This window comes from Calonectris borealis, chromosome 1, assembly GCF_964195595.1.
Source record: "Calonectris borealis chromosome 1, bCalBor7.hap1.2, whole genome shotgun sequence".
Taxonomy (NCBI): Eukaryota; Metazoa; Chordata; class Aves; order Procellariiformes; family Procellariidae; genus Calonectris; species Calonectris borealis.
In genome coordinates this window covers 131282213-131353367 of record NC_134312.1, presented here as the reverse complement: position 1 = coordinate 131353367, position 71155 = coordinate 131282213, and the positions used below count along the sequence as shown (strand labels likewise).

General features: G+C 44.2%; 2 protein-coding genes and 1 long non-coding RNA gene across 8 annotated transcripts in view; 2 read left to right on the top strand and 1 right to left on the bottom strand.

The window, feature by feature from the left end:
* Window positions 1–8575, top strand: part of PDK3 (pyruvate dehydrogenase kinase 3) — a 64582-nt gene extending 56007 nt beyond the window's left edge. For all 5 annotated transcript variants that reach the window (XM_075174734.1, XM_075174716.1, XM_075174724.1 and 2 more), the window contains 2 exons: window positions 1962–2075; window positions 3198–8575. In XM_075174734.1, the coding sequence (XP_075030835.1) occupies window positions 1962–2075; window positions 3198–3341 (258 nt within the window). In that variant the 3' untranslated portion in view covers window positions 3342–8575. The remainder of the gene's footprint in view (window positions 1–1961; window positions 2076–3197) is intronic.
* Window positions 8576–20471: 11896 nt separating this feature from the next.
* PCYT1B (phosphate cytidylyltransferase 1B, choline) lies at window positions 20472–51460 on the bottom strand. Of its 2 annotated transcripts, none has more exons than XM_075174689.1 (8): window positions 51344–51460; window positions 38783–38882; window positions 37229–37345; window positions 33316–33467; window positions 32310–32388; window positions 28933–29075; window positions 26574–26762; window positions 20472–20885 (listed from the first exon to the last, which is right to left on the bottom strand). In XM_075174689.1, exons 1-8 carry the CDS (start codon window positions 51458–51460, stop codon window positions 20679–20681), a joined length of 1104 nt encoding a protein of 367 aa, XP_075030790.1. In that variant the 3' UTR covers window positions 20472–20678. The 2 variants fall into 2 exon arrangements, with proteins under 2 accessions (XP_075030790.1, XP_075030798.1); XM_075174697.1 differs by lacking the exon at window positions 20472–20885 and adding an exon at window positions 21488–21807.
* On the top strand, window positions 37453–43934 carry LOC142093503 (uncharacterized). Its single transcript, XR_012677440.1, has 3 exons — window positions 37453–38168; window positions 41522–41579; window positions 43896–43934. It is a non-coding gene; the product is annotated as an uncharacterized LOC142093503 (long non-coding RNA).
* Window positions 51461–71155: the final 19695 nt, after the last annotated feature.

Here is a 71155-nt window from a genome sequence, read left to right as displayed (position 1 = left end):
GAGCGTTTGGAAAAAAAAAAAAAAAAAAAAAGATTTTCCTGCAAGGAGCAGGAGACAAACAGAAGTTGGGCATCTGTTTTAAGGAGGTGTAATTCTGGAGAGAGGGAAGTATAACGTGTTTTCATTATTGCTTGATACTTGCCCTTTACTTGAGCTGTCCCTGGTGGTATGTACTATCTACAATTTGCCCTTTGGTTGCTGTGCTTTCTTATTTCTGTAATGTGTTTATTGTCCAGTCTCCAGAAGAGATGCAAGTCAGCTTTTGGAATTTTTTTTTTAGTGCTTGCTAAGACAGTCAAATAACTTCCATTTTTTAGAGGTTGAGAAAGAAATGCATCTAGTTTCAAGACCAGATGTTTGAAAGTGATGCATGTGTCTCTAATGGGAGTCTTTGGGAATTACGTTTTTAAAGCATACTGTTGTTTGAAAAAGTGGAGCTAAGCAACTGATTTAACTGTGGAAATGGACACTAATAACTGTGACAAGTGGTGTGAGTAGAACAGGGCATCTTTGGCATTTCTGTTTCTCATTTTGCTCAGAAGAACTGAGTGAGCAACTCTAACCAATTTGAGATCACTAAATTTAGACTTCCATAAAAACAAGGCAAAGAGGTCAAAAGATACAGTAGAGATAGTAGGTGGCAGTAAGAGAATTTGTGATGGATACTGTAATACAAAGTTCTTCAATGTTCACCCCTCCCTCAAGGGATTTCCTATAAAGTGATACCACATACTAGCTGTGTATAACGCTCGCAAGTCCTTCTTAGCCTTCTCTTTTTTGTATCACTTTGGGGCTTTGTTTCTAAGATTCCGGGCATGATTCTCAGTTATCTGTCAGGTTAACTTTGTAGAAATATTATAGTGGAATGACTTTATTGGTTTTCTGGTCTAATTCTTCTTGTAATCCATCCTTACGGAAAACTTGTATTACTTCGTTGCCTTGTATATCCTTCTTTTCAAATGCTTGTGTCTGGAACCCTTCCCTTATTGCTCCGGATGGCCCTGAAAAATTCAGGGGGGGTTCAAGTGAATAATCAACCACTGTGATTCTCAGCACATACCCAGTCATCTGAAGGAGTCGATTTGTAGACCAAAATCTTACTCCCTGGCTGCAGTGAGAAAGGCTTGGGTTTTTTGTAACTTTTTCTGACAAGGGTGGGTTGGAAAAGGTGCCAAGCATTGACCTTGCTGCAGCTATGGTTACGAATATTAGTGTTGCAAATTTAAAATCTAAAATTTGTACCTGTCAAGTCTATTATGCTTTGAAAATTGTGTGGTCTGTACAGAGTCTCAGTCCTTAGTAGATCAATCAGTGCTGTGGAATCCTGATCTTTTGTTAGATGAGTAAACAACAGTGAGGATTATTTGCCTTATATTGCTTTGTATGTAGTCTTCTGCAGTAGTCTCCTGATCTCTGTTGCAGTATGGCATCAGCAATCACTTAATAGTGTGATCTAGATGAAGTAAAGAGAGTTGTCTCTGGCTTTCTTGTGTAGTCTCCTAAGTGTGGAGACGTTTCAGAATAATAATCCCAGGCTTGGGGGAGAAAAAAAATGCTGTCAAAAATCTTATTTTTAGCAAAGAAGGAATGGAATATTATAACAATGGTAATCATAGTGAGGAAGTTTTGCTTTGATGATTGGAGGCAGCATGTACTGTATGTTACACCTACCTGTCTCTTTGAGAAAATGCAAAATGGACAAGGTAGTCCTAACAAAGGACTCTGATATTTTTCCCTTTTCTGTACTTAAACTAAAAAATTATGCCTAGGAAAAAAGGAGATTGCTCAAAAGGCTGAATACCAACTTACAGTGTAGGCTGAGTAATAAAGGAAAGCTTGAAAAGTAATTTGATGCAAATCTAATATTTAGGTATCTTCTGTTTTATAAGTGATTGCAGTGATCTATTGCATTTTTTTTAACTTCCCATCATGTCTTTCCTTTTGTTTTCTTGTTTTTGTAGGCTGGGTTTGGCTATGGCTTGCCAATTTCTCGTCTGTACGCTAGGTACTTTCAAGGTGACCTTAAACTCTACTCAATGGAAGGCGTTGGTTCAGATGCTGTAATTTATTTGAAGGTATGAATTTGACCCTTTTATAAGCTGATAATGCAGTGCAATTAGTTCATTGCAGGCTGAGTAAGTGAACTTTCTCTCTTCTCACTCTTCAACTTGTTTTCAAATTTGTAATTGCTATCTTTGTTATATTTTTATCTAAGTCAGTTACACAGAATCCAGAAAACCAAGGTTGTAAATATTAACCAGCACTAGTACTAGTTAGTTTGCTTTGATTTTTTTTTTCAGTCCCCTGAGTTGGATCTTTGCATTTTCTTAATCCGTCATAAGGGCTGAATTTTCAAAGAACTGTGTGATGAGAGATAATTTTGGTTATTACATTTTGATTCTAAAAGTTTTGACCACAATAAAACTGAGAAGACTGTTGACTAACTCCTGACTAGTACATACTTTTTTTTCTATGCAGTCCTTGACCTTTGTGCAATAGACTGTATTGATCCTGTTGTCATTTTTTTTGCGAGACCCCAGGCTACTCAGGAGCTTAAGGTTGAAACTAACTGCTTGAATTTCATCAGGAAATTTAAAAGAATAATAGTGTATAGCTCATGTGTAGGTCATTGACTTAATGTTGTCACTGTGCCTTGCTGTACATAGCAAGTGAGTTTGTGGAATCCTGTGCTAACTTTAGTTTCTGATGGGTTTAATCCCGTGCATGTATGTGTGGACGGAAAAGGCATGGTCTTTCTCAGAGGAAAAAGGCATGCTAACGGACTGAACTAGATCAGTCCTCACAGATCAGCGTGCTGACAGAGTCCGAGTTTGTTGGAGAAGTGAAATGTTAAAGTAGCGTAGCTGTCTGCCCCGTGTCAATGACAAATCTCCCTAAAATGTTTTTGACCAAAACTTTTTTTCTGGCTTTCTTTGTAGACACCGCTCCGTGGAAAGAAGGGAAATATTTTAAAGTGTTATTATTTTCTTTTTACTTTTACTATGACTAATACTTTGACTGCGACTAGAGTGATCAGTCACAGCTGAAGTATTTTCAAAATAGTGTTGTGACATGTAACACTTGGATAATTGAGACACTTGTTCGATACAGAGGTTGTAACTGTAGAACTCCCCAGAGGATCATCTTGCTCTTGGTATCTCTAATGGTATCTTACCGTTGCTTTTGTTTTTCCATAGGCCCTTTCAAGTGAATCATTTGAAAGACTTCCCGTTTTTAATAAGTCAGCATGGCGACACTACAAGACCACACCTGAAGCAGATGACTGGAGCAATCCTAGCAGTGAACCAAGGGATGCTTCTAAATATAAAGCTAATCGATAATTTGCCACCTTTTGTCTCTATTGGAGATGACCTCTGCATTCAGTATAAAGTCTCTGCTTTGTTCCAAAATCCTTCAAACCACAATAGCTAATTACTTCCAAACAAAGACCTAATCAGGGCATTGAAAAATACAAAGAACAAAGTGATGATTGGGACTTAAAGGAAGGCACTAAGCACGTTTGGTATGTGAATCCTGTCTACTTCACCAGAATATGCTTGGTTGCTTCAGTCATGCATTGACAAAAGGGATTGCACTCTGATTGCACTTAAGAATACAATGTTGTAACAAAAAGATACTATTTGAAATGGCCAATTTTTATTCCAATATAAGGATTGGCGAGATGTGCAGAATCCTTTTAAATGGTCAATAGTATCTTGCACAGCAATATGGTATAAGAGAAAAATTCTAATGTAGTTAAACATACACTTTGAAAATCCACTCTTTGCTGCATTTTATATTGCACAGTGTCACCTGTTACAGAAAATCCCTTTGAGCTCTTCGGATCTTATATCTAATGAGCTTGTAAATGCATAGTTCTAAAAAGGGTTATGCAGCTTTAAACTGATGCTTTCCCCAAATTCCCAAATCCATTTGTCAAGTGCATACAAAAATGATGTTGTTATAAGACATTGGGACTTCCACTTCTTGGTATGCACCTTAATGATTTTCTTGACACGCAAACACAGAAATGCATTTCTATACATTTTTCCTTATTTTGAGGAAAGATCATAAGCAGTTAGATCATCTCTCCATAAAAGAAATTCTGTCAATACAGGGGCAGGGGGTAATTCAATTTCATGTTTATTGCCTATCAGTTTTGGGGGGTTGGGGAGGGGAGGGAAATGCTGAAAGGCCAGACAGCCAGTCATACAAATGAATTTGCCTTAAGAGTGTTGGTTGCTTGGAACCTGATTAGTTTAAAACCTGTAAATATTTTGCAAAGTTATTTATATATTCAATGTCTGACTATAGTCTGGTAATCTGAATTTGTAGTGTATATAAAGATGTTGTACACCAGCTTTTGGAAAGTGTCATTGGTCTAAATACATGAAACTGGAAATACCGTAGAAATGGGAGGGATAAAACATAGCTGGTACCTGATTTAAGGGAAAAAAAAAAATCAAAGAGGAAAAAACCTAAGTATTTTCCCCTTAAATTCATTGTAAGTGTTATTGCTGACTGTTAGGAAACTGTTCTTCACCAAGTCTTTGCCAAATACTGTTTCTGATACTATGGCCTTTCAGAAAAATCTGTGAAATTTAGAAGTTCTGGTGATATCCTAGCTGTGGGAATAAAGTAGATGAGTTGTAAGCAACTCTGATGCACCCTCAGTTTCTCTTAGGTATTTTGATATTTTTTTGAAAGATATTGCAGATTTTAGCATGAAAAAATGAAACTTGGTTACTAAAATCGTGGGGAACTGTCCCTTTTGTCCTCCCAATATTTATTTTTATAAAGAACTGATCTATTAGGTAAACAGGGAAATGTTGAGAAATCCCTAGGTATTTTTTAAAAAAATCTTAGTTTGACTTAACGATAGTACTTTGCACTTACATAGCACATTTCATCCAAGGATTACAAAGTGCTTTGAGCAATAAACTTCATATGGCCCCATTTCTGAAGAGTCGGAGTCCTTACCTTGCAAACCCTTACTCTCGTCTGTTGCAGTCAGTTCAAGAATTCGTATGTGAACAGTTCATGAGTTTGCAGGGCTTGAGGGTCTGTGGGCTTCGCTACGCTGTACAGATAAGTCACGTTGGAGCACCAGGTTGTTTTAATGCTCTCTCATACACGTCTCTGCGGAGTGCTGCCATACTGTTCAGAGGCAGAGATACCAGGACAGCTGCTGAAGGCTGTCCGACTTGTTAGCTGGTTAAGCAGTGCCAGCAGGTAGGCAGAGGGTGCGTGCTGATGGGGCCGTCCTCTTCTGTTCCCAAACCAGACTCGTTTGACCCTGGCTAGGGGATCTTGGCATGGCATGGTAAGGGTGCGGCCTCCAGAGCAGTAATTTCCCACAACTGCAGGCACTGCTGCAGAGAAGGCAAATTGCTATTCAAGCGATACAGCTATGCTTCTGGGGTGAAATCAGAGTAGTAGTTTGACTGAAACACCAGTTGGAAGTCACATCTACTAAAATTTAGTCACTTAACTTCTGCCCTCACCCATAACTACTTACTGTTTTTTAAATTCAGTTCAAGTTGTATATGTTCTCTAGTAATCGCAGGGGAGGGCTTGCTTAAAAATAGAAATTTGTGATGAAACTATTATTTTCCCAGTTGCATGTGATCAGTTTTTCCTAGAACATTACCTAAAACATTCCAAGGAATAAGATAGTTTGTGCAAGAAGCCGAGTTTCAGCTTTTGTTAGAAATCATATTTTGAAGTAGTAAATCCTGATCTGGTACTTCTTTTTGGCTGTCTCTTTATACATGAAGAGGAGGGGGAACAGAAAGAAAAGAAAGGATGCAGACATATTGAACTTGTTTTCATGAAGCGAATATAAACCATGGAAGCCAATGAATGAAAGCTGAAGATACCATGGAGGATGTTATGGTATATTAGTCATTTCACCTCTTTATTCACAAAAACAACTGGCTGGCTTTGGGGTCTGAAGTGCTCTAGTACTTGAAAACTGAAGTTCCCTGAAGTGGCACCTATTTTCAAGAACCCTGAGCGTGTATGAACAGCTCAAAGCAGGAAGGTAGAGCACAAGGAATGCGTTTTCTTTCCATTTCCCAAGGTCTGTTCATGGGCATTACGGTGAATACGAGCGAGAAGCAACTCTTCTCCTCTCCAACTTTGTGTAGGCAGCCTGTGCTTTAGTGGAGATCCGAGGTATGCCATAAATTGTTCTTCACTCATTGTCCTCATGCCATGTTTCTACACAGGGGTAGTAGTCTGAAAACTGTCTTAGGAAACAACAACAGCAGACCTTTGATTAGAAGAGAGTTTTGTAATGGGTATGCCTGAAAAATGAGGCTGGATGGGTTTTTAATATGGTTAGTTTAACTACAGAATACTGTCTTTTTTCAGTTACTTCTACTTTGATTGGAGTCTGTTGTAACTATTTGTTTTAATATCTTGGGGCTGTTAATTCCAAACTTCCTGACAATATAAAAGTATATTTCTTTTTTATGGATTTCAGATGTATGGCCTGCTAATGTTATTGCAACCTGCTTGTCTTGAGTTACAGGACACGTAAATAGGAAAAAATGTTTTCAGTGAAAATGCTTCGTATCTGTTGTGTTTAGTGATTAACAGAAACAAACTGGGCAAGAGATGTTTGTTCCTCAGTTCTTCGTGAGAATTTACAGACAACTTCTATGTGTCGTAGTGTAACACATAGTTTAACTTTTTTGTCCATTGTCCATTTTTCTGGTCTATGTGTCTTGAGCGTAATCTATTAATCCCCTGCCTAGTTTAATATTAATAGATACTGAAGTCTCTCCAAATCATATACATATTTGTGCTCCCTGCTTTTCTAGACTTTGTTTTGAGGCTAACAAGGGGTCTTTCGGTGTCAGCACTTGATGAGAAATATTCAGAAGACACTGAAATGCTTCTTTTACAACTCAAATGCACAGTCTTTTCCTCTGTACTTCACTGTGATGACCTAGGATAATACTGAGAAAGTCTTTGTCCTGCTGCAGTTTGTGCTACCTCCTGGGCAGTGTTTAAAGCAGGTTCCTTGACACATGCTTAAAGAATACAGATATTAATTGTAGTGTTCTTGAAAAACTCAAGCTACTTTTTGGCTATGTAGACTACACTTGCTGCTCCAACTGGATCACATACTTTTTCTCTGTCCTCAGTGTTATGTAGAATTTGCTTTGAAACAGTTGTTCACTTTCTCCAAAAAGTGAGCAAGAGTGATCTTTCAGTGTAGTGCGATCTCTTATTTACCTCCACCCAAATTTAGTATTTAGGGTGAAATCCTGACATGGAAGACATTTTCCCCTGCCCCTGCCTTTAATCAGCACTTCTACATCCTTATGTGTTAAGTGCTGCAAAGTGGTCGACTGATATAAATTTAGTAGAAAACAGCCTAAATGTTTGTTGTTAGTATTTATCTCTTGAAGATAACCATGTCTGATTGTGTGGTGTTCAGTTTCCTTGCATGTTTCCTCAGTTGCCATATAGATGCTGTGGTTTCTAATAGCTCTTCATCTCTTCTTCCTGACGTACTCGCCTGCCTATGAATTAAGATATATATAAAAGAGTTTTTGCAGAACTTAAGAGAATATGATGGCACATGACAGAACGATGTATTACTGAGTTCAAAGGTGAGTGTATTCACAAATGAGGAACATAGTTATAAATTGTGTAGCGACTTCAGGGCTGAATCTTGCAAATGCTTGCAACAAGTAAACAGTGTATGAGACTAATTCCACTTGAATCTGTTCTCAGGATCAGGACTTAAGCTGTTGACGTTAATTTGAAACAATGAAGATTTGTGTAACTGAAGTGGCTTTCTAATTAAAAATAAATAAGAAAATTTAAAGTTCACGTGCTTTAGTTGCTGTATTGTGTTGCCTTAAAAGATCTCAGAAATTGGCACAGAGAACTTGTTTATTTCTTAAATCTAGAGATTTTTTTTACGTAGTATCGGTAGGATTAATGTGTGTGTGATAATTCTGACATTGTCGAACTAGTATTAACTGCTTTATTAAAATTTTTCCTTTGAATTGAGTACTGCTGAGAGGTGCCAGATTGACAGTCCTTTGAGGTTCATACCCTCTGTAGATCATACCAGGCAGTGGCAGGGCATGTTTCCAAGTGGTGCACTATCAGTGCAGGACTGTCCTTATGCGAGGGACCTGCTAGCTGTTTCACACTTGCCACCTCTGATGAACTGTTAAGTGTGCTAAATGCATATTGGGTTTTATGATGTGAGTTTCTGACGTGGGTGGAAATCAAGTCAATTTGTTCCCAGCATCGGTTATGGGACAGAACTCTTACTGGTGAGCTGGCCTGTGTAGCACCTGGCACCCAAGAGGGAAAGAGGTCTCGTGTGGCCTTTCCTTTGAGGTGGCATCATTTGAATCAAGTGAACCTGTAACGGAGGAATGGGAAGCTAATTTTTCATGAGATTACTTGGTGATGTTTTAATTTTGAGTCGTCTGTAACTTGTGTTGGAATTGTTTCTAGTCCAATACCTGTGTACGTAACTTGTGTATGCTCTTATTTTCCTTTTTTCTTTCCGTTGCTGACAAATAAAAATATGTAAAAACTATATGATGACATTTTTAAGGGACTGATTCGGTTTCACACACTGTGGAGCTTAGTTTGACAGCCCAAGGTCAACTTCACACATGGCTACAGAGGGACACCCTCAGATAGCTGCAGTTGGGAGCTCAGAGTAATTTCAGATAAAAGTGTTTTTCTTGCCTGTTTTGTCAGAAAGCAGTTGAAATTTTCTATGGGAACATACTTTTAGGTGTTTCCATGTCCATCTCCCCTTCCCCTCTTTTTAAAAAGATAAAATCACATGCCAACATAGCTGAATTTCCCAATTGTTGATTTTGCTGTTATGTGAAGGACCTGATATCAAAATATTTAAAAAGACAGCAGTAGTATGGAAAATAAAATTGCACTTTGAGTGGGAAAAATTGAAACGTAAGAATTTTCTTGCTAATTGTAAATCTGAAGATGTCTTTCTACAAAATAATGGAACTGCAAAAACATTTGTGGGAGACTGGCTTCTTGAAAAACTAGTCACTACAGAAATTACTCTGGGTCCATCACTTCTGCAAATATTTTTTTCTGTGTTATTCTTTTCTCTGTACAAGATAAGCTTCCTGGTTTATATAGGTTTATAGCTGGGGGGGGGGGGCAGGAAGGGAGGGGGCTATAGGTGGGAATGTGTACCCTAATGTATTTTGGGAGAAAACTTAATTTTCTCTTTTGTAGTCTGAGAAAATTGGGTTAACCTAGTGACTTTTGTTTTACTCTCTCTTTTTAACTAGAATTCATTGTTCTTTCTCAGAATACTGAGGAAAGTAAAGTTCAGGCCTCTTACCTAGAAATAGCTGTTTCTGAATAACTGCCTAAAATAGAAAATCTGTGGCAAGAACCCCAAATTCTCCTTTTCTCACTTTCATAGAGGAATCCAGAAATGGTTGTAGTTTAAGAGCATTAAGTTGAAATAATTATAAATTAAACTTACTTGGCGACTGAGAACTTTGCCATTTGAAAATATGAAGTAATATTTCAAAAAATGAGTTTCATTCATGTTCTCCAAATTCTTGGTTTTGAGGGAACACACAGGTTTATAAGCAGAAAAAGTGTTAGCATTAGCAAAACCTAAGAGCTGAATTTTGGTACCATCCGAATGCTATGTGAGTTTCAAACTTTGCTTAAATTTAGCTAGATTGCTGTGGTTTCACTAACCATTTTGCTATATAAGTGTATGGAGTTTTTTTTTCCTTTGGTTTTATAGCCATTACTGTTGATCAAAACTTAATAGTTCATTGGTTTAATAATTTATTGGTTTAATATATCAATGCAAGTAGCAGAAGGGAGTATTTAAGCCTTGAATCATCATTGTTACTTTGGTAGGAGCACAGCTTCACAGCACTTCAGGCCGCTGGGTTGCGGAAATACGGGATTTAGAGGGATCAAATTCAGTGAGATGCTGAAGGTAAGGATTGAGCTACCTATTTTGGCAGTGCTGACGCTTCCTCTGAAGTGAATAGAGACGAAGCCCACAGTTTTAGCCACTTCCTCATATTTCTGTGGAGTATGCATCTCCCTTAATGTTCAGTATTGTTAAGGATTCCCTCTAATGCATCCTTGCTTCCTGGAGTTTTTGAGTTCCTGACACTGAAGCAGCAGAAGCTCCTACAGTGGTTTAGAACAGAAGTGAGTTACTGGGGATTTCTGAAACTCTGGTATCTGATTGGTCTGGGTACGTTAGCATGGTTTGTTACCACACGTTGTTTTCTTTGGTTTGGATTTTTTTTTTTCTGCTGTGTAAATCTCCCTAAAGCTAACATTTCCTGGATTATTCTTGACACTTGAAAAGTCTGTTATAAAATAACACCCAAGGCTTCTACCTTGAAATTTCGTCAACTTTCCATGAAGTTTTATACGCGTTTGTAACTTATTCAAGAAAGTGAAAAAGTTTGTTACCAGGCAATTCCAGAGCAGGAAAATGCCTGGAGACCCAGATTTCTTGACTCATTAACTTTCTCATTAAGTAATAAATGAGGCTCCAGTTGGTCAGAATTATACTAGAACTGAGATCTAAGTTTCTTTCCGATGAAGAATCTATTTTAAAACTTCAGATGAGAAGAAATCTCTATGTTGCACTTTCTAGCTGCTTAACCATTTGCCATGATAGGAAATTCACAGGAGCTGAGTGGTTAATTAAATAGCTCAAAATTGCAAAATCTGTCAGCATAATATTTGACAATAGCTGTCTGTAGAATGTGAAGCAATGAAGCAACTAGTTGCAGCAGCAGTATAATGAAGATTTATGGCTCTAGGACATAGGCTTATGTGGGAGAACAATTTGTAATAAGGGATCAGCTTGTCATTATACATTCATGTCTCTTCTAGACTGTTGTAGACTCATTTGGTACTTAGATTTGTTACTTTAGTGGAAACAGAAATCTTGCTGTAGACAGTTTTTGAAGGTAGTGAGGCATACAAAACATGTCAGGCATGCTTAATAGGAAAAATTAAACAATTTTTTGTCAGATTAGTTTATATTCATCACCTAACTCTAAGGCTGTTTTTACTTTTAGCTTTTGTACCATCTCCTCTAGTAGTAAGAGTAAAATCAAGTGAGTTTAGTAAATAATGCCTGCTGTATTTTGTTTAAGAGTATCAGCCATTCAGCAGACTTGTTACAGCAATCTGAAGACCCTTCTCCATCTAGTGACTTAGGTAGTTTTTATGGTTTTGGCCCAAACTATTTGTGTCTCCTAGTCCAACGGCTACAGGCATGGCACTTTGCTTCTACTAGCATGCAACTAGGAGACATGAGTTGAAAGTTTTAAGATGATTTTCCTTCTTGATCTGCCACTGTGGATTCTTTTCTTGAAATTAATAAATGAGCAGATGCCTGTAAATACGCTGATTTAAGACTTCTCAGAAGAAAGCTTCAGTTCTGCCAGTTCTCAAGGTCACATGTTGATCTGTGTTTTGGTATTAGAAAGCTTTCAAAGGACAGCTTCATTGACATTTTCTTGTGGCTATGGAAACTGACGCCAGCTTGCACTGTTGTGAGATGTAAGTCGTTAAAATGCAGGAGCCGTCCTAGCAGACTTGAGGTTGTCGGTGGTGCGCGTGGCTTCTGCTACGCTTGCTATGAGCACCTCCCTTGCCTGTTTCGCTTTGCTCTTTATTCTTATGATAATAAATCTCTTTGTAGGCATAAGAATACTTGATATAATCCTTGGGGCTGTGGAGGACCAACACTTAAGACGTGGTTAGTTTTACATTCAGGTAGAGGAACCTGGGTGTGCACGTGAGTCGTGGCTGTGTGGTAGTTTCTATGTCTCTAGATGATGGTGGACTAAAGGTTAAGTTTTACCACCAGGGAAACGATGTTCTCTCCTTCTTTATTTTCAAACGTGCGTGTCCGTTTCAGTAAATGGGTGTCCATTGTCGGTACGATGCAGTACGCTTGAAAACTGCCCGCTACATTATGCGCTAAGTAAAATGGCCGGGTCCTGTATGTTATAATGTACAAGTTTACCAGCTTTACAAAATTTTTTGCAAATAGCCATTTGTGATGGATGAAGAGGTTGCAGTTATGCTTTGTTCCAGCATATTTAAATACACTTAGTCTTGCTGTTACTCTGTGCACTTAATGATGGAGAATGCCGGCTTGCTAAACATCATGTTTTACAGCAAGAGGACTGAAGTTTCTAGATTTTTAATGGCATATGAAAGTGTTTTATCAAGGTGCTTGATACACAACTGTCAATGCTCAAATATATAATTAATCTCTAACTTTTTGTTTCTCGATAAACAGTTGAGCAGTTGGGTAAAACATGCAAAAAGATCATCTTGGGCACTTCCCTGCAGATATAATTTCATTCAGTTAATGGGTGAACTCAGTTCTACGGATGGGATGGTAGTACCACCACTCTTTGCATAGTGGCTAACTGTGTTTTAATTAGCTTCTATGTAGTTTATCTCTATGTTCTTAATGACAAATTGACTTGAATTCCCAGAAACTGGAAGGCGAAAGGTGTCAGAGTAGAGGTACTTGACTTCATGGCATTATTTTTTCTTGCATTTCTTTAAAAGATACAGACTGTGAGCTTGCTGGTGTTTTCTGACGGTTCTCCATGTTCTCTGTGTGTCTTGTGGATGTGCTGTGGATGGTGAAGAAAAGGTACTCGGGGGGGGGGGGGAAGGGGGGGAAAGAAAAAAATTAAAACAAACCACCCGAGACTTGCTACACTGTTTGGATTAATATTTAGTTTGGAACCTGCTATTTTGAGGGTATCTTGTTAGTTCTTATATAGGATATGCCTTATGCAGTTTTCTATTTGCATGTGAACAATATGAATATTTAAAATGTCCTTCATGTTCTTTTCTGGAATAAATGCACACATTTGGGAGAGACCTTTTAGATACCCAAAGCAAAAAAAAAAAACCCCACACTCGAAAATTTTCTCTAGGGTATAGTTTCATATTTTGTTTTGGCATTTGGCTTTTAATCATGTATTGTAGTGCAAGCTCAGGACACTGTTAAAAATGAAACTAGTTAGCTTTTAAACTGATGATACAAAATATCTTAAGTATGGCCAAGTAACAAGGTAACTGGTTCCTACTGGTTTTATGCATTGGCTTTGAAATGAAAAAGCTAGAGACTAGAATGGCATATAGTACATTAAAATAACTCAACCCTGTTGGTATTCAAAGCTAGTCACTTGAAAAGAGCAGGTTATAATTAATCTATTTTTCTTAAGAGGATGATGGCTTCGCAGTTCACAGTTACTTTAATTTACGGAAAACCAGGGCTTGTTTATAGGGAAATGTGATTAGAGAATGATAGAATAGCGTTAAAAAGTACCACAATGTGTTGAAGAGGCCGTAATTTATTGTAACAAAGTAGTTTCTAGAATTTGAAATACTTGACGTGCGCCTTCAGCCTGGTCAGTGCTGCCATGTGGGATTTTCCCTTTGAGTGTTCCTGCCCTCGTATGCTTAGGCACAGGAATAATTGTTTTGAGGCAATGGACCATTTTCTTCTTGATTAGTCCAGTTAAACATTTTAAAAAGTAATTTATTGCTAGGTTTTGTAAATGTGAAAACTGTGTCTTGCAACCGTATTTTCGTTTCTGTTTACCACAGTCATTTAAAAACCAAAAAGCCAAAAAATCTTTAAGTTCCTGGATCCCCAGCTTTCCCTCACCAGAGGTTTTGTTTGCAGCCTTTCTGCAAACAGGAGAAGTCAATCACAGGGGTTTAGGGTTTACTGCGCTGTTTGGTCCCTTGGGACCAGGTACCGAGGCAGCACCTGCCGAGCCGCTTGGAGCCTGTGGGCTCACTGCTGGCAAGGAGGAGCGGCTGGGGGTCCGGGCACTGGTGCACAGCCTGAAAGAGCTCGCTTCACCCGCCCCCGCAGACGTGTTTCTGAGCGTGAGCTTTGCGGCGCCGGCAAGTGCGTCCTCTGTAGATTTCAGGCTGCTTTCAAAAGGGAGAATCCTGGTTCTTTCCCACGTACTTGTTGAAGTCACAGTTAATGGCAGAGAATCAGGCAGAGTAGGAGTTTGGGCGTCCCCCCTCAGATGCGTGTCTGGCCTCCTCCAGGTATTTTAATGCTGTGCTGTGGTTATTTAACGTAGTTTGCTGGGCAGCAAAAGGAACCCCCCCTGCCTGTGGAGATGAGACTTTCATCCAAAACCTAGATGTAAATGGAAAGCTGAGCTACCAAAATGATGAGAGGAAAATGTTGTAAGTAGTCAAATCCTGATGACTCCACAGAGGTCACTTACTTCATGTATAGCACAGACCATGAAGTATTACCAGAGAAATTTGGGATCAAGCCCTGTAACCTTTTAATCCTTTTAGGGGACAGTTGTCTTTTCATAGAGTGAAACTGCCTTTTGAGAAGGCTTAAAGGAGGTGATACTTCCAAAGGCATAATTTCCTCTTTACCGTTTGTCTTCGGATTATATTTTGCCACACTCCAGTATAGGGAGCAGGCTCTTGCGTTTGTGTGAAAGGCAAAACTGCCTTACTTAGCTTACGAACTTGCAGTTCGCTGTTTCTCATTGAAGGAAGCGTGGATGCTGCTGGAGAGAATATCTAAAAAGGGATGGCGTTACCAAGTGTGAAAGAACTGTTTGAACTGAAGAAAGGTGTTGGCCCAACCGTAAACTGGCCGTGAATAACTGCTGGGGTAGGAGACTTCAAGCCTTTTATTTGAGGAACTGGCTTTAACACGGGAGCCTGCTGCATGCCGCTGGGAGATCCAGCAGAGTGACTCGTCATAGGAAGAGCCTCAATTCTTGCTGGAGTCTCGGTCCCACGTTCCCCAATTAGCACAGCAAAGACGCATTTCCAAGGGCTCTCAGCTATTTTTACTTCGCTCTGTCTCCTCTCCCTCAGGCGGAGCTGTGAGGCAGTGGCCTTGATTTCCATTCAGATTAGAAATGCCAACGCCACCTTGCGCACACCAGGAAAGGGCCTTCCCTTCGGAAAGAGAAGGGCAGAAAATGTCGGTGTGCGAGTGCTTGGGGAACCCACGCTGTATTTTGAGAGGAAAAAATCTCTCTTCAAAAGAAGATCAGAACAGGAGTGCTTAAGATAGGCTGCTGCCTGAAAGGGTCTCCACACAAGAGGCAAAGCCCTAGGTCCATTTTCAGCTCTGTTTTAGGAGGAGATCAGAGGTTCTGCACCAGGCTCAAGTGAAACTGCTGCTTAATTACCTGCTATTATGTAGGACCTTTTTCCCATGATGGTTTATTACTACCCTTTTTTTACAAGCAAATTCAATGTAGTGTCAAACCCTTCCTTTCTGCTGAGCTGAGTTGGGAAGCTTGTGTGGATTCAGGGGACCTTCTTGTTCCCGAGGGGGTTTGCCCTGCACTGAAACAAGAATCTCCTCTGACCTCAGGCTGGGCTGTACGCGGCGAGGGCCCGGCTTCCCAGGGCATTTGCTCATGGGGACGCGGCACCAGGGACCCACCCAGCGGCTTCCGTGGGCAAAAGTCATTCCCCTGAGGTTTTGGAAAAGCAGGCATTGCAGCTGAGGAAGCAAAGCCACAAGCCGAGGGGAACTGAAACAGCTTCCCCTTGTTTAATGAAGGCTTTGGAGGGGGAAGGAGGTGCAGGATCTGCCACCGACCCTGGGCTCTAGAGCTGTTTTAGTCGTCTGGTAGCTACTCTTCCAGCGTACCTCTGCGGCCGCTAGCTGAGCAAGGTGTGAAGCCCGTCCAGACCGAAAGCACCTCTGCCTTTTGTTTCGGGGGAGAGAAGGTGAAAGTGAAGAGCAGCCCTTCCGGCAGGATGACTTTTAGACGTAAAAGGGGAAGCTATGCAGACAAGGAGAGCAGCAGCAGCGTTCAGGAGAGATCAGAATGGGCAGTGCCGGGGATTTATTACAGCCATATCCTCCTTGAGAAGTGGTCCTAGCTCTGAGCCGGTCCCCTTAGGAAGCCGGGATTCCTCTTCAAGAAAAAGCATCTAGTTTTCTTGTGGCTTTATTTGAAATGCCTGTTTCCTGTTGTCAACTGTCCACCTTCCAGCTGTCAGTACTGCTTTGTGCTATTCTAAATATTTTCTTTCTTTTGAGAATTCCGTCCCTACAGTGTTTGGAAATAATTTTTAATTTACACAAAAAATTATAATCTTTTTTAGATGTTATCTATCTTGAGCCTTGTGCATTACATCATCCCTGTGAGTGAGCTTACACAATGTTATGTTTCATGCCTAAATGATGGAAGGATTTAAAACTAAGGAAATACTGTAGATGTTTCACAAGCGCTGGCGCAAGAGCTCTGCCTTGTACTGTGGAAAATCATCTCTGCTTCGGCAGCCACATTTCAAACATTCTCCTGCCTGTTTTATATAAACTCGTATGAACTTACAGCGGAGACTTTCTGACTGTTCCCAGTCGTGCTCTTTGCTGGTGTTTTCAGGGTTTCTATGGTGCAATGAAATCCCAGTTAAAAAATGGAGAACACTTTTCCGTTCAGACTGCTGGATTTAAAGTTTGTTCCAAATCTAACTTGGGGCTTGTTTTGCAGCAGAGGGAGACGGTGCCACGGGGTGCCGCAGCTCTTGCTTTGTGTCACCTTGCCTGGGAGGGCCCGGCTCAGCAGTGGCTCACGTTCTCCCTGGGTTTAGGTCAGGCAGTGTGAAAAGAGTCCCTGTCTTCCCTTCCCAGAGCGCTGGCGGCTGCGCAGGCGTATGCGCGCGCAGAACTGGCACTAAAAGGCAGTGAGGTTGTGGGGAGGCACCAGTCAGGCGTGGTTCCTCTCCAAGAGGCTGCGGAGGCAGCTCAGTGGCAAAAGAGAAGCGGGACTGCGGCCGGGCTGACTTTCCCGGCCCTGGGAGTGTACGAGGATGTCTCGTATCTCCCAAGTGATGCACAACACTGCTCAAAACAGTCCCAAATCCATCTTAAGTAATAAAGCTTGTATTACCAGGGAGCATTTTGGTGTGGACTCTGTGCCTTTAAATAGGTTCCCTGCCATGCCGAATGACTTTGAAATTTGTTCTTATTCTGCAGTTAAAAATACCTTAGCTGGGAAGTCCTAAGTCCCTGCCTGTTGGCTCAGCTTCTCTCTGCCTGAGGCAGGACTGACAATAAATAAATAATTTAAAAATATCTTTTCTACAGCTGGTGCAGTTATAATTTCTTTCTTACAGAAAGGTCAAAAGGGAAAGAGCGCAGCAGGAACATTAAGCATCTGACTGACTTAGCTGGAGGAAGAGTCAAGTCCAAAGGTCAGGAGTTGTCCCTGTGGCTAATGTTTGCTGCTGCAGTTTTGCATAAATCTGGCACAGCTGCAAACCATCCTGGCACAGGATGCATCGCTGCTGCTGCTGGGGTCTGTTTTCAGAAGCAGAACTAGGATGGTTGCAAAAGCACTGCCTCTTTCTTCCACTTAGAAGCAAGAATTAAAATACTGGCTCCTGATTCCACTGCGCTGGGGCAGAGGGGAAGGGAGGTCTCAAACTTGCTGGTGTCTACTGCTGCGCCTTGCCAGTGAGGCAGTGTTTCCCCACCTTTACCTTGCAGCCAGAAAAGGCGAGGAGCGAGGTAATCCTGTCAGAGCAGAGAGCAGCAGTGGTAACTCCAGCAGCAGGATTTTGGGCAGGTTGGGGGGGCTGCTCTGGTGGCATTTGTGGGGGCGTAAGGATGGGTACTTTGTACCGGGGTACAAAGGGTGGGGGTAAGAAGCACTGTGCTATCAGTGGGGCTTAGGCTGGGGGTTGTGTTTATGTGTCCAAAGATGCTATAAAATGAAGGTGAGAGGCAGCAGTATCTGTTGTACACTGTTTATTTTCCATGTGGAGCTTGGCTGATAAATAGAACTGAATTAAAGCAACACTCATGAAAAATAAAACCCAACCATGACTCAGAAGTGCAAAATTGCCCTCTACGTGTCCAGAGACAATGAGGTTCTGGTTTGCTGGAGACAGCACATGGATATTGGTGTCTGTACCAGCAGGGCACAGGCTTCAGGTTATTGATATCCCAAATGCGAAAGGACGCCTGGTACAGTATATGGCTTTGTTGCTGGGTGGCCACCTGTGACTCCGAGAAACAGCTTCTGTTAAGAAGAGGTCACTGGTGAGTTTTTCTCCAGTTCCTATTTAAAAGTCATGGTGCTGTCTTCCACTCAAACCATTGCACAAGGGCTGCTGAACAGTACGCACTATGAAATTAAAACAAAAAACCAAACAGTAAAAGCCAGGAACAACAAAAACCTGCCCACCTCCATTGCATTTGGACATGGCTCGTTGTATAAACAGCACCAGTAGAGAGCAGACGGTTCCCGTGGTGGAGGAGCGGTTTGTGATGGGAAGACTTAAGACTTGCAAAGGATCAGAAAAACTAACAAGTGCATCCCAGGTATGAAATTACAGTAACAGGTTGCCTAAGGCTAAGAAAGGTCTTAATTGCATCGTCCCATCGGGCGCACAGCTGGCGGCAGCTGAACTAGCTGTGGCTCTCCCCTCGCGCTTTCTAGTGAAAGCGGTAGTTCACCCTGTTCCCTGCTCATCTTTTTTTGCAGCTCTGTGAAGAAGGAACTAGCTTGACTCCAGAGGACAAAGCATGCCACGAGATATTATGTACTCAGCTTGCGGTAGTCAGAGAAGTGTCTGCTGGCAAAGTGTTCCCAAAGAAAAATCAGTTACCCAATAGTGGGGGAGGGATGAAAGCTGTAGGGAATGAACAGGGTGCAGGGCTAATTTGGTGCCTGGTACAAGGGTCCGTGATTTACGGGCCCGGAAAAGTATCTGGAAGGGAAGGAGTGAGAGGTGTTTACCTATTAGGTCATTCGGCGAGGTAAGGAGGTAGCCTGGGAGGGACTGCTGGTACCACCACCCCGTGTGCTCAAGCACTTGGGCGTCTTGTCCCTTCAGAGTTTTTTTATTCCAAGAGCCGCTCAGCGCCCTCCCTCTCCCAGCGTTTCCTGTGCTGCCTGCGCAGGGAACCAGCAAGTGCTGACTGCGGCTGCCCACAGCAGGCTGTCTGTCCTGATGGATTTGCAACACCAAGGAGCAGTGGCACAGTGGCGATTTCGCTGCTGCAACGCCCTGCCCAGGCTGCCGGTGGGACAGGCCCACGGCAGCACCCTTTACCTTGCTGGCTGGCACCAAAGCTGGCGCTGGGCTGGAGAGCCTCGGGCGTGCCCGTGCACTGAGGCAGGCTTCCCCAGGTAAGCCCGGGAGCAAAATCGCGTCGTTGCTTTGCAGCCCTGCCACAGGGATGTGGGCTGGGTGTTTCCTGCGGCTTTCTGAGCTGTGGGGCAGGGCAGCCTTGGGGGCTGGGGGCCCCCCATGCTCGGAAGTCCTGCAAGTCTGCAGCCACCTCACCAGGTGCCAGCTGCAGGACTGAACGGTGGAGCCGGACGTCAGGCAGGTCTGGCTTTGCCAAGCTGGAAGGAGATCAGCTAGTGCATCCAGGGGAGGGAATGCTGCACTCGTGCTACCCTCTCTGTGGTTCTGCTTGGGGCTGTACGGGTGTCATGGACAGAGGAAGAAAATCCCCATGCCTAATCCTGTTTAAAAGGTTTCCATTGTTTTTTTCAACTTTTTCTCCACATTAGGGTAGAGAAATGGCCTCAGAACCCCTGCGGGGCAGGGTGTCTGCGAACACATCTTGTTTATAGAGTTTGATGAGAAATTGTTTAACCGGCTGAGTAGCATGTGAGGACAGCAGCACTGTGGTGCTCGTCGTTTGGTGATACGGAGCGGGGAGCAGCAGGGTTTCCTAGGAGGCCACGTCCCAAGGTCTTGGGATCGCATGTGTGTTTTTTAGAATTCCCCAGTAAAAATCACCAACATCTTCAAACTATCAATTTCCTACACCACCACATTCCAGCTAGGGCTGTCTTTTCATTTACTTTCTTGCCTCCAAAGTGCAAAGCCAGGGAGCAAAAGAGAAGTTACTGGGTAGCTGTTCAGGCACTAGGAACACAGAGGGCAATTTGATAAAGCGAATACAGCCTGACTCTTTACATACACCCTGTACAGAGGCTTGGTCAACAAGCAGCATTCAATAGCTTGAATGTATTAAATGGATTTCCACCAACTCAGCTGGAGAGCTCTCCATTTCACTGGCATGGCTTGGGGTCTGGGGCAGATTTCATTCAAAAAGAAAAAAAGTAAAATTTTATTTCCCATTTCTGAATGTATCTGCTGCAGCAATGCCGTTCCTTCACGTGCCAGAAGAGCTCAAGGTTAGCAGGGTCCGGTACTACTGCATCTTCTCCATCCACAGGCCGCAGCTGTCGCGTGCCCGTGTGCCAGGTCCGGATCGGGAGCCGAGAGGGCTCCTCCTTCCAGCCCCCCTCGGTGCGGAGCTCCCTGCTGACCCGGCCTGGCCGCAGCAGCTGTAAGCAGCAACACATGGACAGGAACTCGCACAAAGGTGTATGTTTTTCTGTCAGTCCCCGGTACCGTGTCTGGCCAGCACTGCTGGCCGGGCCTCCAGGCACCGTGAGGGAGTGGGGATGGGATAAGCTCTTCCTGAGATCTCACTTGCTGTGCTCTAGTCTGTTCTCAGCATCTTCTCCCAGAGCACGTTCCCTGCTGTCAGAGGTATCCCGGATGTTCCTCACGCTTCTCCCCATCCAGCGGTTGAGTTCATAGCTTGTTCTTCTGTCTCATGGTTAAAAAAATATATCTTTATTTTACTTTTCATCCTCGTCTCCCTCGCTCATGCTGCTGAGGGAGGCAGAGGCAGCTTTTGGAGAAGAGGGAGGGGAGGCTTTACTGAAGACCCAGGGTGGAGATGGAGAACGGGATGGAGAACGGCCTCGCGTAGGACTGCTGTTTGGGCTCTGCCGGGGAGAAAAAGCCTGGAGCATTCGGCCGCTTCGTTCCTGGAACATCTGCTTCTGCAAAAGCAAAGTGAAAAGATGCTTTTTGAGTAATGCACAGAGGGGAGGGTGTCTGTGGGCAGGCAGCGGCTGCGCTACACTGTGCCTGTCACCTGGGGGAGAGCAGGGAGGATAGACTTCTGCTCTGAAGCATGGCCAGTTCAGCCCGCACTTAGCCTTTGCCTCTTCTGCTGTGCTCGTAATAACCCGTTTTTTACGTGACAAGTTTTTTCTTAGGTCAGGTACTCCCAGTGTGAGAATACGGTGTGTATTGTCCTAAGCCAGCTAGGGGGAACTCCCTTTGGATTTTTTGTATGTGTTGGTCACACTCTGTCTCAAAAAGTCAGTTTTCTGCCTAAACTCCTAACGTTCCTTGTTCCCAGGTCCTTTTCCTTTTAGCGTGCTGGGACAGACAGCCCGTCTCCTGATGAGCTTCCTGGCTGGCCCAGCCTTCTTTCCTCCTTCCCTTCTCAAGGGAGGCAGCCTGGTGCCTGCCAAATACTGGCAGCCACTTCCCCAGCTACCTGGAGCAGGCACCACCCAAACCCTTAAATTGGGGGCGGGAATGTCAGAATTTAGGTGTCTTTGTTGAAAAGAGAAACACGTGCAGGCTCTGCGTTCTGCTTTGGGCTTTATTGTCATCTTTGCGATGTAAAGCTGAGTGGAGGCCTGCCAGAGCTCGGTAGGGTGGAAGAGACCACCTTTTCCGTCAGGCGATCCGCTGCACTCAGGCAAATGCTGCTACTTGTTAGCGCTTACATGGCCTTGCATTAGGCTGCCGGGCTGGGTTACAGGAGATCTAGCACGTACTGTGCGGCTGCTGCAGGCTTCATGTGGAAAATGCTAAATGCAAGTGCCTTGCTGCTCTTCCTGGCGATGGGGAAGAAGAAGTCTCAACCCTGGCTGGAGTACTGGGAGTCAGATCACAGGTGATGCTTGGCTGGAATGGAAGAGCCAGCCCAAAGTTAAGCTGCTGCTCGGGTCTGAGAGCAAAATACTTCTGCAGAACGTATTCTGGGTTTGCCTGCTGGGGCAGCTGCAGTCCACAGACTTTCTCAGCTTGAGTTTTTGTTTTGTTCCTCCTCCCCTTCCCCCTGCAGCGACTCTGCTCTGTGATGACCTTCCCCCAGCCAAGGAGCATGTCGCTGCCCGTCTTGCTCTTCCTCGCCCTCTTTAAAACTCAGCGTTCCCTGCCAGCAGAGGGGCAAATGCTAGGATTTCCCATCAGGTTTCTGGTGTTTGCTAATCCTGGGAGTTAATGATCAAGCATAAATACCAAGCTTAACTGTTCCTCTGTGAGCTCCCTCACCCAATTTATATCTTTATCATATGGGTCTTTATTAACTTGGTCTTAGAGCCTGGATGTCGCTGCAGTGCAGAATGACAGAACAGTTCCTGCCTGGAGCCACACTTAGCCATGCTCTCCTGCATAAAGACCCGCGGTGTGTAACCTACCCCTGCACTACTGCTAGGTCCAAAATAGTGGAGACTTCCTGAAATCTCAATAGTTAGCAGATGGTGGTTGCTCCTGATGAATGGTGCCAGGAAGCATTCGGGTGGGGGAGGGTTTCTGCTGCTAAGAGCTGTGAGGATGTCACCAGGGCTGGCAAAGTCCCGGAGCCTGCTGAAATTCAGTGGTAGGAGTAAAAAATTTCTTTTTAGATCACAGAAATTGAGGTTTTGTTGGCTTGACTTAATCTATTTCATCCTCTCAGGGAAGATAATCCCCAACAAAAAAATGATGTTTGATACAAAATATCTTTTTCCTGGCTAAGCAAAACACTTCGACTCCCTTCTGCCCCTGGCGCCTTACCAGCCGCTTCAAAAAGCTCAGTGACGTTGCAGTGGTTCGTGGTGTTGTGGTACCAGTGCTGGGGGGAGATCAGTGTCCCAGCTTGGCTGGCACCCCACATGGCAGGGGGTACTTGACTGTGCCTTGGGCCACACGGGCCAGGGATGGAAAGGAGAACCCCACCTTCCTGCTAAGGCCCTCAGCCAGGCTGTAGGACACCTGCTTCCCAGTCCCTGCTGCAGCAAAGAGTTTCTTGCTTGAACAAGCTGGTGCACTCACACCTTCAGCAGGGTAAGCGCCAAGCCAGTCCGAATTGCCTCCTGCATTCGTGCCTTAGCCACCAGGTTGCAGGCTAAAACCACAACTGCTGCAGGGGGCGGTGGTGTAATGCACCTGCCTCCAGAATGACTCTTCCCCTCCAGCTGTGCTCTGGCAGGGTCAGTAAGTCATGCCCTTCGCAGGCAAGGTCTGCCTAACTGGGGGGTGCTCCTCAGGCCGTTGGGTGCTGAAGAAGTAGAACAAGTGTTAATGGTTCCCTTGAAGTGCAGGAGGGTTAGACAAGGCTGGGTGCGCTCTGGACCTAATTTCAAAGCCTTGGTTCAAACAAGTTCAGGTACACCCTACCGGTTTAGGGAGATAATGCTTTGCTTTTGGCAAACTTGCTACTGGTTAAAAATACTTCGCTTATTTCTGAATTTTATTGCCTATGTGTCGATACTCCTTTGCTTTACAAAACAAGTGCCAGTTGGGTGTTCTGGAGGACTGCTGCTTTTGAGCTGCTGACTCTTTCAAGGCCATGCTTAGGTCCAGGCTGCGGACGCACGGTGTAGCCTGAACACCCGCCCTGGGCTCCAGTCGCAACCTGTAAGATTCCTCTGAGCCCCCGCAGACGTCTGAGGTGATCCAGCCATTTCCCGATGTGGCCATCCCCGACTCCCTCTGTGCACTGAGCAGAGGGAAACAGGCCCTTTGGAGGGACACCTCATCTCCTCCGAGAGGGAGATGAGCATGGAAACCCTGCCCCGTGAGGCTTGCTTTCTCTCCGCTGACCTGACGTGCAGCTGCCTGCTCGTGTGTGTCTGAGGGAAGGTGGAATGAACCCCGCTGCTTTCCGCTTCTGTGGAGTGGCGTCTCTGCCATTAGGGCCTCCGTGCCGGGCTGTGTGGTGGTCCTCTCTCAAGCCAGGACAGAAGTTTCATGGCAGGTTAATCGGTGTTTCTGACCCCTCTGTGAGTCTCTCACAGAAAAAATACATACAGGGGATTGCACAGGTGGGCAAAATTGCCAATGAATTATAGACATCTTGACATTTCAGAACTGACATTTTGACCTTTTTCAGAAACGGTTATTTTTTGTAGGTTATGTGGCCCTTACTTTTAAAAAATTGATGCTAGCATAAAGTGTATTATACTAATTATTTGTGAAATAATAATAGCATATTAATGGCATGCAAATTACTGATCTAGGAATCTAGCATGCCCATAATGATTCCTCTACTTTTAATGTCAACATTAAAAGCAACATCTAACTAACAGTGATAAGGCAAATTAACGTTAATAACAGTTTTGACACTAATAGCAAGTTATCATTATTGTAAAAGTCTTTCCTGTTGCAAGGCTTAAACTGATTTTAAAAAAGCCACACCACCTCTCAGCTCACTGTCACTGACGCTTTTCCTACAACACTGCAAGGAGATTTCACTCTTGTTCTTAGCAAAGGATGTCCTACTCTGTGGTTGGGACACTACCTCAGTGAACAGGAGGCCACCTCCACCCCCGCAAAGACCTTTGCAGAGCAGCTTTTCTCTAATTAAGAATGGTAAAATGTTTTATCAGCAAAGGGTTTTTAAAAATGCCATCAGTGTGCAGTATTGAGTGGGTAGAGCCAGGGAATGGGATCAAGGCTTTGAAATTCTTTTCCTCTCTCTGCACAACCAAACTCATCTTGCCTCCTGTGGGTTTCACGTGCTCTGTGAGCATTAGTTTTATTTATTCGGCACCTACGGCCACAGGACCTTCCCACGTGGGGAGCACTTGCCAAGCTCAATGGAGAATAACTTACAGAGGAAGCACTCTTCATGTGGATGTGGTCAATGCAGGTAAACCTGGGCTTTTCGTCAGAAGAGTTTACCCTCTTCCCCCCCCGCAAGGAAAATGATACTGTCAATGAACAAATTGCTGAATAAGCTATTTGTTTATATGGCTGGGACCAGTGTTATTCAGAGAGCACCTGCCTTTGCACGGGACAGACGTAGCTGTAAGGAGATTATAAAGATGCAGTCTCTGTTCTGAAGCCTTCACAGCCTAATTTTAGGCTTTTCTCAACTAAGTGGTAATCAACGCGGCAAGTCATGGCAGAGAAAAGATGAGAACTCCAGTAAGAGGCAGGTACTATGTGCTTTGGTGGCACTGACTTGTGACAGGCTGTGATGTGGGCTACTTAATTCACCAAGGGTCTGTGAATCTTCCTGAGGGTTTGTTTATAAACAAAAACTCCGCTGAGACGCTTTCAACAGAAGGTACCTTTTGTGATGGGAAGCTGTTCAGGTATGAACAGATAAAAGTGACGTGAGAGAACATTATGTGTGTGTTGGCTCTTAAATATTCCAATAGTATCTGCTTCATGCTAGTCCTAAACTGTTTTTTTCTGGCTTGCTGCCTATATGGATATTTTGCCTCAAACTGTAATCCATGAGCAGTTAAAGCTTTGCACAAGCTTCTTGCAAAGGGTTTGCTTTCAAGTGAGGAGGGAGCTGCCTGCCTGTCTGCGCGCCATGGTCTGAAAATGTACCTCTGAAGCATCCTGCTCTTCTGCAGGATTATTTGTCTAGCTCTTACTCTGCTCCCCGCAATTCACCCTGCGCTGCTTGCTGCTCTCCTCTGTACTTGCTCGCGTTTCCTCGGACTGAGCAAAAGCACTTGGAGCCTGCAACTAGAGCAGCACGTCCGAGATGATGCCTGTACTGAGGGGCCTGGGCTTTCACCAGAGCACAGCTGCACAGAGAGCTTGTTGGAAAAGGACTGACTCGCAAGGGGAAGGTCTAAGAAGGTCTGTTCAAACAAATGCTAACTTTTACATTCAAAATAAGCTTTGCTGTTGGTTTCAAGTAGCAAATAGAAGTAGTACAAGAAAACAAAGTTTCTCAAGGTTTGGCAAGCTATCAGAACTGACAGATGGGGGCCAGGACTCTTTTGGGGCTCTGCAGTGTCACCAACTCACCATCCACTCAGTGCGTGACTTTGGTTTGAGCCCTGGGGTTTCTCCCCAGAAGGATGCTGCTACAGACTCTCAACTGCCTTTCCAAGGCCCCTGGGGACCTTTGGTGAATGGGCTCTGTGGAGCCAGCATATACCAAGGAGAGCTTCAAAGGTGCTTCAGTTCCACCTGAGCCTTCCCTGCAGTCAGTCAGATGAGCCTGGCCACTCGACATGTAAAATCATTTCTTGGAACTTTAAGTCAGTTGTTTTTAAAGTTAGAAAATTGTCGTCATCTACTGCCGAGTACAGAGCATGAAAAGAACTATTGAAAAACTTTTAGTGTCCCTGTTTCCCTCACCACCTCCAGTGTATAGTTCCTCCCTGACGTCTGTGTGGTCCCATTTAGTGCTAATAGATGCACTGTATTAGCCTGTTTGCTCGTGTTTTGCTGTTATGCAGCTCTACTGAATGTAGTATCACGTTCAGCATCGCACCTTCACAAAAGACAGAAATTATCCCAAAGAAGCAACAGCCAGAAGTGGCAAATCCTCCCGCTGCAGTGTTGGCAGGCATTATTGGATTCAGCAAGCAGGGCTGGCGTTATCCTACTGTGCTGGCTTTCAAAACAAAGACTGCAGCAAAAGAATCTCCTCTTGATCTGCATTAGAGAAGATACATAAAAACCACTCAGACTTCCTGGGATGGCAGAATACCTACCCAGGCTCCGTCGGGTCCAAACAGCTCTAAAAAGTTGCCAATAAATTCCCTGGACTTTTCTTCCCATTTCTGAATGAGGTCATGGCTCTTCTCTTCCACCTTGTAAACAAATTCTTTTGATTTTTCCTCCACGTTCTTGACTTTTTCTTTCATTTTGTCCACTTGGTTTTGAAAGCGGTATTTCTTCTCCTGTTTTAAAAGTATGGACAGAGATTAATATGTGGGGACTTGGAAATAATTAGCCACTGACAGTTGAGAAGAAGAAAAAAATTGCATTAATGTATCCTAATGCATATGGCCTTGGTTAACTATTCCTACATTATTTTTATAAATGCAAATTTAACATTTGTGGAATGAAGTGCAGAAGGTACATATTTAAAAGACCGTCTTGTGTGATTACTGTGTTTAATTCACTACATGAATCTTTCCATATTTTCAAACTGAATGCACTTTGAAAATTATATTGATCTTGTGAAGGATACAAGTGAGAAATTAACAGCTCAAACTTAAGCAAAATGCAAATCTCCCTAGGTTTCCTAGCAAACACAGCTCACTGCTGACTTGCTAGCCTAGATGATAACTTGGACCAAAAAGTCTCTTTGGTTAGATTTCTGCAGAGCAGAAGGAAAACTCTCTTCACCTCCAAGCCTGGCTAACACAGGAGCTTTTGGCTGCAACAGAAAGATGTGCATAGGCCAGCAGCTTGTGGCCAGCAGACTTCATAGAAAAGAGAGCAAACTTCTAAGTGCGAAGGCACACAGAAGAAGAGAGGGACAGAGAAGATAATGTTAGGGGGCTAACGTCGGGCTGAGCTTCTAAAATACTTCGGGGTTAAAGGGCTTTTGTCCTGAAACATTTCTGTGCTCCTCAAACACACAGGACACACAGCAAACTAACGCTGTGCCCTTGAAGATGTAATGGTCTCTGTAGAAGCACAGATCGCTATCAGCTTTTAATTTCCTGTACACTTCATTTAATGGGCACTTGAATGTACTTTTAAAACAAATACTGTTTAGTGCTGAGGTGGGTTTTATCCTGTCTCATGAATCACTAGAGGAACCATCTTTGCAGGCCACAAGGCGAAACAAAATCCTCAAGATCCAAAGAAACTGAACTCACTTTGCACCTAATAGGTGACCAAGCCTTTCTTTAACGAGGAAACCAGTGCTTCTCTGTCTTGGAGAAATCCTGGTTTGTTTTTTTTTTTTTTTTGAAACACAAACAGCCTCTGGTACAAATTAGTATTTCTGCGTTTAAATTACCATAAGCTAAATAACCAAACGCCAGGAGACTTCACGATACATCAGTGTCTGAGACTGGGGGAAGCATACCTTATGCAACAGTATCTTAACCTCAGAGCCACTAAAGGATAAATTTGAGAACCCCCCCAAGGCATCCAGCATGCCTTAATTTAACAGATATTTGCAATAGTGATCCTTCTGGGTGGAGTACTCACAAGCAGGATTTTTTAGAGGTGTAGAAGACTGGAAAAAAAAGCACAGTGAAATAAGTATTTATGCCCTGTGATCTGTGATTTATCTGCCAGACTTCAAAATACGAAACAAGTAAACAAAACCCTCATGAAATGACACAATTCAGTCCTTCATAAGGGAGTCTCCCAGCTCCAGGGAAGGATGTGGGAAGTCCTGCTGTGAGCCAGCCCAATCACAAGGAAGATTTCAGTTATGTGGCCTTAAGACTTGAAACAGAAAATGAAGGAAAGTAAATTTTAATTTCTGTTAAGTGTTTACTCCTCACTGGAGGATAACGTGCAGTTCTGTATGTGGAAGCTAAATAATTTGAGCCATCCTTTCAAATGGCACTCTTGCCCTACTTATCGTGGCTCTGATCAGCATAATTTATGTACTATTTACGTAGCTTCCTAACACACTTCCTTGTCTTTTAAAAACTATTTTAGCTTCCTCTAGTAATCTCACTGCTCAGCCGTTGGGGTTGGTTTTTTTTTTTAATCCTGTCGCATTGTAGAGAAAATTTGGATATCAAAATCTTTGCTCTCTCTCACAACGGGAATAAAGAAAGAAATCATGTCCTGGGTGAGTGGCTGAGAAGCCTGTGGTGCGGGGTGGGCTTCTCCCTAGTGTGTCATTAAGTCACCTACAGCTCAAGGACAAAGGGAAAGCAGCAGCTTTGTCACAAATATGAAAGCATAAGGTGGAAACAAAGCTGCTAATTAATAGGAGCAATTAAAACCACCCTCAGTTTACCAGATTCTTTTAAATTAAGTTCTTCCCAGCTGTTTTAAAAGCAGAAGAGGAAGATATCCTTTCTTAGCCTTTACTCTACATTTGGGGTTCTAGGAGAGAGTGTTTCAGAAGCAAATGCAGATTGGTGTACTTACATTTATAAAACTAACATTCAGCTCTTTGGCGGTGTATCCTCGCTGGAGGTTGCGCCGGGCGTACACGTCATAGTCCCGGACGATCCTTGTGATGATATCTGATGTTGAGATACCTTCGGTTCGCTGCGTTGGTACGAACATTCCTGAGCAAAGTGGGAAAAGAAAGCCCGCTGAGAAAGCACGGCAGGACCAGGCACTGCGGCAGGCAGCTGAGGATGAACACAAAAATGCCTGACCAAAGGTAAGAGACACACAATTCTGCCTGTCTTATTCCTAGTTCCTTCCTGTTGCTCCTGTGTGAGCTTAGGGAGGGCACCAGGTTGCTATACCATTCATTTTTCCTCAAGTCTTCAGAAAGGCTAAAACTTGCTCTCTTCACAGTGCCAGCTGTGATGTGGAACTTACTAGACTGGTAGGGGCTCCCGAGCCAGGAAGGCTAAACCTCACAGTTGTGACAGTTCACTGAGCAGTTCTTTCTATAAGCGTAGCCCTTATTTAATGTTATACAAAGGAGCAGGGAAGTTGGCTTCCACTCCCGCTATGGAAAGGCCATTTGCTGCTCTCCTGTGTATTTCCACTCTCCCCTCCACTCCTGTGCTGCACCATCTGACGGTCTTTGTTCTGCAAAACAGACCAGCCCCTGGCCTTGGCCAAAGCCAGGAAGCGCCTTCAGGTAAAAGATGTGTTACAATAACTGGGAAACACCCTGGAGGTGCCGGTAGCTTGTAGCAGGAAGATGCAGTGTAATGGTGGTGTAAACAAACACAGATACACCGTGGGGACTGAGGGTATCAGTCTCCATAGCCCCTATATCATGTCCACCTGGCCATGCCAGTGGCTGCATAACCACTCTCCCTGCTCCGACAGATCCGTCCCTAATAAAACTGGCCATTTATTAATACTGCTTGTATTTTCCTCAACACACCTGAGGAATATATTGCTTTTTAACTGCTCCTCATCAAGACAGGATCACTTGAACTGTTAAAGCAAGTCACAAAGGCAGAGCACTAGCACACCTTGGTTTAGTAGTTAGATAGGGCTACAAAAAGTTATTACTATCACTTAGATCTAATTGCAACATCAAGCTGCTGCTGAGAGAGAGCTGTAAGATAAGACTGGAAATGGTTTTGCAAAACAAAGTAGTGCTTTGTCTTAAAAGGGTCGTATAGCTACTGGCAAATTATTCCTCACACATTCAGTTGAAGTGCGCAGGCATTGCTAGCTTATTTCACAGGGTTAGAAAAAGATCTGGAGAAGGAATCAAGAAGCTTAGCAGCCTCTTGTGACTAAATGCTATGGGATATTTTTTCTTTCTGATTTCTAATTAATACTCTGCTAAAAAATAGATTATTTTAATCACGAGCAGAGAGGTTTCCCTGATCGTGTTTCTCAGGCTTGCAGCAATCACTCAGGAAACTATTTTTGGAAGCAGTGAAAACCACTTTGAGCCAGAAGCCTTTATAGATAGGAGCTACAAGAATATATGAACAAATCCAAACCCTACCCTTGCTAAGCCAAAAGCGGAATTGTTTTCCAGTAGATGCACAAACCCATGTATGAGAACATTACCTTTAGTCACTGATTTTGCTTTCATATGCTTCATGTGTTGGACTGATTCATGTTTTCCAAACTAATTGTTCACAGATGTACAGAGGTTTAGTCAGTGCACCATCACTCAGCTCGCCGTCGTCCATATGCCCCCCCACCCACTGAAGGGAGTGGGGATATGGGAGCCCATGGGAATCTACACAAGGAGCTCCACAGTTCCCATCTGCTTCTCTGCTCCCCAACAACCTGATGTGGGAAAATGGGAGTGCTGGAACTAACGAAAATGCAGAAGTGCATCCACAGCATTGGTCTATTTAAAACAGAACACCCTAGGAGAAAGGGGAAATTCACTATTGTAATAATGCTGTTCTGGAGTGTTAGGACTATTACAGCACTAGATCTCAAAATATTATTCCCAATTTATATGTAACAAAATTCAGCCATACAAGACTGAAGTCACTTCTCCAGCATCTCACAGTGACGGACACGGCACAGACCACAAGTCCCTGCAGCTGTAAGTCCATACTCTATTCTGCAAACAAAGTTTGAATTTCTCGTCAGGACGCGTGCACACTGCACCCGTGCCCAACAATAGCAGAGAAGGATGTGCCAGGTTTGGGCACTCTCCAGCTCACTCTGGTAATGATGCAGTGACACCAAGGGCTCCTGTCATGTTGTCCTGTGCACTCAGCACCTTATAGAAGAAAGGCAACATAGCTGCCTGGCCAGTACGTATGCTGTATGTCCCTTGGTGACCCGTCCTTACCAGAGGTACCTTTGTTCCATTGCCGTAAGTAAGTAAGTGGTGGTGAAGTAAGCTGGTGCTGGCTCTGAAACTGTAAAGCAGCAGTTCCCGAAGGAGGGTTGTGAGTCTGACACCACAGTGGGGTTTGCAAGTGGAAAAGAACAAGAACTGCTGCTATAAAAAGCTTATTCTTTCAGCTCAGGTCAATACCTGGTCTACTGCTGTCATGGTATAGCTTGAGAAAGTCACTTTGCACGACAAATTACCATCAGGCAGATTTGCTCTGGAATTTTTTTAAGCCTCCAATATACATGTTTATGTAGACCAGGAAGAGGATGGATTCGCCAGTGTTCAGGGCAGCACCTCCACGGAGCAGGAGAAGAAGGGTATCATCAGTTCCTCCTCCCATGCTGTTCACTGTGTTAGGACAACTGCTGCTGGCAAACAGTGGCTTAGTATTGTCTCCTCAGATTTAATTCAGCTTCCTTGAACTGGAGAGATACAAACTCCTGATGACTTCAGCATGGTCATGTTCAGTGTAATATGGTAGTCAACCAAACTGCTAAATAGTCATGGCAAATGAATGACTGGTACTGATTTAAACCCTCTGCCAGTGTAGTAAAAAGAACCCTCAGTGCAAATCTGAAGTGGATCCTGATGACTCCTGAAGGCTGCCTGTGCTTGCCCATATTCAGGACTGGGCTGCGTCAAGGAGTCATCAGTTTGCGGTTACCAACAAACCACTGAAGTTGGCTGGGCTGCTGTGGGAACTGAACTCATTTTCATCGGTTCAGAGCTCTTAGTTGAGCAACCTGAAATTGTTTAAAAAAGCCCGGGTGGTTTTTCACCTGTGACAGACCTGAATGGTTTCCTGGGGGTTATGGCAGGAATTCAGCCAAGGACATCCTTTGTGGTTTTACAAAGTGAGCCTTTCTGCTGAAGTCAGCAGTACCTACCATTAGGGTGCAAGAGAACGTGATATTATCTCTACTGCTTCTCTCCCAGCAGTCGTGGTCAAAAGGCAGTAAAAGAATTTGAGCTGAGGCTGAAAAGAAAGGTGCTAAAAATGTAAATTTGCCCTTACCTGCCTCCTTTATGTGTTTGTATACATCATCCGAGCCAGCGGAGGAGTATGGGATGTCATCATGGGCTACAAAGTCAATCTGCCAGTGAAGAGAAGAAGAATCACATGCCACCATCACTGAATTTTGGTTCAGTGGGGGGTCGTTGTGGAGGATCATCTCTTTTCTCGACTTCAGCTGACTTGCTTTTGTCATTCTCATCCTAAAGCCATCACCTAGAATATTGCACTAGATTTAGGCCTACAACTGCTGTATTGTATGATCAATTATGAAAGAACAGAAAGCTTGTCTCCAGCAGCACTGCCATTAACACATCGCTCTGGCTGGCGCAGTGTGATATTCCGTAGAAAACCTAAGACACCTGTTCCTGCTTTTATTGCTACTGGAAGAGCTAAGTCAAGTGGCAAAGCCTTGGCTTTCAAAACCATGGAGGCAGGAATATTGCTTCTGCCTCCTTAGGGCTGTGCGTATATACATAGTACTGTCATGCTGTCCATTTGTCACCCAGTGATGTGGACACTAAAATACATCCTAGTTAATTATGCTTTTGTTAAGATTTATATATATTGCAAGACAGTCAATAGTACTGCCTTTTGCAGAACACATGACATTTTTACATATTTCTCGCCAATTATTGCACCTGTTAACATTAATAAGAAACGTGCCTTTAACTCAGGACTTTAACAGGACTTTAGTCACTATGTAGTAACTTTTCTGGTTCATGATCTCCTTTCCTGAAAGTCAATTTGTGAATAATTCTTCAGTGTTATTTTGCCATTCAAAAGTCCCACTGCAGAAATCATCTCAGCATCCTGAGAAAAAAAAGGCAAGACAAATATAACATTTTCTGACAAAGATGGAGGCAAGCAATGCCATGTACCTCATTTCAGTGACTGGAATTAACTGAATTAAATAATTTGCTCCAGCTAATGGAACTTCACAGGCTTGCTGTTTATTCTGAACTGTCAGCCTACAAAGGGGAAGGGAGGGATAAGGGGAGAAATGTACCTTATGTTTTTCAAGGAACTCTGGTGTCAGTGTCCAGGGTGCATCTCTGATGACCTCATCCACATAACGACAGTGTCTGAGGGCTTCATATCGCTCAGTTTCATTCATCACAGTGAAGCCCTTGAATTTATGAGTTAAATCATCACTGCAAACTAAAATATGGAAGTATCAACAAAATGGCTCCACACTCAGTAGAATTAGCAATACCAGCAGTTAATTATTTCCTGATAATTCCATTAAGCACTTAGTTATTAGCTTAGCTAATTTTGGGGTGCTCCAGGGCATCTAAGAATTCTGCTCAGGGTTGGCAGGTACAACCATAGACTTGTGAGAGATCCTTCCCTTTTTGGAGCTGCAGGCAGAGCCCAAGTGAGATGTTGTAGGACGTCTTAAGCGGTACTATATGCACATGTTGAGGTAACTCAATCCCACTATAAGTGGGGATTTCATGGGCTATGAGATTTCAGGGGTGATGGACAATGCTTTAAAAACAATCAAAAAGTGCAGTGTCAGCAAATTTCATGTAACACAAAATGGTCAAGGCAGGAAGGTACCACTGGGCATCACCTAATGCAACCCCCATCCTCAGAGCAGGGTCAACTACAGCAGGTTGCTCAGGGCCATGTCCAGTTGAGTTTCCAAAGATGGAGACACCTCAGCCTCTCTGGGCCTCCTGTTCCTGCTTTTTGTTCTTATGTAAACAATGCTCTAAATCACAGCAGAACAGTTTCTCACTAAATAAACACTGATGGAAAACAAGTCATAGCAGACTTTATAGGAATCTGTCTCTGAGTTTAGCTTTGAGTTCACCAGCTTTCATAGAAAGAGAAGTAAGGCTTGTGCCATGTTCAAATGGGAAATCACAGAAGGAAGCTCCATGGAAAGGACTGGGAGAAGCCGTATGCTCTAGTGGAATGAGCAAGTCCAGAAATCCTGCATCTTTAACTCTGGATGTACCAATACTTTGTCACATTGCTTTTAACATGAGGGGAAGCAACTCCCACGTTACCAGAGGACTATAAAAGTTAGGTATTATCTTTCTACCCACATAACGTTGCATAAAACGCAGTTGCCTGTTCCCACAGCTGTAACTGTCCAATATTATAGCTACAATAGTCATTTGATACCTGTGCTGGTTTTGGCTGGGATAGAGTTAATTTTCTTCATAGCAGCTAGTATGGGGCAATGTTTTGGATTTGTGCTGGAAACCGTGTTGATAACACAGGGATGTTTTCCTTACTGCTGAGCAGTGCTTACACAGAGTCAAGGCCTTTTGTGCTTCTCACCCCACCCCACCAGCGAGGAGGCTGGGGGTGCACAAGAAGCTGGGAGGGGACACAGCCAGGACAGCTGACCCCAACTGACCAAAGGGATATTCCATACCATATTACATCATGCTCAGCAATAAAAAGCTGGAGGAAGAAGAAGGAAGGGGTGGACGTTTGGAGTGATGGCGTTTGTCTTGCCAAGTAACCGTTACGTGTGATGGAGCCCTGCTTTCCTGGAGGTGGCTGAACACCTGCCTGCCAATGGGAAGTGGTGAATGAATTCCTTGTTTTGCTTTGCTTGTGTGTGCGGCTTTTGCTTTACCTGTTAAACTGTCTTTATCTCAACCCACGAGTTTTCTCACTTTTACTCTTCTGATTCTCTCCTCCATCCCACCCAGGGGGAGTGAGCGAGCGGCTGTGTGGGGCTTAGTTGCCGGCTGGGGTTAAACCACGACAACACCCCACATGGAATAATGTGATACCCATTTATAGCTGGGTTGACAGTGGTTGTCCTTCACCACAGGTCAAACCTGTGCCTTTGGATCTCACTCGTCTGTGACACTGGGATAAATAGTAAATGTACTTGACAAATGATAAATGCAACATTATTAGTGCTGCAGGGAAGTGAGAGCAACCCTACAGCTGTTGCTTCTTTCTAATTTGAAAACATCAACCTATCAGGTAACGCGCTGGCAAAGATGCAGTCTTTTTTGAGATCTAAAATGGATGTTCTTGCTGTGATGGTCGTTAAGAACCTTTAAAGTAGGAAAAATGTAGGAAGGCTTCGATAGCCCTGGAGTTTGTGCAAAATCAAAGCCAGATAATAATACACATATGAATTTCAGCTAGCGAAATGCTACTCTATCCTATTATGTCATTTTTTGATGCCTGCTGACAAGAAATTTAATGGAGATCAAAGCATTTTCAGTAGAAAGATCCCTTCTGAGATTGTATTTATATTTATTTACAGCCTTTGTCATCTTAAAGCTACCTTCTCCTGGAAGAAAGGGTCTACTAAAATTATTGGAAAATAGTAATTTTTGCTTGAATTCTGTAGAAAGATTTGAGTTCATTTTTTGATTACTGTTTGTTCATGTACAGTGCAGACACAATATCTCTGTATTTCCTTTTGATTCTGTCATCCTGCTCTAATGACTGATTTGGGAAGGTATAAATATCTATTAAAAAAGATTTCTTAGCTCCAAATAATTGTCTTCACAACGAGAATAAAAGGCGTTGGTTGTGGTGCCCACAAAGGCACATGACACCAGTGCTTTTGCAGCACAAATTGTATGTGGGTGTGGAAAGGTGCCCATTTTTTAAACATGCTAAGAAGCAGAGTGCCTTGCTAGGAAGAGGTGCTGAGGAGTGCTGGCTGCTTTGTCCTTCACTCCAAAAATAAGGGCAAAGTGAAGCTATGCTGTGAACTTCAAAGGAGCCAGGCTTTTGCCCCAGAGCTCCTTCCCTGATCTGGGACACCCCACACTCCTTTAAAAGCAACAACAAAACCTACATAACTTGCATTTTTTTTGAAACCTCACAGTCTTGCACCTCCACTAGCTTCTTCTGCAAGCTATCTGGCTCAGCAGGAAAACAAGAGAGTCCTAAATGTTTCCTTCATAACAAAGGGATGTCTCCTTTCCCTCCCAGGAAGCTCCACGGGAATTGCCACAATTCATAAACTTAAGAGTAAAACCAGAAAGTGTGTTCATAAGGAGATTTTGCTTTTCCTCTGTGTCGGGTCTTTTTTTCCCTCCTTTCAACTGATTTGGGACAAAGATGCAAAATAATGCATATTATAAAGTGCCTGAAGGTTGCACTTACATTCGCTTTATCATCACTGCTGTAAGCATTCGAGCAGCTGAAGGTTGCTGTGAAATGTTTATGCGAGGCGTATCTCAACCCCAAAGATGCAGGGAAACTGGAACCGAAATGCATATTTATGAGGCCTCACGAGAGCAGGGCTTGCACAGCCAGCTAGGCAGGACACAGCCACCCTCCAGTGACTCTTCAGGCACGTACCAACTGCTGAACAGCTGTTAGCCAGCCACACAGCAAAAAAAGAAGATATTCATGGCAAAAAAACAACGATAAGAAAGTAACCTGCCCGGGGACACTTGTGAGCTGAAAACTAGGTTCAAATCATGACCCACATTTGGGTCTCCAATGATAACGGGCTGGATTTAGCTTCTCTGCTGATGCTGAAGGCTGGGTCTGCACACACAGTACTGACCTGGCAGCCAGGGGACGTGGGCTGTGCCTGGCTGGCGGAGGGATCGAGGAGCCAGAAATAAATGAGCGGTTGATCTCATTCACTCATCTCCATCTTTGAACAATTTTGAGCGAATAACTGAAAAAGGTAAATTATTCATATGGAGCTATTCTAAGCTCAGAGTCATGCAGGCACCTGCTTTAACTAGAATGGGAATTGTGCCTGTGCTGCTGAGGGCAGAATTTGACTTTTACTTTAATTGATGCAATTGTAAGACATAATTCAAGGCAAATCGCCTATAGAAAGCCCCCAGAGTGAAAGTAGCATTCAAAGTCACAGTGTATAAACAGCTGGGGGTACGAGCACGGCAATAACTCTCTGATACTGAAGCACAGAAGCAAAAATCCAGTGCAATAAATAACTCTGATCTTACCTCCTACTAGTAAGTAGCTATTTGGGAATAGAGTTTTCGCTTGCATAAGAGCTCTAGCATGGCCAGAGTGGAAGAGGTCAAATATCCCATCTGCATACACTCTGACAGGTCTGTCAACTGTGGAGAAAGAAACAAAACAGTGATTTTTTCAGACCTAAAACAAGTTGCACTTAATTCTACTGGACAGGTTTTTGTTCCCAGATAAGATGATTGGGGAGATTTACCCCAGTTCTGATGTTCAAAATGCACCGTGGGTGAACTCACAGTGTTTTATCCTGCTTGTTACTTGTTCTTCTCTGTACTCGCTGCTGTTTTCTCTCAGACTTAGCCTATTTATTATCATCCACCATCCCTGTATTCTAATTTAGCAAAAATGTCATCTTCCTGCCTCATTTGGAGTTCCACCATATGTCTTGTTCTTTTCTCTCTGCCTTTCTAGTCAGTTCTGCCTCCTGGAGTTTTTCAAATTTTTCCTTATTTTTTCCTATCATCTCCCTTTTCTTCCCCTCTTGTCTGTGACTTTCTTTTTTTCCACAGCTTACTGCTGTAAAAAAATGTATCGCTTACCTCTTCCACATAAACCTTTCACTTCCCTTTTTTCATACTTCCCCCAAGCTCTTCTATTCTCTCTAATGAGCCTATAATTTTTTTCCTCACCATCCTCCTGCTATCACCCTTATAACTCTTGCTTTCTGTATGACATCTTTAGCAGCAGCCTCCAGCCAGAAAAAGGACTTGCTTTACCAAATGACATGCCTGACAGCTGTGCCACCTCTGAACAAAAGGACAGCGGAGATGAGAGCAACAGAGCTCCAACCCCCATGGACCGTGCTTCGATGCTACAGAGAGATGTCTCTGCTGTCAGGACATCCAAGGATCCACGGCAGAACATTGTTCCTTGCAGAGCTGACTGGAAAGCTGTGGCTTACCCCTATAAAGTGTACGTACTTTAAAAGCTTATTTTAAGTACACAAATAAGTATACAAAGGCTTTTTTTAAAGAATCTCTTGGAATTTAGGGGGACTGAAGTATGTATTTGGGACATTACGTGAAATCATCCTGTTTCCCCAGCCCAATCACTAAGGTAGGTCTGGAAAAAATGTCCAGATAAAGAGTTCCAAAATTGGGCATGGTTTCTTTTCAAAGGGCAAATGGCCTTTAAGGCCACTTAGGGTCTGACATGATCAACAAAAACGTCAGTGAAGGAAGAGGATTTCCAGCATACAGAGGCAGTATGGGAAGAGAATCCAGGAGGTACACTACATCCACTACACCACATAATTTTCAGGCTGGCAAGCCTTCTTTCCAATCAACATGCGGACATTCACGAAAACATCAAACTCTAACTTGAAACGTTTTCTCCTGTTGTTTCTCTAGCAGAAGATAATGGTCGTCTAGTTACTAGTTTCTCCCCCATTACCTGACAGCACCAGATACCGGGCTGGCTTTTCTGCTTCCAAGTGGAAGGCACAAGTGACCACTGACAGATGTTCGTAAGGGAGAGCCTGGTGTCCCAGCACCCAGGGTCCTGCTGATGTTGCTCCCTACACATACCTGGTGTCCCCAGGCGGGCTTGTGCAATGGTTAGCTTCTCATGGGGGGCTTGGCACTGACAGCTTGTTTCATCTGCAAACGGAGCAGGTGCCGTCAGAGTCTGGAAGGGGAAAAAACACAAAGAAAGTAAATTTGTTTTTTCCATCAAGTAGTTTAAAAAGAACCATTTAACTGTGGCGGGATGCTGTAACCAGGCTTAATGCTGACTTTTTTCCAGGGGATTTTTGCTTTTTGGTCACCCCTGAGCATACACAATTCACACAAGGTAAAATGATGAGGAAAATAAAGGTTTCCAAACACATCATGCAACTTAATTCTTTTTGTCTGCTGAGAAGCTCAAGCACTTTTGAGGTAGGTGCAAGTATATAATTTTTCTTTTGCAGGGCAAAGTCAGCAACTTAATCCTTGGTTTGGTCTCAGTGAATCCAAAGGGCCAAGATGCAAAATGTATTCTGCTATGTGTAAATAATAGCTGGAAAAACTAATTGGGATTTAGAAAGCTGCACATGGGCCACCTCCTCACAAGCACCAGCTCCTTCCCCCTGACAAGACATCAGTACAGATGACTGAGACTACAGGTGGTTTTGTTGTGTCTTTAAGCAGAACCTTGTATTATTTTGAGGAGCCATTCAAAATAAAGCCAAGACTGCAACCAGAAGTCCCACCTACCTAGAGCTAACTGAGCTACAACTCCTTTCTCTGGTCTGACACATACTGTAATAGTACTGAAATGCTCTAACTGTGATCAGAGCACCACAAGGTTACTTGCTCTGGAGAGCTTATAACCTAAAGATGTAAGAGAGAGAGTGCGGATGTGTGAAGAATAATGTGGCATTATCTGTCAGGACACTTGATTACAGAAATTGCATTTTCTGCCCGTGCCTATGTAGGAAGTTATCAGCCATCAGAACATCAGATATTTATTATCTGCCATATGGTCTGATATGAAAAAACACGCTGCTACTGCTCTTGGCTTGAAATCTTTACGAAATCATAGAAACAGCAAACTACCACAAGCTGAGTTTTGGGTTGCTTTGTTTTTGTGAGATGAGGTGGTAGGTGAGACAAGCTGAAGGAAATCTATCCTTTCCTTTGCCTCCACCATGATTTAGCTGGGACCTCGTGGCCTTGCAGCAGTGGCTTGGTTGGGTTTTGACAGTGACCACTTGTGTGATGTACAGTTGTCACGCCAGTTTGCGCACCCACGGTTGACCGTAACAGAATCTCTCTTCCCCTTTACACTTTTTTTCAGCTTTTAGATGCTGAATGCTTAATCACTGGCATTTATTTTCTTTAGCATCCTTGAGGCACTTTAAAACATGTCATGCCTAATTGTTGCTGACCTCTGGGCTCACTGGCTTGTTGCATGGAAAGCTCAGAGGACAGTAGTAAAACAGCAACAAAGACTTAAAGACTCATATCCAGCTCTTTCTGCTGATTTATTAGTCATTTTGTTTACTGAAAGCACTAAAATTTTATGTAGATTTCTTTTTTTTCTCCTTCCATTTTTCTTTCCTTTTTTTCATAATCTCAAATATTGCAGGAAATCATCATCATTAGTATCTTAGTGATGAAAATCACAGCATCTCTGCAGAGGCAAGGTTAAAAATGGAGAAACTACAACCAAGTCCAAGTTTCTGTCTGGGTTTTGTGGATGGGAACTGTTCATGAGGCTACCCATGCTGCACAGTGTAGAATATTACACATAATCATACTGTGCCAGCTCCTTCCTTTATTTTCTAAATACTGTCTTTTTGCTTCTGGCTTTGCGATCGCTGTGTGCTAACCTGTCTTTTTACCTCCAAGCAAGGTCAAGTTACATGGCAGCCCATACAGCCTGGTTCCCGCTGGGATAAAGAGAAAGACAGAAATATTAAAACAATAATGGCTATGGTCTGAGGCCTGCAACTGGTAATCAGATCCTAGCTTGGCAGAGGCTGTTTCCTTGGAGATTATTTGAAGAAAATAGGCCTGGTTTGCAGGAAGATTTTTTTTCCCCAGGGCAAACACAGTGGTGCTTTTTATCCTTGTAAACGCCTTTGCAACACCAAGGTTTTTCTTTCAGTCTTTGCTCAATGGAGAACAACCTCTAGTAGCTTCCCATCAGTCCAGCTTTTGTAAACACTCACCATTAAAGCTCGCTTTGTGGCCGAGGGCTTAGAACCAGACCTGTCAGTATTCCCATTACTCTGTGACCTCTCAGTCACTGGATATGAAAATACATTAAATACAATAGATTAAAATCAGCAATATTCTATCAAAGCCACATAGAGAAACACATAAATACCATGTGCTGACAGATCAAGGGAAATACAGCAATAGCTTCCCAATGAGTATCCAATACTATTTCATTTTATCTGGCTTAGAAAAAATGTTGCTGAGCTTAACAAAAACATCTTATTAGTAAAATAAGATGAGACTGTTAGGTTTGTATATTATAGCATAAGATGAAATATTTCAAGAAATTATTAAGAACTAGAAATAATTTATCAAACCTCTTTCAGTTTGTATATCATTACTTGTATTTTTTCCAGTTTCTTGTCAGCAATAACTAGAATTGGGAGAAGAGAGCAAGTGATTTATATAGCAGCTTCTTCATTTTAGTTAATCCATTAAAGTACTTTTAGAAGTTCGCTATAGTTTTGCCAATAATCAGATGGTTAGACAAAGACTTTGTGCAAATGTACTTCTGTCTTTCTCTGACAGATTTTTCCCTTCATCTGTGCCTTCATTTTCTAGGCATTTACATTCTGCGATTAGTCAAGCAAGTCAAATTAGCCTTGTATTTTGGACCAAGGTATGCTTCCGAGATCTGTATCATCCTGTAGCAGAGTGCTCTATCGCCTAAGCGTGAGTTCAGTGATGAATTATCTCATTTTGTTTGTTCAGCACCTGCCTCCTCCTTGTATTATTTGATATTCTTGTACTGGAAGCTTCAGTAAATTCATCCATAGTCACCAATTCCCTGCCTCTCATGATTTCATACTCCTCTCTCTTTTCTCCCCTCAGTCACGTTTTCCAGGCTGAAGAGCTTTACTTTGTTTATTTGCTCCTTGTATGGAAGCTGGTCCATAACTTTGATTATTTTTGTTGCCCTTCCCTGTTAACTGCAAAGTGCTTTATACAGTCTTTGGACTGATAACTCTTCCGATTTCTAGAGCTTTAGTAGATAGGAATAGAATATTATTTACATGGTGCTCACACTTTGCGGTTATCTTTGATGACATAAGCACCTTACACCTGGTGTCAGCAGGGAGATCTTACTTTCGTTTAAGTAGTCCAAATGCCACGTTGTTACTGTATTATTAATATGTGGTGTCTAGAGAAAGCCTATTATATGTCATAAATGGAGAAGTCATTGTAATATTAGGACTCGTTAGTGATATGTACTTCAGAAGTTGTTAAAAAACTCTTGCAATGCAAGACCTATTTCCTGGGAATTAAGATGCTGCATTCAATTATAATTAAATTCACTTCCTAAAAATGAACGTATGTGAAAACATCATATCCAATAACCCTAGCATATCAGAAGCCATTCATACAATGACAAGTTTAAACACTGTCTTACTTGCATTCTCACAAATTTGCAAAATAACTGAATGATGCTCAGTAAACTTCAGGAAATTAAAAGATGGAAGGTAGGTAAAGGGGGGCTTCCTAGCAAATGCCTCACAGCTCCATTTGCACGCAGTAATGTCTTTGTAACCCCTGACTATATTTAATGAGACAGTAGCCCAGAGAGGAGAGTACAGTGTGGTAGGCAGCACTGAGCTGGTTCTGTGGCAGGCATACTTTATGAAGAAACCCTACGTGACAGCTAGAAGCAGCTTATTTTCAGGCCTATCTTGAGGCTGCCTATTTATTATCACTCTTCATAGTCTCAGGCTACAGTAGCTATTTAACTTAGCTGCTAGTCAGCAGATAAACATTCATAGCTTATGTTTCCAATGGATGAAAACGCAAGCGGTCGGTGATTTGTAGAGGAACAGGGGTCATACCACTGAAATAACAGGTCAAAAGCACAGCACCTCCACACCCTCTCTTTTGTTTACAGCCTGTAATAGGAAATAATTAGTTGTATTATGGTTTCCTTGTTTTCTATATAGTTGTTGGGGTGGTTTTTTTACATAGCAGCAAGGAAGACAGAAATATTTTTTTAAATGGGCAAATGTAGACCCATCTATGCCATAGTGCATCTGCCATTATAACTCTGCCTGCAGGGTAATTGCATGCAATGTGTGCTAATGGAAGGAGCTACTCTTTTCATTTTTTTCTTTTTTTTTTTTTTTGATTCGCACAGCTACGCTACCTCCCTCACCACATGACACATAGACAAAAACGTTGTTCTCTTGGTAGAGAGAATAGCTGAGTTGTCATCTAAGATTTTGCCATCAACAAAGGTCTAAGAAAATTTCAGATCTTGAACCAGTACAGCTACAGAGGCAAAACTTGGTAGAGCAGGCTGGCCTGTGCTTATCAAACAATTAAGCCAGTAGGCAAATTCTGTGGGAGGTCTGATGCTGTAATCTCCTTTTATCTCAGAGGCAGTATTTAAAACAGATAACTGATTTCACTGGAACAAATCACGTGGGTAAGATCTACTCATATGAGGAAAGATTATTTTGGGAACCTGCTCCTGATGTTGGCAAACAATATTTACAGAGCAGGAAACACTGACATCAGTTTTAAGGAACGTTTAAGAGAAAAACACTATCAAAACTCTTGAGAAGGAACCAAAAATACATGCTGAGTTTCTGAAGTATGAATACCCTTTGCACGTGGAAAGACTATGTTAAGGACTACCAAGGTCTTCTCTTAGAGGTTCAGGGAGTTAACATTGTGAAAAATGAAAACCATGTTGCCTCATGTATTACCTTGGATAACCTTGACCCAAACAAGTAAATTTATGAGCAATTAAGTTGTAATTGAATGTTATTGGTGGGTGCCTCCATATAAACTTTTCACAAACAGTTCCAGTATTAATGCATGTATCAAAAGAAAATCTAGCCTATTTTCCCACAGTTCTGCTAACTCAGGGAGGTGGATGTAAACTAAAAATAAGGCAAACTAACCCACTAAGAATAATAACATTAAAAAAAAAATCTGTTTGCAGGCATTCCAAATTGCCTTATTCTCAGTTGCTTTTTCTGGGCTTTATCTTCAATCAAATACACTTTGCTTGTCATTACTATTAAGTCAGTAATGATTAAGTGCAAGATGCAATTACAAATTGAAGATATAATAGAAGAAAAGTAGCTTTCACTGCCTTCTCAAGAAGCACAATGATGTATATATGTACAGATTCATGGATTATGAAACTAGAACAACTATTGGATCACCTAGTCCAATATTTGCAAAAGGCCAAAGAATTTCGCGACAAGATTCCTGTGAGACAGCCATGACTTTTGACTGAACTGGAACATGTTATTTAGAAAATAAAATCCATTCTAGAGGTAGGATGAGCCCCAAGTCAAGCAGAGCTCAACTGAAAGAACCATTGAGGAAGCACCTCAATCTCCATGAACACCAGCTGGAAAAGAAATGTGACCCTCGTCAGCTTACCCACCTGAGCCCGCTCCCCTGGCACAGCTGGAAGGAGCTGGAAGGAGCGCTGCGTACGAGTGACCCAGGTAGGACCCACTGAAAGAAACTGCAGCTAAGGCGGCGTGCAGCCTGTGAGCCTAGATGTCCTCCTGTCCTGATGGCTAAAGACTTAGCCAAGCTGTCAGGTGGCCCGGCACTGAGGAGGGTTACACAGTATTTGAGTATAAAGAAGTATGCGGCTCCTTAAACAGGGCACTGGTTACCAGGCGGCAGCCTGCCGACGCCATTGCAAAATGAGGACGGGGCTGCAGAACCAAACTGGCCATAATGCATTTGCAATTAAAAGCTGAATGGCAGGTGCTTGTTGGCCCATGAGTAATGCTGAAGGTTGGCCATGGTCAACAGACCTAAAATGTGTAACCACTGCTCTAATGCCACTCTTGTTTTACTGATCAATCCAGAAACTGGAGATGATGTCAGTTCGTATTTTTTTCTAATACCCATTTCTTTTTACTTGTACATTAGTGTACACACCTGATGTATGCCTAAAAGGACCTAACTTCAGCTTTAACATAGGTAAGGGTTAATCTACTGAAATCAGTTGAGTTTTAGCTAAGATATTGGGTGAATTTGGCCCAGTATTCAATCTCTGCTTGTGTTTCTACATAAAAATACTTGACGTCTATCAATCATTCCATGTCAGATGTAGGACAGCATTTTGTATAAACCGTTACTCAAAATAGAGCTATGTTGAAGCAAGAGAAACCCCATTTTTTCCTCCCGCACAGGAGGCACGTACTCTCTGCAGTTCCCCAGCTGGCAGGCAGAAGCACCCTGGGAAGAACTATTTTCCCATAGGGAATGCATCGGGCTTCTCTACCAGATCCCTGATTCTTCCAGCACGTTTCACAAGAGCTTTTCACCTTATGCTGTCTGTCTATGTGTGTGTAGGAAAGGAAAGCAGATCACATGGAAACAAAGGTATAAAGCACGTATTGTGATAGATGGTTCAGCTGCATTGAGTGTCTGTGCACAATCCTGGATGTGTGGTTATACGCAACGCATACTTCTTGCCCATGTAGTTAGTATTTGGCTCCTAATTCTGTATTTCTTCCGCGTCACATCCATGTATGTGTTGGGTTTCTTTTTATGTTTTATATAATATTACGATATAACACTGTTGTAACAATGGTTTTCTACTCCTTTTTTAAAGATATGATACAAACCTTCATAGTAACAACAACAGCACAGTTTAAGAAATTGGTAATATTCTCCTAATAAAAGCTTCTTCTAAAATAGTATTGCATATATGCATTTGCAAGCAAGGAATACAATACGTGGAATGTAATGTTTGCTCCCTGTGTTTATATGTCATTTGTGAATCCTGCAAAAAATATCTCTAGTTCTGTATATCTGACAAATACGTATTGCAACATGTTTTTGCAGAGACTATGGCACTTCGGAACATATACCAATTGCATGTCTTTTGATGTAGTAAAGGGAAATCACAGCACATTTTTGGTGTCTACGGGCAATTTTTTTTTTTAAGTGTGGCAAAGATTGCTACATGTCCCCAAGCACCATCACATTTGGCATGTTTTTATGGGTTTGCCCTGTTATGTAGTAGCCAACATTTATGAAAACTAAAATTAACGCAGAGCAGAAACCAAACTTGTAAAGGACCAAAAAGATATTTGGTCAAATAAAGTCATTTTGGGTTCCTCAAATGTAAAGCTGTTTACATATATATTTATGCTTAGTTCCACTTTGAAGCAAACAGATGGCAGACCCCCTAAGTCATAACATCACGTGAGAGAGAAACAGATGCATGGGACACTTTTTACACAATAAACCCCCCTAAATTCATCATTAGCTCCTCTGATTAAAATTGCATATACCTTTCAGTGATACAGGAAAGATAAATATGAAGATCTACGGAAGCTTATGAAATAAAATATCTGAAGTAATTCTAGAGGTTGCATCAAACCCTCTCAAAACACTGTTTGCAAATATGAAGGGAGTAAGGCATCCCGGGATGAAACTATAGGAATCCAAGGCATGCACACTTTTCTTGCAATTATTTCAAATTTTTGCTTAACATTTCATTGCTTAACAGCAGTAACAGGGAAATTGTCTAAAGGAGTCTAGTGCCCCCTTGAACCACTATACAGCTCCAGGAAGTGAAAGTACTGAAACATTCTCCTCTACCCTTCAATAAAATAAAAAAACCAAACAAACAGTGTTTTCCAAATGTACTTGAATAATTTGAAGAAATGCATTCATATACTCTCATTTCTTCTAAAAAATCAATAAAATAAACAAAATGGCTAAAGCAGCTGATACCTAAAATGACGTGAGAGCTGCGATCTGCAATTGTACCTGAGTCTCATTCTCCAAAGTATTGCAGATTCAGTGGCCCCAATATATTTGATACCTAATTCCTATTGAACTATAAAAGTCTGTAGCCTCTGAATCTCAAGACAACGCAATACAAGTAAATCCGGGCTTGGAAGCAAACAGTGGGATTGCCAGGGTGAACCTCAAATGGCCCTGATGCTTACAGTGCCTTGGCAGAACATGTTTTATCATGGGCCACATGGAGAGGTCCTAAGTCTCCAGCTAGTCTGTCCTTGCAGTGGTGGTAAGTGGTGATAGAAAAAACTAGTTGGGTACTTTCCACACAGGATGCCCCTTCCTGCAGAGGCAAATGGGATCTGGCCACAGCTTGAGTTGCCTGAGAACAGGCGTCCGATGGTAGCACAGATGTCACGTAACCATGATGTCGGGAACAGCCCGGTGTTCCTGGGATCGCATTGCCAAGGACAGAGCAGACACAGCAAAAAGCACCTATCTGCTTCTTTACGTCATCGTGAAGATAGACTCACTTCAAATTCATGAAAACTGCTGCTTAATTCCTGCCTGGCCCTGTACCCACCAACGTCCCCACAAGCGCAGGCCGAACCAACCACCCACCTGTCTACTCCCTCTCCTCCCCTGCAGTTCACCTTGGCTAATTCAGGTGGTTTTCTGCTTATCTGGTTTCTTAAGGTTCCTTAAGTTGTGCCTGGCCTTCCCTGTGTCTTGCAGAAGAGCCTGTATTCCCGATTGGGGTTCAATCTCACGTTAGACTCAAAGCACAACAAGGTAGGTACTGCGATGGAGGCGTACGTTTCATCGCCCTGCACTCCCTTAGCTGACCTAACCCTAACGGCTTCAGCTAGTTTTGAAAATAAGACATTGGTACCCAGGTCCCAACAGTACTTTCCCAGGTGTTCCCACTGAGGCCTGTGTGGGACGACAGAGATGGAAATACAAGGAAAAGGAACTCTCAGCGTGTTCAAGGGCAAGATGAGACCAAGCAGTAGGTTTTGAAGTTTGTTTTCAAGTAAGTTTCGATGTGTATTCGGTTTTGCTTTATCTGCAGCACTGTCCTTATAAATTGCCATCATTGTTTCCTTTTATGAAAGACACTATCTGGGATTGTCTTCCTGAACAAAGTGCATTGAAATGCCTGCCTGTTTGTTTCTTTCAGGGTGAGGATTGGTAATTCTCGAGGTGCACACCAATCCTTCAAGGAGCTGCCCATATGTGGGACCAAAGTCTTGTGGGACCAAAGTCAAACTCTTGATCCCAAGGGACATAAATAAATTATAAAAAAATAAACAAATAATTTCACAAGGCTTTGTACTTACTCTTTAGTATTTCATCCTATGGTATCTCTGCTATCCAGTTCAACTAAAAGCTTGTCTCACCTATGGGCCTTTTTACTACAGACGCACGCAGGCAAACCCTAACGCTGGGATTCCCAGGCTGAGATCCACAGCCCAGCAGTGCTCTGCAGCTTGTTGAAAGTTATCCGGGGGCAACTGCCACACCTTCAATGTGCGGCATGATATGACCGGCAGCGATGTTTATCCCATTTAAAACAATGAAGACCCCCATGACCAAACCATGGGTATCCTAGGGTTTAAGTAAGAGAAGCGATGCTCACTTAAAAAAATGGATGGGACAGTGGTAGATGAGAAAGTGGCCTAACCCAGCAGTTTGGTCCAGACGAGAAATGGATAAATGCAAAAATATACAAACCAGGATGGGAGAAACACTATTTGTGGTTTTTTTCCTTGACTACAAAACTGTTAAAATCACCGCTACGGATAAAGCCTGCTACTTTAATTGGTTTGTTTCTCTGTTGTGCATTGAGACTAAGGTACGTGTGTCACTCGGAGAGAGATTTGCCTGGCATTCAGATACGTGGAAGTTGAGAATGTAAAGAAGGCAAAGATTAAGTGAGAGACGGACCAGGGGAATTGCCTGAAGCACGAACGCTCATTAATGCTCTAGTTCCAAAGAGTGTCTTGGGAAAAAATTAATGGCAATTTATATCACAACAGCACTAGGCGCTGGAAAACATCAGGTTTCGATATACATTGAAACTTACCTGAGAATTGCCTTCAATTTCCCCTGTTTTCCTGCTCTTTGAAGGATACAGGGGTTTTCTTTAGTCCTACTGTGACACTTCCTGCCAAGCTAGAAGACTCCATAGCCTAAAATCAGAGGATCTAGTGGCAGACATCCATTAAAAATATTCACAGTTTTAAGGCTTTAAATAAATAATTCCAGTTTTAATGAAAAGGACGACAACTGTTTCAGAAAAGAACTAACCCCCTTTTCACCTTCTAAAATTTGAGCTGATTCTGAAGTTATATTTCTTAACAAAAATTGCTTCCTAAAAATGAGCCTATATTAAGAACTTGAAAGCGCAGATAATTAATTTTAGAGATGCGTAATAACCAATGAACAGCATTAAAAAGTCATCTGTAAATATCACAGACTTTACTTGCCACAGTTATACCATTCTAAGGTACCAAAGCCATCCTGAGGTACCATCCTGAAGTATCATCCTGAGGTCCAGGATAATAAAACGATACTAAAATGTTAACTGAGACACCCTCTTTCATTTATATTAATGAAGTAAGTGACTTGGTTACTGGCCCACCCCTGTACACGCTGCCTTCAAAGGAGTGGGATCAGAGAAAGTACTGAAGATCTTAAAAAAGATCTGATAGGAACTTGTTATCCCTGTTATTAGATCATCTGTCAACAGGTGATTCACTTTAACTCTTCAGGACACCAGCTCTGAATTCTTCTCACTTAAGATATAACTTGACTACGCCTGCTTGCATCGTTCCTTATGCCCTAACAAGTATGGAGTATTGCATTATACTTCACCAGGCAATTTTTTTTTTTGCCTGAAGGTAACGTAGATCTGCTGACAAAATATCACTTTATAAGGACTCACTTTCCATAAATCTTTATTCAAAATATCTCCGTTGTCCATTATGGGTACTCAGGAAGATCTAAAACATCATAATGAATTCCTATTTTATTCATGTACTCTAGCTGTCACCGTAATTTCCACAGAAATTATACAGAATGCATGATACTGTAAATACTGGCATCATATTGTCACTTCTTTCTTTAAAATCTTTTAAAATGTCAGACTACATGGAGTAATATATTCAAACGAGTTATTTCTGTGCTTTTGACAGAGAAATCTTAGACAGCCTGTACGAACACACTGCAGTAACAACACGAGCTAACTTTCCCTATTAAAACAACTCCAAAAGCCTTCCATGAACAAATTAACAGTCTTCTTCAAAGTTGATTCTAATTATAAGTAGAAAACATTAATTTAGGTCAGCTCCACAACTGTTGCTATTTCTTGTCATATCAGAACAATGTCTCAACTACAGTGTTGAATTTAATTACTGGTCTGATGTTTAAATAAATATGTTTTAATTAGGACTGTGACTGAATTCTGGTGTTAAATGGTCTAATTTCCAGTACTAAACTGTTGCATCAATCACGCGCTTTCACACCTTGATGCTGTCTCTGCACTTCCATGTGTGCAAACTGGTATTGTTATTTTCTACCGCCTTGCCAATGGTGCATACCATGTCGGGGAAAAGGAGTGATCATTCCTGACAGGAATAATAAAAGGTTTCAATAAAAAGCAAGGAAACATTCCAATTATTTTAAATTAGCACATGAAAAAAGGGCAGCGCTCAGAACCTTAACTCTTGGGGCGCAGCAGCCTTGTAAAGTTGCCTGCACGAACTGAAGGAGCCTTCCCTCACCTTTAACCAAAGACCATCAAGGGAGTTTATTTTTACTATCACTCTCCTGGCTCTTCCTCGTCCTCCCGTCCCCCCAAAAACCGCAGCTCGCCAAGACTCTCTTCCTTACACATCCCGAATGGAACAGGAAACTCCTCGCTGGGCTCTGAAGTTGAGCAAAGTGGGATTTACCATTCCTGGGTGCACTAGACCTGGCCGAGGGGCTGCCCTTCAGGGCAGGAGGAGGAGGGGGCTGCCGGCCCCGGCGGGACGTGCCCGTCAGCCGGAGCGGCGGCTCGGGCCCCGCGCAGCGGCTCCGGAAAGAGCCGGGACCGGCCATCGCTCCCTGCAGCCGCCTGCTTTGCTTGTACGCTGCTCCTCCGCATTATTAACGGCATGCAGCTTTTTTCACTGTCATACGGCTTTACCGAGTCACATGCTTCCCGGTACCTGAGCTGAAATCGCGGCTCTGTACTCCGGCTATTCCATGCCCGCCTTTTACCAATGCGGCGGACCTCGCCACATCATCTCGCAAACGCACCCTTCTTCCTCGGGGGATTGGGGTTTTTTTGCTTTTAAAGGCGGGACGAGAAATTCTGCTTAGCTGTCACTGTACTCCCCGAAGTCCCCAAGCGACAAAGCACAGCAAGGGCAGCCCGGACGGGACCCGCACCCGGAGGCGCGGGCACAGCCCACCCCCGCAGCACCCTTCGCTTCTCCTTTCCCCGCGAGGCGCGGCGCGGCGCTGCACAAAGGGACCCGCCGTCAGGCGGCACCGGCCTCTCCCTTCCGCGCCCCTCCGCGCCCCCCCGCACTCGCCCCCCGCCCTGCGGCCCCGCAGCGCCCGGGCGGGAGCGCCGGGGTGGGGCCGAACCCCCGCCCGCGGCCGGGCCCGACTCACCAGGCGAGGCTGGGGGCAGGTGTGCTCCAGCTCCTCCATGGCCTCCGCGCGCCGCGCCTCAGAGGGGGATTTCGGGATACCTGTTTCTGACTCAGCATCGGGCGCGAGCACTGGCATGGCCGGCGGCAGACTCGCCCGCCGCCGCCGCCGCCGCCGCCGCCGCCGCCGCCGCCGCCGCCGCCGCTGCCCGGGCCCGCCCGGCGCGGGGCTCCGCCGTCACGCGTGTGCCCGCCCCGCGGGGGTTCTCCCCGGCAGCCGCCCGGGGGCATGGCCGCCGCGCGTCGCCATGGCAACCGGGCGGCCGCCTCGCCACCGCCCCCTCCGCGCGAGGGACGCCGCGCTTGTTTGCATGCGGCTCCCTGGTTGGCTGCTGCCCCCGCCGCGCCACCGCGGCCCCCAGCGGCTCCCCGGGCGTCCCCGGCCCCCGCGGCGGCGGCAGGGCTCCGCGCTGCGGCCTGCCGCTGCCGGGCAGCCCCCCCGCCCCCCACTCCTCCCGGGGTGTGCCCGCCTGAGCGCCAGCAGGCCCGGCTTAGTGCCCCGCACCGAGGCGTGCCGGAGCCGTGCGGGCATTTGGGAGGCAGAGGGGCCCCGACCCGCACGCAGCTGCACAGCCAGGCCAGGCGCCGCTCCAGCGCACACCTCCCGCCGGCCCTGGCCGGCCTCCATAACTCCCTGACGGGCCTTGACTCGTTCGAAACGGGCCGCGGGAGCGAGGGGAGGCGGGGGAGGAGGCGGCGCGGGCGGGCGCGGTGCTGAACGGACAGCTCCTGCCCGCCGCCCCGCGGGTAACGGCCACGCGCGCCGCCCGCCCCCTGCTGCGCGCCGAGCCGCCGGGGGCAGCGGCTGCAGGGCGCCCCGCGCCGCCCGCTGCTTGGCACCGGCTGCGAGGGTGGGCCAGGAGCGGCCGCCCGCTTCCCCGCCCTGGGGAGGAAACAGGTGCTGGGAGCGCCTTTTCGGAGCGGGGCCGCAATGCCGGGGCGTTGCCGCGTATTGCGTGGTTTTCAGTTAGTGACGTCAGAAGAATTCGGGGGACAGGGGTAACGTTTCTTTCAGAGATACTCACTTCGACTTGGGTTGAGTTCCCAGGCAATGCTTTCCCAAATTTGTGGTGCTAAAGAAAAAAAGTTGTTTTTTAGTGAACGGAATTATAATATATAAGAGTTTTGGTAAAAATGTCATTCTCTTCTGCCAAGAGATGGATAAAAGGATGTAGTCGTAATGGTAGCAGCTCCGACTAAATGCAGCGAAACGTTTCTATCACAGCCAAACACGTGACAGGGTTCCCAGGCCCTCCACGAGGAACCTGCCCGGGAGCCTCGACTGCCTCTTCAGGCGTGCTGTGCGGCTGCTTCACCGCACGCAGCTGTGGCTCCTACGCTGCTGAAGTGAAATACCGGGCCTTCTTACTCCTAAATCGCATGAGCATGCAATCAACATAATATAAAGCCAACGCGTTTTAGAACCAAGAGACTCCATTGGCTATTGTTAACCTTGATAGATTCGTTAAAGCGGATTCCAGTAGTACTTAGCTGCGATGGGCACTGTGAGCATTGTTTCTAAAAATCAGACTTCATCAAGGAGCACAAACATTTAAGGCCATCCAAAGCGGTGAGGAGTTACAAGAGAATTGTGCCTCAGGGTAATTCCCTAGGACTTGAGAGCTTAATTTCAAATGTCTTATCTTTTGCACATCTGCAAAGGAGGCGGAGCACAATACAAAAAAATACATGAGCTATGTGAAAGGGAAAGGGGTAGGTAAGAGAAGAAGAGGAGATGAGAAAGAAAGTAGAAAGAAAATAGAATGTCAAAAGAAAGAACGAGACAGCAGTCAAGAAAAAAGGAAAATACATGCCAAAAGAGGTGACTGAGCAAGGAAAACAGGTAGCCAAACTAACTCTCACAGCTGAATCTTTGTCTCATAACTGAGTTCCTTTACCAGTTATTCTGCGAGGACTACTCACACAGTATGGAAAGCATACTCAAGGGAAATCATAGAATCATAGAATCATACAGGTTGGAAAAGACCTCTAAGATCATCGTGTCCAACCATCAACCCAACACACCATGCCCACTAAACCATGTCCCTAAGGGCCTCATCTACACGTCTTTTAAATACCTCCAGGGATGGTGACTCCACCACTTCCCTGGGCAGCCTGTTCCAAGGCCTGACCACTCTTTCAGTAAAGAAATTTCTCCTAATGTCCAATCTAAACCTCCCTTGGCGCAACTTGAGGCCATTTCCTCTTGTCCTATCGCTGGTTACTTGGCAGAAGAGACCAACACCCACCTCGCTACAACCTCCTTTCAGGTAGTTGTAGAGCGCGATGAGGTCTCCCCTCAGCCTCCTCTTCTCCAGGCTAAACAACTCCAGTTCCCTCAGCCGCTCCTCATAAGGCTTGTGCTCCAGGCCCTTCACCAGCTTTGTTGCCCTCCTCTGGACACGCTCCAGCACCTCCATGTCCTTTTTGTAGTGAGGGGCCCAAAACTGAACACAGTATTCGAGGTGCGGCCTCACCAGTGCCGAGTACAGGGGCACCATCACCTCCCTACTCCTGCTGGCCACACTATTCCTAATACAGGCCAGGATGCCGTTGACCTTCTTGGCTACCTGGGCACACTGCCGGCTCATGTTCAGCCGGCTGTTGACCAGCACCCCCAGATCCTTTTCCTCTGGGCAGCTTCCAGCCACTCCTCCCCAAGCCTGTAGCGTTGCCTGGGGTTGTTGTGGCCGAAGTGCAGGACCCGGCACTTGGCTTTGTTGAACCTCATACAGTTGGCCTCGGCCCATCGATCCAGCCTGTCCAGGTCCCTCTGCAGAGCCTTCCCACCCTCGAGCAGATCAACACTCCCACCCAACTTGGTGTCATCTGCAAACTTACTGAGGGAGCACTCGATCCCCTCGTGCAGATCGTTGATAAAGATATTGAACAAGACTGGCCCCAGTACTGAGCCCTGGGGAACACCGCTCGTGACCGGCCGCCAACTGGATTTAACTCCATTGACCACAACTCTCTGGGCTTGGCCGTCCAGCCAGTTTTTTACCCAGCGAAGAGTGTACCTGTCTAGGCCGTGAGCCGCCAGCTTCTCTAGGAGAATGCTGTGGGAGACAGTGTCAAAGGCTTTACTGAAGTCCAAGTAGACCACATCCACTGCCTTTCCCTCATCCACTAGGCGGGTCACCTGGTCATAGAAGGAGATCAGGTTGGTCAAGCAGGACCTGCCTTCCATGAACCCGTGCTGGCTGGGCCTGATCCCCTGGTTGTCCCGGACATGGCTCGTGAGCACCCTCAAAACCAACCGCTCCATGATCTTCCCCGGCACCGAGGTCAGGCTGACCGGCCTGTAGTTCCCCGGATCCTCCTTCCGGCCCTTCTTATAGATCGGCGTCACATTGACGAGTCTCCAGTTGTCCGGGATCTCCCCAGTTAACCAGGACTGCTGGTAAATGATGGAGAGCGGCTCGGCAAGCTCCTCTGCCAGCTCCCTCAGTACCCTCGGGTGGATCCCATCCGGCCCCATAGACTTGTGAGCATCCAGGTGGCGTAGCAGGTCATTAACTTCATCCTCTTGAATTATGGGGGGTTTATCCTGCTCGTCGTCCTTGTCTTCCAGCTCAGGGGGCTGAGTACCCTGAGGATAACCACTCTGACTACTAAAGACGGAGGCAAAGAAGGCGTTGAGTACCTCAGCCTTTTCCTCATCCTTGGTGGCAACGTTCCCCCCCGCATCCAATAGAGGATGGAGATTCTCCTTGGCTCTCCTTTTGTCATTAACATACTTATAAAAGCATTTTTTGTTGTCTCTCACGACAGTGGCCAGGTTGAGTTCTAGCCGGGCTTTTGCCTTTCTAATTTCCTCTCTGCACGACCTAACGCGATCCCTGTACTCTTCCTGAGTTGCCTGCCCCTTCTTCCACAAGTGATAAGCTCTCCTTTTTTTCCTGAGTCCCAGCCAGAGCTCCCCGTTCAGCCAGGCCGGTCACCTTCCCCACCCATTCTTCTTGCGGCACATGGGGACAGCCCGCTCCTGCGCCTTTAAGACTTCCTTCTTGAAGAGCGTCCAGCCTTCCTGGACCCCTTTGCCCTTCAGGACTGTCTCCCAAGGGACCCTCTCGACCAGTGTCCTGAGCAGGCCAAAGTCCGCCCGCCGGAAGTCCATGGTAGCGGTTTTGCTGGCCCCCCTCCTTACTTCACCAAGTATCAAGAATTCTACCATTTCATGGTCGCTAAGCCCAAGCCGGCCTCCGACCACCACATCTCCCACCAGTCCTTCTCTGTTTGTGAACAGCAGGTCAAGCGAGGCATCTCCCCTGGTGGGCTCGCTTACCAGCTGCGTCAGGAAGTTATCCTCCACACACTCCAGGAACCTCCTCGACTGTTTTCTCTCTGCCATGTGGTATTTCCAGCAGACATCTGGAAAGTTGAAGTCCCCCACGAGAACAAGGGCTAGCGACTGGGAGACTTCTGCCAGCCTCTGGTAGAATATTTCATCTGCCTCCTCATCCTGGCTAGGTGGTCTATAACAGACTCCCAGCAGGATATCTGCCTTGTTGGCCTTCCCCCTCATCCTTACCCACAAGCACTCGACCTCGCCATCACTACCATCGAGCTCTAGACAGTCGAAGCACTCTCTAACATACAGGACTACTCCACCACCTCTCCTTCCTCACCTGTCCCTTCTGAAGAGCTTATAGCCATCCATTGCAGCACTCCAATCGTGCGACTCATCCCACCACGTTTCCGTGATGGCGACTAAGTCATAGCTACCCCACTGCACAATGGCTTCCAGTTCCTCCTGTTTGCCGCCCATGCTGCGTGCATTGGTATAGGTGCACTTGAGCTGGGCTGCCGATTTCTCCCCCGACAATGACGTGCGGTCCCTAGGCTCTGCTCTAGTGAGCCTGGTTTTATCCCCTTCCCCCTTCGAATCTAGTTTAAAGCCCTCTCGATGAGCCCCGCCAACTCACACGCGAGAATCCTTTTCCCCCTGTGAGACAGCTGAACTCCGTCCGTCGCCAGCAGGCCCGGTGCCGTGTAAACCTCCCCATGGTCAAAGAAGCCAAAATTCTGCCGATGGCACCAGCCCCTGAGCCACGTGTTGATCCGATGAGTTTTCCTGTTCCCTTCAGTATTCCTCCCCGCCACTAAAGGGATCGAGGAAAACACTGCCTGTGCTCCCGATCCTCCCACCAGTCGCCCCAGCGCCCTGAAGTCCCTTTTGATCCCTTCGGGACTTCTCTCTGCAACCTCCTCACTGCCAGCCTGTATAACCAGTAGCGGGCAGTGATCGGAGGCCTGCACGAGACTAGGGAGCTTCCTAGTAATGTCCTTCACCCGGGCCCCAGGGAGGCAGCAGACGTCCCTGTGGGATGGGTCTGGCCGACAAATTGGGCCCTTGGTCCCCCTCAGAAGGGAATCACCAACGACAATTACCCTCCTTTTTTTCTTAGCAGAGGCAGTCGTAATTTGTGGGGCTGGCTGCCTCGCCTCGGGCAACCCCCTGGATGGGCCTTCATCTTCGTCCTCGTTCGTCTGGCCGTCAAGTTCCAGAGGCCCATATCTGTTGTGTAGGGGCAGCTGGGAAGGTTGAGGTGAGGGAGGCCGGGCGGGGGTTCGCCTGGCACCCCGAGCAGGGACCTGTGTCCATTCCCCTCCATCGCCTGGGTCTCCTCCTTCTGCCTGGTGGCAAGAGGGCAGGGGTTCCTCCGCTTCTTGCGGAGCCTCCGTGTGCTGCCCTTGCCTCAGGGACGGCAGATGCGGCTCCACCAATCTATCTCCCTCATGATTAAACCATGGTTAATGCAACACTCTGCCTGAAATTTGTCGCTCATTTTCTTAGGAAAAATATTTGCAGGAGTGTTGTGCTGTTAGAAGAATATTTGGACAGCACGGCTGAGCAGTGTTAGGACAAGAGCAGCCAGAGGTAGCAGGTAGCCCTTTTATAAACCCAGCTGCATACGCCAGCTCTGAAGAGACCGGTTGCCGGCGTGCTGAAGGGGTAGCACTAGGTACGGAGGTATCCGGGGTCAGTGTCCAGCCCTCCCTGACCGGGCGGGTGCGTGGGAATAGAGATGAAAGGGAAATGGACCTTCTTGCAGCTGGATGATTGCTAATAAACTGGGAATGTAAATTCCCTTGCCTTTCATTTATTTTGAGCACAAAAGGGTGAATTTCATCTTTGCTTTCATGCTGAGAGTTTGCTATTGACTCCGGTTGCATTTTGAGTCGTCTTTTATAGAGATAAGGTTTTCCATATACATGTAGCATTAAAGAACGGTGTCTCTCTTGCAGCAGTGTTATTACCTATCAAAGTTGTGCCAGAATTTCAAAGTGGAAGTGGAATACTTTTCTGGCTGCTTATTTCATTTCCACCTCTGGGAAATACTTTATAATTTTTTTCCCTTCTTTTGAACAGCATGATTAAGAAATGTTGGGTACCTCGTTAATAGAGAGAGCGAGATATGAAATAATGGCAGAGGGAAGGTTGTGGGGTCTGTCATGTCTATCCAAATGGAATTTGTCACAGACCATCTTGGCTCTCATTATCTTAGTCAACGTATTGGATATCTTGAATAAGATATCCTAAATTGCGTCTTCTTCTAGCTGTGGGGGCAAAATGGGCTTTCAAAAGACTGGAATGTATCTTCTTTACTCTCTAAAATAAATAAATAAAAATTAGGTTTGACTGGAGAAGCTCAGCAGATGGTCTTCTGTAAATCCTTACAAGGCAGCCAACTTTTAAAAGAACAATCGAGCAAGAGTGATGGGTGGGAAGGTTCATGCATCTGATTTCTTTTATGTAACCAAGTATCTTGCACCAGGGTGAGTACGGTCTCCTGGGCATCCTCCTGCCATTTCTTCAGAAGTAACAGGGATGTATAGCCACTGCCTTTAATGACTGAGCTCTTGGCAACAGCTGCTTGGGCTTGAATAGACATCTGATGCATAAAAAACCTGTCCCAGGGTGCATAAATTAACGTCACATGCAAACAAGCCAGGAAACCATGATCCCAATCCTCTTAACACTAATTCCAAGGTCTGAATTGAATAGACAGCAAACAGGGAAAATTCTTAGTCGTTAGCAAGGTTCCATGTGATATGCGGTGGGGCTTTTTCTATGCAGAATTTCAGTTTGCAAACTGGAACAATTCTCAAAGTATGAAAAATATTAAAAAATAATATATTTAGGTGTTATATTTAAATCCTCTCCTTTCTCAGACTGAAAGTATTATCCCTCTCTGAGCTTCGTGGGCAGCTGAACTTTATAGAGACAAATGTTCTGTGTAGATTCTTCTATATCTTCAAGCCTGTCGTGGTTTAGTGCCAGCCAGCAACTAAGCCCCACGCAGCCGCTCGCTCACTCCCCGTGGTGGGATGGGGAGAGAATCGGAACGGTAAAAGTGAGAAAACTCGTGGGTTGAGATAAGAACAGTTTAATAATTGAAATATAATAATAATAATAATAATAATAATAATAATAATAATAATAATAATAATAATAATAATAACAATAATAATAATAATAAAAAAAAATTGCAATGTAAAGGAAAATAACAAAAACAGAGAGAAATAAAACCCAAGAAAGACACATGATGCACATGAAAAACAATTGCTCACCACTCACTGACTGATGCCAAGCTTGTCCCTGAGCAGCAGCCATGCCCTGACCAACTCCCCAACTCCCCCCAGTTTTTTTTGTTCAGCATGACGTCATATGGTATGGAATATCCCTTTGGCCAGTTGGGGTCAGCTGTCCTGGCTGAGTCCCCTCCCAGCTTCTTGTGCACCCCCAGCCTCCTCACTGGCAGGGCAGTATGAGGAGCTGAAAAGTCCTTGACTCAGTGTAAGCACTGCTCAGCAACAACTAAAACATCAGTGTGTTATCAACATTATTCTCATCCTAAATCCAACACACGGCACTATACCAGCTACTAGGAAGAAAGTTAACTTTATCCCAGCTGAAACCAGGACAAAGCCCTAATGTTTAAATATCTCCCTGCTTTTTATTTTTTCTTTTTCTATTTAGCCATTCATATTTTTAAAATCTTTTAGTGGAGCATTGATCAGTGCTCACAACTGTAACTAAACAAACTTCAATTCCTTGTAGATACCAGCCCCTATAAAATCTCTGTCATGCTTTTACCATATTAGGCATGTTAAACTAGAAATGTTAAACTAAACATGATTCTAGAAGACTAGCTCTGGTAGGTCAACATGGCTGAAATCTAAACATGAATTAACGTGTCCACCTCCCTCAGAGGGGTTCTTTTCTCTATATTTGATGGATTAAGCTAAGCAAGAAGCTTACTGCATCAAACTTACTACATCCAGGTTCATAGCTATGCTGTTTAGTGTACACTAATTGCTTCCTTATCTTAAGGCAAAATCCCTAGAAGGAGCAACCTGTACTTGGAAGTTGTGAATAAACCCATTAAAGACCTCAAACTGCTTGAGCAGGGAAATGATACGCATTTCACAACTACTTAACAAGGAGTGCTTTCTGCTCCTTCTAATGGTAAAGCAATGATATAGCTTGCTATCAGCAGCAAAGTATAATGACTTACATCCAAGCCACTTGCTAACAAGGTATTTTGGCTTAGATGCCCACAGTTGTCCAGAGATCTTACTACTACAGAGAAGTCTGTAAATACTCAACAAAGTCTTCAGGCTAAGGATGGCGACATTTGCTTTACTAAAGCAAAGATACTCCATTATTCTGGTGCCCTTTGTAAAAGCGGGGACTGGAATGCATTGCAGCCCTTGGAGAATATTCTCAAGTGTCTGAAGTGCCTCAGTGGATCTCAAGCACTAGTTAGCACAGCAGCAGTTGTATTTAAAATGGTCTTCACAAGAGAGAGGCTGCAAGAGTCTTCTGACTTATAACTGAATCATAATGAAGAGAAATAGACCCTCACGTTATTTCTGTTGAAAAGTCAGCAGGAAACTACGGAAAACCAGGGACTGGTATAGTTAAATAGTGTTTGACTTCAAAGCCAAACATCTACAGAAAACATCATAGAATCAATTCTTGAATATTTAACAGATGAGCTGAATTTTGCTTCAGCGTATATATTTTGGATCCTGGAGGTTTTAATGACTGTCAATTGCAAGACTTTATAAGATGAAGGAATGGTTTATATCTGGAGCAGATTAGTTAAAATACTATGTTTGTATGTATGTATGTGTGTATGTGTCTATGTATATATGTATCTATCTATGTCATACTAATGCTAGACGTGCTAGAATTAGTAGTCAAAAAAACAGCAGAAAAAGATACCTTATTGCTGAGATGATCAATTAGTTAAATCATATATTTTTAGACTGAGATTAAAACCCCACAATGGTAGAATTTTTCCCCCACCTGTGCAGGTGGGGAAAAAAAGGGAGAGAATGAAAGGTATGAATTTAAATACACCCTATTGGTTTTCACTGCCTCCAACACCATTGCTTTGCTGCTTCCATGTAATGTTGTCTGACACGGCAGCTTTAATTCATTTTTCAGTTGTAGTTCATCATTCCAGTGGAATGCACAGTGCTTACAAACTACCATGTTTTTGTTAGAATAAATCCAAAATATTTCCTATTTATGAGAGAGTCTTATAAAGTTGTATATAGATTAAATCCAAAAGGTTTTTTTATATGCAATGACAGTCTGAAAATTATGAAAAGTAAAAACATAGAATTTGGTATACCATAATCTTATACCTTGTTCTTTCCATAATTCCACAGCGGAGATGTGATTTTTAATAAATACTATATTCTCAGGGTACTTGTATAGAATCAAATTAGTCAGTCTTTTTATAAGAGTTTAATTAAAAACGTCATGTTAATTCCAGTACGGTTTATAGATAAATCATCTGAAATCCATAAATTCTTGAAAATAGCTTTTGATGATGCCATTCATCCCTGCTTTATAGCACTGTTTTGAATAAGTGGGGCTGCTCACTTTGGGGTAGGCTCTTTGTGTTCTTGCTCTTTCATGAACTACTTTTATAAGCACTTTTGAAGAAAATGGTGAGAAATTGTGGCTGTTTTTTGACCAAGAGGCTATCTGTCTTCATTTTATTTTTCCACAGTCAGAGAGACGGTCATTTAGTGTGGGCAACATTAGGTCTGTCTGTCCCATTATTAGATTGTTCTCTTGTCCTTGCTAATTTTAACAATCAAGCTTTTAATTATTGGGTTGTCAGGGGAGCATGAGGGATTTCTGGCAGTGGGACTTTCCTGCTGGATGCACAGAGGTTGGGAAGCACTTTGATTAGCTAACCTCTGTTGGTCATTCCCTTCCCAGAACCCCAACTATCTAGTCAATCCACTCTTATCATAAAATCATAGAATCATAGAATCATAGAATCATAGAAGTTGGCGGTTACATGATTTTATTAAAAGGGCTTCATTTCTGATGGTGGTCATTTTATCATAGAATCATAGAATAGTTTGGGTTGGAAGGGACCTTCAAAGGCCATCTAGTCCAACCCCCTTGCTGTGGGCAGGGACATCTGCAACTAGATCAGGGTGCTCAGAGCCCCGTCCAACCTGGCCTTGAATGTTCCCAGGGATGGGGCATCTACCACCTCTCTGGGTAACCTGTGCCAGTGTTTCACCACCCTCACTGTGAAAAATTTCTTCCTTATATCTGGTCTGAATCTACCCTCTTTTAGTTTAAAACCATTCCCCCTTGTCCTGTCGCTACAGGCCCTGCTAAAAAGTTTGCTGCCATCCTTCTTATAAGCCCCCTTTAAGTACTGAAAGGCTGCAGTAAGTTCTCCCCAAAGCCTTCTCTTCTCCAGGCCGAGCAATCCCAACTCTCTCAGCCCTTCTTCACAGGAGAGGTGTTCCACCCCCCTGATCATTTTTGTGGCCCTCCTCTGGACCCACTCCAACAGGTCCCTGTCTTTCTTGTGCTGAGGGCTCCAGAGCTGGACGCAGTACTGCAGGTGGGGTCTCACCAGAGCAGAGCAGAGGGGCAGAATCACCTCCCTCGACCTGCTGGCCACGCTTCTTGTGATGCAGCCCTCTTCTTTCTTATTAGAAAGTTTTTCTTAATGTCTAACTTGAACCTGCATTGCTGCAATCTGTTGCCCCTGCTTGTTTTTCTACTGGACACAGAGAACAGATTTACTCTCTTTTGCTTTTTGTATGACTCATATGGTTAAGATTTTGAAACAATAGTTTGAGGATTTGGAGTAGAGAGCTGACATTTAGCAGGTAGGTTGGTATTTTTGTCACATCTCATGACTTTTCCAGACTAACTGCCCCAATTGTTCCAATAGTTTCTCATAGGTCATATTTTACAGATCTTCTCATTATCGTCCCTGTTCTATTTTGGATTCTCTATGGATTTCTTGCAGAGTGGTGCAAGCACAGTAATACAGCTGCAACTTTACCGCTACCGAGAAATGTAATGCTGAGTATTACAGATCTCACTCCTTTATATATCTCAGTATAAACTTTGCCTAAATGAGTTGTATTCTGTCTGTCCTGCTTTTTATTGTTACAGATAAAATATAATTTAAGAAAAATCTCTTTCCTATTTGCATTTAAACTATGTTGTTATCCCTCCTTTCTCTTTTTCCCCCCTTTTGGCTTTCTAGATACGCACTCCAATCCCTTCAAATCCACACAAAGCTAAGACTGCCTTTCTTGCACATATTTATATTGCACTCACTTCTACCCATTTTCAATCTATCTGGTGCCTTCTTTTTCTCCCAGCTCGATTTCAAACTTCTTGGATTGATCCTCAGTATTCTGTCACACTATCTTTTCCAGTATTGTAAGTCTCCAATACCTTTATTTCCCTCCACTGTTCTTGTCAACCTTTATCTTCCCATTTGTCAATTTTTCATGCAAATGCCTTCACAGTTTTTTTTCCCACACTATCTCAAATGCAAACCCGCCAAGTAAAACATCAAAAAATCATACTGTAAACTGCATTCAAGTGATTGTTGGGGATTCATGTTTAATATTTTGGGTACCAAAAACTTAATAACTGGAGGTTTTCATAATCTGGGTAGAGATACACACTTTATTTAAAATAAGACATGTACTTATGCACTGTATAATGATTATCTGCTAGCTAGTGTAGCGTTTACGAGTTATTAAGATTGACCCTAAGATCTTATTTCAGTTGCTTATAACCTTCCCATCTTTGAAACTTTTGATCTGACGTGTTACCGGCTGGGCATCTTCTACCCGCTGAGCAGTTACGGACTACTTCTGTCAGCATAATGCAGCTGTTTCTGCAAAAGAGATTGAGAATACCCTGCAGGTATTTTGGGGGCTTTTTCTTTGAAAAACAGGACAAAAAACCATCTTCTTTAAAATAAAAAACCCCAAACCTCATTTAGTCAAAGGCTATATTTGCTGCTTTTTTGATAGACTAATTTAAATAAAAGGGGGGAGGGAAGGGGCAAAGACTTCCTAAAGAAATTCTGTTTTGTACAAGCAGAATGAGGGAAGGTAAGATGTATACTGTAAAGAATCAACTACAGGAAAGGGAGAAAGAACCTCATTTGCTTTCTGGATGTACATAGTTAAACACAAAAGCCAAGTTGTCAGACTTGTATGAATTCCTACCTATCTTTAAGCAGGTCAATAAAATTGTTAACCCTTTCACTGAATACTCTCAGTACAGCTTCTCAAACCTATGTGTACTTACCGTGCTATGGAAGTCCTGGGACTAATTTTTCACTCTTTGCTCAGGTATGATACTGAAACGAGATTACTGTCACTTGTAAGCGCTGGCGTTTCTGTGGGCTCTCTGCCGTGTTTGAAAGGGGGTGGTATGGCCTGGTATGTCAGGCATGTGCTTTTCACCTTTGGACAACTCAGAGGAGTGAGGCTTCACCATTTTCAGAAGTGGCCTTCTAGAAGGCCTATGGAGCATAAAGAGAGATTGGGGGGAGAGAGAGAAGGTAAAGCCACTCCACAGATAAGCTAGCTACAGCAAGATGACAAAATGATTTATGCTGTGGTTTAAGGGGAAGAACACTGACAGTGTAAGAGCCTCAGTCAGTCTGGGTGAGGTAGAAAAAATTGGGGAAGTAGTTATGGTTGAAAGATGAGACGGAAAGTGGAAAGTCTCTTCCCAGTTCCTGTATTATTACTTCTGGATTAAATAATTTCTAAGCAGGTCATGAGTTTTTGAAAAATACATGTAAGAATGAGAGAATTAGTGATACTTAGTAACAGCTAAACTTCTGTAGTTTCACTGCCCTAGCACAGTGAAAAGTTAATGATACCTGAAGGCCAAATATAAATATGGACAGTGATTCAGTATGTAAGATTTTGTTATAATAAATGAAGGGCTCTGGCCATGCGATTAGGTTGACATGGGATCTGTGTCAGTGTCCTGAATGCATTAATAGTCTTTAACAACCCTGACCACCCTCAGCTGCGGTGTCCCCATACCTGCTGCCTATGGGCCAAAGAGCCCCACTCCAGTTCAGCCCTGGACCTTCAGTCTGTGCCTGAAATATGTTGTAGGAGTGGGTGGCTCCAGCTGCATTGCAGCTGAGCCTGGCCATGGACCCTCTTGATCTTGACCTCAACCCATGGATTTACTTCCTGCCCTGGCCTAGAACCTGCCTCATCACCATGGACTTGCTTGGTGATTGCTGGCCTGTGTCTGACCCACGTTACCATCACTAGACCTGACCCTGACTTGTGTTTCTGGCTTGCCTGTGGTGATGAGGCAAGTCTGAAATCTTGTTTGATGACCTGGACTCTCAGCTGGGCTTGGCTTGCTCACCTCGCTTGGGGGCTGTGGGATGGGGCCCTGGGTGGCAAGGTCCCTACCTGTCCTGGTTTTCACTGGGATAGAGTTAATTTTCTTCCTAGTAGTTGGTATAGTGCTGTGTTTTGGATTTAGTATAAGAATAAGGTTGATAACACAGTGATGTTTTAGTTGTTGCTAAGTAGTGCTTACACTAGTCAAGGACTTTTCAGCTTCCCATGCTCTGCTGGGTGCACAAGAAGCTGGGAGGGAGCAGAGCCAGGACAGCTGACCCCAACTGACCAAAGGGATATTCCATACCATATGACGTCATGCTCAGCATACAAAGCTGGGGAAAGAAGGAGGAAGGGGGGGACGTTCAGAGTGATGGTGTTTGTCTTCCCAAGTCACCATTATGCGTGATAGAGCCCTGCTTTCCTGGAGATGGCTGAACAGGGCCTGCCGATGGGAACTGGTGAATGAATTCCTTATTTTGCTTTGCTTGTGTGTGCGGCTTTTGCTTTCCTTATTAAACTGTCTTTATCTCAACTCATGAGTTTTCTCACTTTTACCCTTCCGATTCTCTCCCCCATCCCATCGGGGGGGAGTGAGCGAGCGGCTGGGTGGCGCTTAGTTGCCGGCTGGGGTTAAACCATGACACTACCCCACCAGCCATATCATGTCATTGGCTTCCTGTCCTTAGGGAACAGCTGACTCTTGCTGCACCCTGACAGACAGCTCAGGCCTTCCTAAGCCCTGAATCGAGCACAGTGGGTCCTGGCCCATGGCTGTGTGGGGTCTTCTCTGGTGATTCCCCCTGAGTCATCAGCCTGACCCTGGGCTTTGGTGTCCCCACCATGCTGGCCCCCTGCCCAGCCCCAGCTCCTGCGTGAACCCTCCTCCCAGGGCCCACCTGGCAGCCTCTGGGGCTGGCCACCAGGGTTCCTGCCACCCATAAGTCCCCTCTGCCATGGCCCTTTCCCAGGCCCTTGTCCCTGCCCTGGCTCAGTGGCCGTGAAGTAGCCCACTGACAACCCGCAGCAATTAAATCACTCTACAGCAAACCCCTTCTGAGCCCAGATCTCTGTGAGGCGTGAGGACACACCTTGTTTGGGAGGGGGGGTGCTGCCAGGGCCCTGAGGGCACTGACTGTCCCAACCAGCTCAGTACCTTGCTGCCCTGCCCTCTGCTCGGGGGCTCTGTTTGAGTTCCGGCCCGCGCCGCCAGTCCTTGCCCGCAGCTGGGCTGTAGGAGTGCTGGTCTCCAGCTCAGCCACAGCCGTGCCCATGGCTTCCTGGCTCAACCTTGGACCTGCCTCATCACTACGGACTTGTCTGGTGATCCCCAGACTGTGTCTGACCCTGGTTACCATCATCGTGCCTGATCCTGGTCCCCACTCACGGGCTGACTTCGTGGCTTGACCTTGGACCTGCCTTATCACCATGGACTTGCCTGGTGATCACTGGGCTGCGTCTGACCCAGGTTACCATCACTGGACCTGACCCCGAGTCGCGTTTCTGGTTTGGCCTCGGAGCTGCCTCATTGCCACGGACTTATCTGCTCTGGGTTGTGGGCTGACCCTGACTTCCATCCCCGGGCTGCCCTGCTTGCGGTCCTCAGGGGCTGGGGGCTGCGGCCCCAACCATCCTGCCAGCCTCGCCATGCTGGGCTCCGCGCCCGCAGGGAGCAGTTGGCCATTGCTGCTCTCCCACGCTGCGAGCACAGCCTTTACCAGCAGCAGCCCAGCAACAGAGTTGTCAGGATTACAACTAGACTTTGCAGCGTATCCTGATGTTTTCCTCCCTTTTGCCCAAGAGGCGTGAAACAGTGAGCGCTGCGAGTATTCACCAATGGAACCGCATTTGATCTTCAGCCAGGTCTTGAAATGTAACAGCCTCTCTGCAATAATGTTCTGCTTATGTATTAATTGTTCATCTTTGTGCGATTGTAAAGAGAGAGTGCTGAAAGTAGTTAAAACAGAGTCTTTCATGCTGTGGCAATAACTGTATGCTTTTGAATACCATTGGCATCAGACTTAATTCTTAGACATTATAATTATGTGAGGGCTCATTCTCTGTGAGTTTGCTCTCACTTGTCTTCCCTATTTAATTTACATTATAATATTTTGTACTTTTCTTCTAGGCTTGAATAGGAATATTGTATTAGGCAAGCAGGTGATGAGATTCTGCTCTGTTCTGGTTAGTGTAATTCCACCAATTCTGGTTGAGTTACTAGGATTTGCTGTAATTTAACCACAATCAGAATTTAATGTGTTTGTTTTTAAAAAAAAAAAGTATGTCTGGATGTTCATTCCATAGACCTTTTTTTCTGTCAGAATGGAAATTAATATGTTGTTCTAGTTTCTATTTCATGTTTGCATTTCAGGGCCTTAACATCCTAATAGCGACTTTATTTTCTTCATCCTGATGTTAGCAGGTAACTCAGGTAGGAAATTAAAAAGAGCTGTGCAGTGAACAAAAGGCATTTACAGGCCTGGTAAGCCAGGAACCTACCCTTTGAACATAAATGTCTGCATTATCTTCATCGATAAACAGAGAAGCACCTATTTCTTCATATTTCTATCAGTTAACTACCTGTGAAGAGTTTTGAAAACAAAGACCTTGTGGTAAGTAATAATTTGAGATTTTTTATTTTTGATTTATGTAATCTGTGCTCCTTTTAGGAGTTTAGTCCACCACACAGTTAAGTAATTCATGTTGAAATGTCAGGTGAATAGCATAGTTTAGTAAGCAGCTGCTGAAATGAAGTAGTCAGAGCTGGATCATATTAGATGTAAAAACTTTAAGTTAATCGAATGATAACATGAATTAATTCAGACCAAGGTAAGGATTAAAAGTAAGAGAATTAAATACTCCACGTTTGTAGGAAACATACACATAGAGCATATACGCTCATGTCCTAAGCACTAGCATGCACACACACACAGACAATTCTCCACAAAGAGAGTCTGTACTTAACAATGATATAATAATGTTTAAGCATTTTGAGTTAGACATAGTACAGGTGAATTTGCTGCCTCGCTATAATTCATGCTTTACTCGCAATTCTGTTTTTTATACCACCCCTCTTAGTTTCAACAGATTTTCTCCATTGTCAAAAAATTACCAACCATAAGCTTAATGTGTAATGTCTGAATCTGAGTTTTAACTTTTTGTCCTACTGCCTGAGACAGATCAAGCATGCCCTAGACATAAAAAGGAAGGCAAGAATAATCCTCAATATTGTAATTATTTTGTCCATTTAACTTAGGTTTGATACTATACTCCATTTGTACTTTCATATGTTAATATATACTACTGTTTATATTATCTTGGAGCTCTTGCAATGAGTTTACAATATTTTCTATTCATAACTTGTGTATTTAAATTACAGCTCGTAAGAAAACAACACGGAAAATACATCTTTGTCACCTTTCGTTGAAATCTGGGAGTTTCCTGAGCTTCCTCTTCTGTACTGCATTTTTTGCTGCCTGCCATCTTCGCTATTGTGCTTCTCCTGCACTTTTCTCTGCAGCTATCACACTTTCCTTGAGAGAGCCTTGGGTGGCTCTGAACTGCACAGCGCAATTCTCACTTTGTGTATTTAAAAGACAATTGAGCAAAGGTCATGCCAAGTTGTTCTTGTATGACTGTCCCAAGGGAGGTTAAAGATCAGCTCAAAGTAATCTGCTGTGATAAAGCCATTTAGCAGAGGAAGTCGCAAATCTTGCTGGGTTATTTTTCTTTTCCAAAGCAAAGCGCATCCCCTGCCCCCCCCCCGCCCCCTTTTTTTTCCCTGCAGCATTTAAATATGCTTGTTGTGCTGTGCTGCGGGAAACAGATGCATTCTTGTTATGGCCAGAGATGAGTGTCAGGATTGAACTAGCATTCATGAAAAAGCCTTTTGTTTGATCTGCTCTGTCCCACAGGGGAGCTATGGCAACAACTTTGGTAAATTAACTGTATCACGGTGTACCGGCTCAAATCATGGCATCACCTGAATGACAAACTGCCACTGTTTGTATGACAGCTCACAAAGGGTATTGTTTTATTTTAATCAAAAGCATTAAAATCCAGTCAACTCAAAATTCCAAAGCATGTGAAAGCTAGGTATATGTGAAATGCAGTATCACTTTATGTTTATTCAAACTGAACAATTACGTGACATTGTTATTTTAGAAATGTTTCTCTATCGTAGCTTAAAAAATTGAGTAACTTCTGAATTTGAACCCCACATCACGCTTGGTAATGTGATCTTGTTTTCTGCACGTTTTTAAAAAAAGGAAAAAAACCGAACAGTGGATACACACATGAAAGGCCGTCTGTAGGTCAGACAGGCATTCTTCCTACAGCTGTCAGTGTTTCCAAGGATGTGGGTTTGCTACAGCTATGCTGATCTAATAACTAGCTGCTGCTGAGAGGAGTGGTCTCATTCTCTCGCGTGCCTGGGAATGGGCATTCTGGCTGTCAGGGTGGCTGGAGGAGCAGACTGGTCTCTTCCGGCACAGGGAGCTGCTACAGTCGGTTAGGGTGGTTCTTCTGCTTCCATCTAAGACTAGGTCCAGCAGTGAGAGGTAGTGTTGTACTAGGAACTGGGTAGATGAGTTAGAAGGATCAACATCTGGTATTTTTTTTTATTTCTCTTACCAATGCAAAGGAGTCCTTGTGGTGAAGGAAAATAGCTTTCAGTTTCAGAACCATAAAAATTCTCTCTTCTAGTTGAAAATAGTCAGTATATCCAGGCCAGAGAGTACTAGCTAACGCTCCTGTAACAGCATATCAGCCGTAAGGACAGAGTCATATTCGCTCTCAAATGGCTCTGAAGTGTTGGTGCTACCTGCCTTTGTAAGAAGCTGGAGTCAGTGCCCACATATTTTCAGGAGCAGCAAATGCTCCTCCAGAAAATTCTGCAAATAAAGGTGGCGAGTTCTTTGGGTAGTGACTGGACAACGCTGATGTTTTTGGAAAAAAGATCAAGGTTAATCTGTGGTGAAACAGCACAAACCCCACCAGTTTCCCTGGGTTTCTTAATGACAACACAGGCAGACAGATCTAAGCCATTTCAGAGGACAGGACTTGTAAAGCTTCAGTTGTCTTAACTGAGGCTTTTAAAAACATTTCCAACTATACTTGAAACCCAAATATATCCTTTTCCTGACACAGCTCATGCTCCTCAGCTGAAGGCTGGTGTGTAATATTCTTGAAACATGTGAGTGCAGGTATCTCTGTAGGATCACGATGAGCAGAACATACCCCACCTTCCCTCTGGCCCCCTGCCAAAATCAGGGGCATGCAAGGCAAAAGCTAACAGTTAGCTCTTTTCTCTGAGCTCTCCAAGCACTTGGCCTGTTAAGAAATCCAGTCTGAATCTATTTTTTTCATATCTAGCAAGGAAGGAAAAAAAAAAAAAGGTAAAGAAGGAAGTAGAAGGGCAACCATTACATTATCTATTTTGTCACTGAACTGGCCAACCCCTACCTGTCTCTGAAGAGACTAGGGGGTAATTTACCGAAGGAGTTCCTGAAACTTGTGACAAGAGAGTAATGATACCTACTATAAATACGCAAAAAGAAAACCATGGCTGCTATGGATGTTATTCAGAATCTGTCATCATCACCCTCCTAGCTTCTGTGGTTATATATTGCTTAAAACCGTGTGGGAAACACCCGTTTCTCCCAGCAGGGACTGATCTACTGCCAACAGTGTTGTTGCAGGCTGTCCTTGACCCTCACACTGCAGCCTGGCTCCAGCTTTTAGCCGACTGACATCAACCTCCCCCTTATCCCAATTCAGGAGCGTGCACTTACATTATCTTGCCCCAGTTAAGGCATCATACCACTACGGTTTATGGGCCTCCGCGTCCTTGCAGCAGGTGGGAGCCCTGCTGGAGACCCCTCAGACGCAGCCCGCTGGATGGCGCTGATCTGCGGCTGCCCTCACACCCCTCCCGGGCCCTTCGAAGGAACTAACCAGCACATCTGCGCGCAACGTCTTGGAAAGGGCTCCCCCTGCGACTGCAAAGCCGCGGCTCTAGCGGCGGGCCCGGCCCGGCCCCGCGAACCGCCAGAGGCCGCCGGAGGCGCCAGCCCAGGCCTCGGCC

Bases quoted from the DNA above. Each gene is read 5' to 3' on its own strand.
- PCYT1B (XM_075174689.1), bottom strand. From the start codon at position 51,460: ATGCCAGTGCTCGCGCCCGATGCTGAGTCAGAAACAGGTATCCCGAAA. The intron at 38,883-51,343 runs GTGAGTCGGGCC...TTCCCCTTCCAG, and splicing joins CCTGCCCCCAGCCTCGCCTG to ACTCTGACGGCACCTGCTCC. The intron at 20,886-26,573 runs GTAGGTATTCTG...TTGCTTTTGCAG, and splicing joins TTGGACCCGACGGAGCCTGG to AAGCAGATGTTCCAGGAACG.